Below are 71,163 nucleotides of genomic sequence, written 5' to 3'. Positions count from 1 at the left end.
GTGAATAGGTTATATATTTGTTTTAAAACATCTCCAGGATTACAGCTTAGAAATGGAAATGGAGAAAAGAGGCAGACTTCACTGGAATAAATAAAACCCTGCAGTCTAATTTGTCATTTGAATAAATTATATTAATTATACAATGTCTGGGAATTTTGTGTGTTGGGTTTTGACAAGGTTGGCCTCCAAATTATATCCTACACTGGACAAGTTATCACTAGATTGAAGACCCTGAGTCACATCAGCAAAGCAGCACTACTCGCAACACATTTTTGTTAATAACTTCTGTTGCAAAGTCAAACAAAGCAATACAATTGCAGCCTGACAGGGGAAAGAAAGGCAATGCAAACAGCCTCTGCAGTACTCACACTATCCATCAAGGACAAACTCGACCAGGGAGACAGGAGGTTTTTTACTAGTGCCAGGTAATTCTTCTCCCACTTGTCAGGAATTAACACAACAGCAACGAAATGCAGGAGGTTTTCTTTTCATTCATTCAGACAGCTTCTCACTCAACACTCTCAGCTTTCAGGAATCCCATTCCTCCCTGCTTAATTATCCTCTGGCACTGAGCACGGGCTCTTCTGTGAAGTAGGTAATCCCACTGCTGTCTGGGCATCTAACACCTCCCTTGCAATGCCTGGGTCACTAGGGGACTGCTTCTTTATAACTAGTTCCTTCTCTTGATTTCTTTTTTAAAAAATACTGATAACCTGAAAGCCAGAATCACTTTAAGAAAATAAGAAAGAACATGAGGCTGCTTTGGTTTGAAGTTGCTCTTTTGGTGCACTGGAGGGAACAGATGGTGATTCAGGCAAGGGAGAGCTTGCTTGCCCAGGTAGCCCTCAGAGAGCAAAGAGAGTGAATTTGGGAATCCTAATTGTGAAGCACCATCAAATATCCTCTTGGGTGGACCTGCTTTATGCTCCCCCATCTCTGAGAGCTTTTCTGTCTCCATACCAGAGGTTTGCAGCAGCGGGGTGATGATGCTGAGAGCTGGCATATGCTCGGAGACTGAAAGCCAGCTCTGTGAGTGGAGCTGGCAGCATCCCCCCCTGCTCCAGGGTGATGAGAGCGGAGGCCTTCTCATGGGATAATAAAATATTCATGTGTTTGGGAAGCATGTATTTCCCTTGTAATGGGGTACTGTGGGTCAGAGCTTGTTCTCAGTGACTGCGGTGCAAATCCCAAGTAGCTGCTTTGACATCGGGTTGTGTCTGTGTATGTGTGCGTGAGACTGTTTTTACACCAGTGTGAGAGGTACTAGGGAATCTGACGCCTTCTACTAAAACTATTTGGAAGCTGTTGGTTCAGGAGCAGACTGGCATTAGCATGGTCTAGGGATTGCTATTTATACATATATTTTAAACTGTAGTTGTGCTCAGAAAATCCGCTTTAAAAATAGCAAAATGCCTTTGCATTCCCCTGGTTGCCATATGAGATGCCATGTGTTCCCAAGGATATGTTTGGGTTTTTTCCTCCCTAACTGCCAGCACTAGAAATTCAATCTCAGGTCTGAGAGCAAACAACATCCTTGTCTTCTCACATATCATCACCAGTAATAAAAACCTGAAGGTCAAAGTGTGCCCTTGGTGATGCCTCTACAACCACTTTATCTGCAAGTGATCAGCCCTTGGTAGGAATCCTGCCAGCACTTCTGTCCTGGGTGCCCGAGAAAGGGCTGAACCCAAATTGCTCTTTGTGTTGTGTCTTCCCTGATGGCAAAAGAAAAACAAAAGTAAAACAAATACTTTCAAAGTGGAAGGGATGGGGATGTGATTATGTGTAGTATTACCTCACTGTTATTAGATGTAATTTTGCATCAATGTTATTCATATGTTGAGAAGGTGCTGATTTTGCCTTTGCAGACAAGATATGCACTTCAGTGCACCTGGACTGACAAATGTCAAAGTCTGCTGTTGCTGTTACTGTCCCTGACAAGTCTCTTTTGGGTAGGGGGAGTAGAGGAAGCTAGCTCTGAATCCTCTAAGCCATGGCTTTAAACCCGAGGACTTTAAATTCCAGTGACTCTCCCTGAGGCTGCAACTTGTTCTCTGCTTCTCACGCCACTTTCCTGGCCCAAAGAGGAGATACCCATGCAGAAAACAGGCTAAAACACCCCAGTTATACAGAGTGCTTAAGCAGCTGGCGAGTGTTTGACACGACATGCTCAAATTTAAGGATTTATTGAAACAGGTCCTACGGGCACACAGGGCTGTGCTTGCTACACCAGGGCTTGCAGACCTGGCTCATGGTGCCCTGCAGCTCTGATCTGTGCTCGGAGAGCCATGCAGCTTGAAGGGATGCACATGCTGTGCTGGCTGCGGGTCCCAGCCTTCATCTTGTTGGCACCAAAGCTGTGCCCAGCCTTGGATGTAAATTTAATCTTGTTGGGAGTTAATGGAGTGAGGAGTTTGACACACCTTTTCCCTCTCTGTAGATGGGAGCCATATGGCTCCCGACTCTTACAATGTTCCTCGATCTGAAAATGAATGAGTGTTAACATATGTTCTCTGGAGTAATTAAAAATGTGATCACAAACATAGCCTGACTCACTGAAGGTAGAATGTGTTATCAGGAGACCCACATCCAGCAGCAGGCCAGGATCTTTGGAGAAAATTAAGGAAATGGGAACTGGAAAACTCTTTGGGGGTTGCCAAGCCCATTCCAAGTGTGAGTTAAACTGCAGCATTTTAACTCTTTTTTTTCATATTCATGCAAGACATGTTTGATGAAATGCAGGGAAGTCTGTTTACACTTTGTCACTATGAAGAACCTGTGCAGATTGGTTTTGCTGGTGGCAGCTACTGAAAATTGAAGTCAAGCAGTACTAAAGAGGCAAGCATCCACCTGTGGTCCCAAATGCATATAAAAGTGCAGTAGTTTGCATTCAGCATAGGAAAAGAGGGCACCAGGAAGAAGCAAGACTTGTTTTGTGTAAACCGTATTAGCTTAAAACTCTCTCAAGAAAGTTTGAATTCAGACATTTTATGGTGTGGACAGAAGTGGCTGCTGCAGCTCAGCTGGAGTGAAGTAACTCAGTAAGCTAGAGGAACTCAGTTATGTATCCAAGGCCTAAGAAGTTCCGATTGCCAAGCTAGAGCTAAACTTGAGGGATGTTTGAGAATTTCCCTGGAAAGTACCTGAGGACTGGATAGCCCTGGAGACAGAGAAGCAACCTTTAAGGCTGGAGAAAGAGGTTTTATGCATCTCTTGCAAGAGCTGTATTTCACAGACTCCCTCTACCAGCAATATAGAAAAAGATGCAATGTTTCCTTAGAGAAGTTCAAGTAACCCATCCTGGAAAGCTCTGAACAGAAAGGAAGAAGATTGCTGTTTCCCATCTCTCCTGAGAGAAAGAAGTGACTGGGTGTGAAAGCACTCGGAGAGGGAGAGCTTTTCAAAGCGAGAAACCTTCAGAGACGCTCCGAAATGAAAAGCCTGGAGCCCCGCCACTTGCGTTGGGTTGTGCCTGACACATCCTCTCTGTTTCAAAGAACTGTCCCCAAATTAAAAGCAGACTGAAGGCTGGCTTTGGCATTTTGCACTGTTTTTTCTGTTTCTTTGTTTTCCTTCTGCCCTGTGAGAGGGTTTCATGACGTGCTACCGCTTTGCCCTGCCCTCGGCACAGGAAGGTGACTCTCTCTGAAACCCCATTGCCGGGAGAGCGGCTCCCCGAGGACTGGCTGGGCTGCGGTGAACCCAAGATGCAGCACAACCTGTCTGTGCTACCAAAGGAGGAAGGATTTGGCATTTTATCCTGTGGATATGAGTGATATGGTTGCTTTCAGAGTCAGGAATGGCCGTGGAGCTAGAAAGGGTAACCCAGGCCACCGAGCAGTGCCCGGGGAAGGCAGCTCACCCGCTTCCGGAGATCAATAAAAGCTAATTCCAATCATTTGTGAGAGTCCTGGCCAGCTCACCCAGGCATATTTGTTCCCTCCCTCCAGCAGTATTTATTTTAAAATTGCATTGTGTCTGACTCCTCAGTGCTATGGTGGCGTGTCCCATCTGTTCAACCTGAAAAGAAGTAAACCCAACCCCTTCCACTGAATTTTTGCGTCGTGTTTTTTGGGAGCAAGTTGCCAGCAGCCTTGAGATCTTGAAGTTCTCCAAGGTAGCCATTGAAGGTAGCCAATAAAAAGCACCATAAAAAGAAAAATATCGTGTTTTATATCAGAGAATACATTTTAGGAAACTTAACTATGAAAGGCTAATTTGAACACCACTGAAGTTGGTGGGAAAGCTAATAATAACAAGTGTAGAAGGATTTCACCTCAGAAAATAAAATATTGAGAAGTGTACAGGGAATTTTCAAGGTTTCAAGATGAAAATTTCCAGTCCACGCTCATGAATATCACCAAACAGATATTCTTTAAGTGATTAAAGACTCTTCTTGCTTGTGACTGGGAAATTCTAGAGAAGGTGTGTTGACTTCTCCAAATTAATGATACATTAATGGGGAAAAAAAAAAGAAGGGAACAAACTCTTGAAACTAGGTAAACATCAGTAAAAAAAGCCCCAAACCCAAAGTTCAAACATATCCATTTGAATTCAATGTTTGGTCTGATGGTGTCTGCTACTTTAAGTTATTTTCTGTATATTTTGGAAAGCAGAGGGCTTTTTTAAATGGCTTTTCTAGAGAATTTCCCAACATATCATGGGTCAAAAGGCAAACAGAATAAAAGGCAAATTTGATATAAATAATTTATTGCAAATACTTTGCTTAGTGAATCATGAACCAGAATAACAGAACAGATTTAGATCTTCTGCCCCTCTAGGTCATGATATATTACTGTCTGCAGGTCCTTTCCCATTCTTCACCCATTCACGTCTCCATAAAATGTCTTGAAAAGAAAGCGAGTAATAGCCCAAGTCCTGATGTCCAGGCACTGTCAAATGGATGGAGAAAAAAATGCGACAAATGTAAATGTAAACTCCACACTGCTATGTAATAGTAGGGCAAAATTTGCATAAATATTGTTTGCAAAGAGCAATTAGCACTTCATTTACATTCAGTGAAGTAGCAATTTGCACATTTTCAGGAAACAATTTCTTTACCCATATGTGCAAATTTTGTGCACTGCAATTGACACGCTAATAAAAAGATGTTAATAGACCAATTTTTTTTTACTTTATATCACAGTGTACTGAAATATTGATTCACTCTCCTGAAATATTGATTTGGTGGGCTATTTGTAAAACAGAAAAATGCAGATTTGAATTTTTAAAACTTGCTTTTTTAAAAAAAAAGAGAATTAATTTCAGATGTCTGCAGTCCTCATGCTCTTTAAGTGGTATTTTAATGGTTATTTTTGTCAGAGAAATATAATAAACATTATTAAAAAACATTAGCAAATTCAGTCTCCTAATCTGCAATAACAATGAGTATATTTGCATATCACAGTATAAAAATAATACAGTCCATTTTCTAGTGTCAATATAGCATTCAATTCTCCATTAAATGTTAATAAAAATATTTCACATTTATATAGATTTTTTTTCAGAATACAGAAACTTCCTAATTAAGAGACAAATTTTATACTTATTGGGGTTACAGAGCATTTTCTTAAACAACAAGAATTTACATGGGAATTGGTCAGGAAAAGAGTAGCCCAGTGAGTTCAGCCAGCTATTGTCAATGGGCATTTCTGGCCTTTGCAGCAGGAGAAATTGATGTTAAGTGAATATTTTAGACCTCCTTCAGCTCTGTCACTAACAGCTGTTCTCTTTGTTGTGTTTCCTTCACTGTTTTGTCATTTCTACCATGACATTTGCATTTGCGGGGAAGTAGGGATCAGAGACCCCACAGAAGTTAGGTTGCACAGTGGTTGGTAGCTACTGAAGGAGTGGAGAAAAATCTTTTGGGAAAGATTATTGATTTTTGGAGGGTTGCATTTTTCCATTCTCAATCAGAGTTTCCTAGAAGGGATTATTTTTGGAGATGGTTCAGTTGCCCATTCTGAAGAGGGGTAGGCATTAGGATGTAGGAGCAGAGGAGGATGTAGACAGACATGAATTGCCCTGCCAAGCAGGCTGGACACAGTCCGCCTCTGCTCTGCAAGCAACATAACAACGTGTCCTGGCTAGCAGGTCCTGCGTCTGTTAGCAGAAGACTCTCAAATGCATGTATTAGCTAAATTTGTCCTAGTTATGGCAAGCTCAGAGTACAGACAGAGTCGAATGGGTCTGTCTGTTACTGTCTGTGTAGAGACAGTGTCAGTGGGACATCCAAACATCACAAGGCACCTCTGAAAATGTTGCTCATACTGTGCATTTTAATAAAAGGCATTATTTATCAATTGCTGATCAATCACAAGGAAAATGAATGCCAAATATGACAAGAAACAGCAAACCCCCACTAAATCCCCTTTTTACATGCTTATTAAAGTAATTGTTACAATAATGAGCTTGTATTCCCTGTCTTTTCATCTCTGCCACAAGATAAGGTATCACTATGGTTGCACCCAGGAGTGTGACATTCAGATCTATTTTGATGTCTCATTATTGCTGTTGTTGTCTTTTTACTTTGCAAATCACAAATCTATATTTCAACTCCTATGTCAAGTAGTCAAAGCTCTGTTTGATCAATGTAAAATGCATGTGCCCCTGACACAAGGTGGGGCCTCTGTTTGAACCTCAAATGTAGTTAATTTTGAGCTCACATGTGAATCTTTGATTTGGTAATCATTATTTTACTCTGGTTTTATTTACCATTTTTTCTTCTTTTTTTCCTTTATTTTTTCTAGCATCTTACAGAAGCTTTGAGGCCCTTGGCAATAATGATGTATAATACAGCTGCATCTCAGCTACACAGTAACTTCTGGAGACCTCAGGATTTACCCAACCAGTGGGCATTATCCTTCCTGTACAGACCTTTAAATACAAAGTCTACCACATCATTTTATAACTGACCCTTGTACATTACTAACAAATAATACCCTAATGAGAAGCAGAATAAATAGTTGAACCTTTAATGTTTCTCAAGCCTCAGCAGGACTACATTTTGGAAACACCTTGTAACATTACAAGAAAGCCTAATGATAAGAAAGCAATAATGACATGAGATATTTGGGAGTCCTCTGACCTTCAGAAAGCCCATGGATTTATTGTTTTCAAAACCAAATAGATCTAGCCAATTTTCTGTTGATTACCAATAATGAAATCCAGAGACAGCAACTGATGCATACCTGACATCCGTGCACAGGATAAGCTGAGGCCAGCCAGTGTGGGTCAGCTGGCAGGTACTTTTGGCTTGGACTGAAATATGGAAAGGGAGCTCTGTAAAACCACCTGGTTTATGTGGTTTCATGTGCTGAGCTGAAAATTGCACCAAGCCAGGAATATGATGATCTGGGGCTCTTTTGTTTTTTTTTATTTATTTCCACTTCTTTCTCAGTAGCCTTGAGAGATGATGTGCCAGGTCAGACCTCCTGCTGGCTGGAATTAGGTTAGTACCAGCACCTTCAGCTGAGGAGCTGACCTGAGGAACATTTGTCTCACATATGAGCAATGTGACTAATGAGGCCACAATACACTCCAGAGCTATTTGAGGGCCATAAGCACCTCATTTCCCTCTAAGTCTTTGTGTCTTGTGTTTTATTGGGGCTGGCTCTCAGCTTTCACAGCTACCTGCCCAATGTGCATTTTGGTGGTGGGACTTTACTCCTGTTGACAGTCTTTAGGATGCTGAGTGAGGACTGTGACATGATTGTGTGGTGGAGAAGCCACAAGACCCTTGTACTTTTAATGTGTGGCTCCAGAATCAGTTTTAGTCCACTTTCTCCAATTACATCTGCATTGACCCATTGACAGGCAGTAGCAAAGTCCCGTCTCAATGTTTTGGGTTCTTCTTTGCTCACTGCCTCATCAGAGGTAAACAGTCACCGTGAAGTTCCTCCTGTCTCCAGGAACTAAGGATGTGCCTCTCTGTCCTGATTTATTCTCTTTTGAGACAGAGTTTAATTTTGCAAACCGGTTCTCTCCTCAGTCTTTGCATTTGTTTTTGGCAGGAGCAGTTGCCTGCGGCACGAGCACTGAAGACTAGCTCAGTGTTAATAGTTGTCAGGGAAAATGAAGAGGCTATTTCTCACATCAGACTTTCGCCCTGCATGACAAATGCTAGTTTGAGCAGATTAAAAATCAATGCATGGTACAATATGTCACACATAAAGCAACTACATGCTATTAATTGACGTGCTACCCATTAGCTGCTCTTAGTGTACATGTCTATGTGAGTGGAATAGAAATTGGTGAAGACAGATGGGTCAGAACCTCCTTTGGTATAAAATAATGCAGCAGCATTGGAACTAATGGAGATATGCTGATTTGTAGCAGGCAGTTACTTGGACAAGGGTTTGAGATGCTCTTTTTTCCTAAAATATGGTTCAACTTGTGTTTAATTAGAATGAACAGCAGAGATACTCTGTGATACGTCTCCCTCTGCAACCTAAAACCTTTTTAATCACAATGATAACTCATTTAAAAGCCTGATGTGGTTTACAGAGGGATTTTTTTTTTTTTTTGCTTCTTTTCATCTACCTTTGTGGTGGATCATTGATAACTGACCTTGAGGATTTCCCAGGGAAGTGACTTGATCTTAAGATACAAATTAGTTAGTGGCTGCACGTAAAAATGGTTTTACAAAGAAAATGGGAAAAAAAAAAGCAAAGGCTGAAGTTTTTTTTCAAAGCCATATTAGGGCTGGGAAACACTTGGGTGATCTTCAGGAAAAAAACCTGAGCATGATTTTCAGAAAGCTCAGAGTTGGAGCGGCAGCGTTTTGAGTGCTGGGCATCCCCTACCTCAGACTCTGGGCACCAGGCACGTTTCTGCAAGGTGTCAATCACCAGTAAAGGCAGTTTTGTCCTGGGGTTCAGAGGTCTTCCCCAAGACTGCCGCTAGATTTCTGCATGAATTACCCCTGTTAAACACACCTTCCTGCAAGGCGTAGGAACAGAGAATGGGATGTGGACAGCAGAAGGGACTTTACTGCTGCGTGGCTAGTGAGGCCACAACCTTGCCTGCAGGTTCTGCTTGGTGCCTCTCATGCTACAGAGCAGGCAGGGGCATTACAAAGAGGCACAGGATAGTCGTTTTATCAAGGGAAATAGTGTTTCTCAGTAACTGTCCAGGTAGAAAAAAGCAGTTGAAATAGAGCGGAACACTGCGACAAACTGTTATATGCACGCAAGGGGCTTTTGTATGCTGAATGTCTGTAAGTACAGAAAGCACAAGCTCTGAAGTGCAGTTTTGAGCAGATCCAGCGCTGTTCAGATGCACAAGACCTCAGTGACTGCTTGACTTCTGGATCTGACGATATTGCAGTCTTGGGCAGTCACAGGTTAAGCTGCAGATGTAAGAAGTTGATGTAATATGTAATGCCCCTATTTAATCTAAAGCGAGGCACAGTTACATTTATCCTCAGGCTGGGTTTTGATTGCTCGGACTCCATGGGTTCCTAATTTGCTGATCTCTCTTCTGTCATCTTTTTTCCTCCCTTTCATTTCTTTTATTCTTTTAAGCAGTCTCCAACTCTCTCATGCTTTTCTAACATCTTTTTGGCAGCAGAAGAAAATATACATTCGCTCCTGAAGCTTGTTTTTTCAATACACCCTTTACCTGTGCAGAACCTGGGATCGGAGCCTTGCTAGAGTTTGTCCTACCCTTGTCATTACCTCTGTCTTCCTTAAAAGAGGACAGGAGAGGCAGGTGAGCAAATAATGTGCCATTTTGGACTGTGCCCTTGCTCGCTGTTATAACTCTCCCAGGCTATAAGGTGTTGTGCGGATTCTGAATTGCACTAGGGTAAATGATGCTCTGAAAAGCTCAGGCATCCTTTTTTTTTTTTTTTTTTTAATTTATATTTTAGCCACAGCCTGGCCTCATTCAGTTCAGAATGTGAATAGGTTTGAATGTATTTGCTTTTCTTTGGGTATCAAAATACAGAGGTTATTCTATCCGGACACGTTAATGACATTCAGTTGCTTTCTGATAACTGCTCCATTAATGTCTGTCAGCATGGCACCTCCTCTGCCTATAACCTCCTTGCAGACAAGACAGCTTTCCTAGCAGAATGGAGATACTTTAAAAAAATGGTTGCACAACAACAACAACAAAAAAGCAAAATGTCAAGGTGTTCCTAGATGAGATGCCCTGAAAGATTCATGACACAGTAGTAACTGTGAAGAAATGCAGATGTGACAGGTGGCTGACAGTTAGGTACTTTGTCTATAATCCCTCTGAACCAGTGGCAGGCACCTTCTTAAAGACAGTGATTACCATGAGAAACCTCTCCCAAAAAATGGTACTTGCAGTAACTACCATAAGATGATATGCAGAATGTCTGGATGCTTTCTATAAGTTTCAGAGGACAAATACCATAGGTCAAGACTTATGGAGTAATAATAATGGATTAATATAATAATAAAACAGATCAGAGAGGCTGAATAAAATAGACTCCAGAGCCTGGAGCTGGTTTGCTGCATTAAATGGGCAAACTCCATTTGCTAAACCATTTGGTAAAATGGGCTGAGGCAGCCATGTGAGCTCAAGCAAATCAGGGACAAGTTGCCTTTGGATGACTGAAGGGCTGGCTGAAAAGCAGCCATTTGGACTGGTTTTCTCTGCCTAGAATACTGACATATTGCTCCCTGGGCATCTTTCTGCAGAGATACCGCTGTGACTCTATGTCTCCTCTCCAGAAATAAACAGCACATTACTGGTATCAAGATGGTAGCCACCTTCTAGACATGCAGCCATTATTTTTCTTGGACCACAGAAATGATATATCCAAGGTAAGATAAATATATAAATAAATAAAGTTGTTCACAAAAATGTTTTTGCCTGAATAATTAATTCCTCAGCAAATTTTCCCGTAATAAAACATGTCCTAATGAGCTATCAGGAGAAGAGGAAATTCATCACTTACCTCAAAAATATCAACTTGAGAGCACTGCTCATGTCAGATGGCATAATTAATGACTTGAGAGGGAGCGTGGAGCAGCAGAGCCAAAACCACAGTCCCCATCAGTCATTCCACATCAGTCCAACTCATACAGTGTTACTTGATCTACAGAGGATTAGCCAGGCGACTAGAAGGAGATATGAGGCTGAAGGGAATACAGGCAAATATGGTACATCTAATCTTGATTTATCCAGGTAGGTTTTCCGCTTATCACTGAGGTGGCAGTTGCAGTTGATCCTGCAGCCCGTTTTGTTTTTTTGTGACTTTTTTTCAGACAAATAGAATTTACAACTTTGGACTTCACCCTCCCTGATGCTAAGCAAGTCATCTTTGATCCCATGTCAGCACATGATCGTCTTGGGGTTTCTTCCCTACAGGAGGTGGGAGTTCAATTCCTGTGCAGAAAGCCCAGGTGGGTGCCCTGGAGCGGGCAAGCCCCCTCTGACCTGCGGGCAGGAGGTCTGGGATGTTGTGTTCAAGGTGCTGTTGGTAGTGGCGGGGCTGCCGTAGGAAAACATCTGTACTGTGCTCCTTGTGCTGGCACCACCAGAGCTGAGGAAATATGCAGCCTTTGCTTGCCATGTGTCCATCTCTTCTCTCTGTCCTGGGCAATTGCAAGCACTACCCCACTGCCTTCCTCCATAGTGCAAAAGGGACCAAATGCTGGCCACATGTCTGCTCCAGTGGTAACCCCCTCCTAAAGACATTTACAGAAGCCAAGGTACGGGGGGATGCTTTGGAGGAGCTGCCCTCCCTACTTCGATGGCAAAGCTGAGACAGCAGGCTAATAATGTCAGCTGTTGTAATGAGAACCTGAAATGGCCATAATGGGCCAGACCAAAGGACCATCTTGCCTGGGATCCCATCTCTGAGGACAGCAGCACCACCATGTAGCAGATACTTGGTTTAGGGAAGAATGGAAGATTCTGGCAAATGCAGAGTGATCATTTTATGGCTCTACTTTCTCAGCAAACTGCTGTGCAGGGGCTTCGGAGGTGCAGGTTACTTCCCCAGCTCTGTGTTTAGCAGCCCTTGATGTTTTTTTTTCCATTAGTTTCTCTAGTCTCTTTCTGAAACGGTATTTATTTTTGGCCTCTGCAGTGTTCTATGATGAGTGCCACAGAATAATTATGTGCTGTGTGCAATATGGGCATCTTTTCCTCTGTTTTAAAATTTTTGCCTAACCTGTATATTTGATGTCTTCCACTTCCTGTGATATGAGAAAGAATGAATAATCATTCACCTTGCCTTGTGCCTTTCACCCCAGTTTCACCATTTGAAGGAAACTAAGCTTATAAAAGTCTTCTTTGTAAAACACCATCAAATTTACTCCACTAAACCAGCTGTATATTTCAGAAACCAAGTTCCACCCTAGAGTAATTTTTTTTTTTTTTAGGATTTACATGAGAGAAGAGTATGAGAAATCCAGGCAGCTGCCAAACGAGTGACAGCTGACAGGTTTGATTTCTACTTCTTTGCTCACTCCAGTGTGTGGTCACTTCATCTGACCAAGCCCTGTGCTTCAGTAGCTGTTAGCCTCTTGAGTGCAGCTGTTTTACATGTCTGTTAACATTTGCAATTGGCTAACTGTATTTTCTTAAACTCTCCGATAAATGCTCGCTTGAGTTTGTTCATCAGCAAAGACAACTTTATATGTTCTACAAGTGACCCTCATATTTCACCTCTGCAATAACCCTCCCGCAACAGAGCCCTGAGGTTGCTGGTGGTAAGATCTGAGCGTTGGGCTTGCCGGAAGCAAAGCGCCCTTGGCATCTGCCGGCCCCTTCTGTGGGCTCCAGTGTAAGCAATAACTGAGCTTTTATGTCAGTGTTGACCTCCCAAGTTAACTTCAGAAAACATTATCTGGGAAATCTGATGTGTCAGGTTTCAAAGAAAAGAGTTTTCCAGCTCAATCCGGGTCTGATTTCCTTCCAGATAAAGGAAAAACCCTGTGGGAACCCAGCACTTCTTGGAAGCGAGGTTAAGAGCAATAAACTTTCCTCCTTACTACGAGACTGAAATATCAGCGAAACCTTTTCTGTTAGGAGTGCACGTCTATCCCCACAGGGTCAGGTCAGTGCTCTATAACTCATCTTGCAAAATTGAAATACAATTTTTGATGATCAGAGTTGGTAAGGATCAGAAAAATGGCCTGACACATTTCATATATGCTGACAAAAGTTTTTATTCAAGAAGCAGCATCTGCACAAAAAATATTTTCCCTGTACAGATAGAGTAAGATTTCAAGATAATATGCATTACAAATGATTTACAATAAAGCTGAATTAATGTCTTCTCTGAGAATCCCCCCAGCACCTGCCTCAGGACCGTACCTGTAACGTCTTAACAGCACTGAAAAATAATTGTTTTGCTGCCCAATGGAAACACAAGCCTGAAATCCCATGGGCAGTATATTTGGTGTCCCAGTCCCTCATCTGCTCCTCTAAACACTAGCTGGGAAATGGCATGGTGCCTGAAATGAGCAGAAACAGCCCTGGGATTACAAAGTGATCTGAGACCTGCAGTTGATCTCAGAGTGGATATGGCTAGGAAATTGGATTAGGAAATTACTTTACCTGGAAGTGGAAATGAATTACGGTGTCTTGTGTTGCAAAGAGGATTCATGTTTAGATGGAAAAATGAAACTGGGATTGAGGGGAAGCTCTAATTTAGGGTCAGTTTAATTTGGATTTTTGTGCTGGGGGGGCAACTGAGCACAAGTCACATGCCTCTCTCTGATGCCTTTTGCTTTCTTGCATCCTGGCCATGCAGTTTTGGGATGCTCTGATGTCTTTTCAAGAGTGGTGCAGGGCAGGGGACTGGTTCCTGGCAGTGCAGAGCAGGGTGGATGCTCACCCCTGGGAGTCGAGTGAGTGACAAGTGTTCCTGCCATAGACATACCTTTGCTGTGCTGGTCTATTCTCAGCTTGATGTCCAGCTGGAGCTCAGGGTTATTTTTTTTCACCCCTTCTCTGTCTGCCAGCTAAGGGACAATGCAGGTTATGCCAACACTGGGCAGCCCCTAACTGACACCAAGGCTCAACAAAAGGTTGTCCACTTCTGGTGAGCCCTTGCTGCCACCTGCAATATCTTTTTAGGGGGTGACCAGCTGGGCTAAGAACAAAACCACTCAGTCTGCAGCTCCCAGGGTGGCTGTGCACCCTGTCCCTTATTGCCACCATCTGAGGTTGGTAGCCAGATTTTTAGAAACTAGGGCCAAAACTTGCTGAGATCCATCAGCCAGGATGAAGCTGTGGGTTTGCGTTTTGGGTTTTTTTTGTTTGCTTTTTTTTTTTTGTAGTGGAGGGGTGCATGTCACCACCACCAACACAGGTGACATCAGTGTCCTATGTCATTAGGGGGATACCCTACTGAGAGCCAGTGGTACCTAGCCCTGCTGGGGAGGCACGGACTGATTTAACTCCCTGGGCGCCAGGGTGTATCAGCGACCAGATTTTCCCGAAGAAGAAGGATCCCCCACAACAGCTCTTCTTCTCCGCTCCCCCCACAAGCCCTGAAGCCATCAGTAGGGGCAGCTCGGGCCGCGGGAGAGGCAGCAGCCATGTCCAGAGGAGGCATTGCATTGCATTGCATTGCACTGCGCATCCTCCCCCCGCCGCCCCCTCCCCCAGCTGCAGTCTTCCTCCCTTCATCCCTCCATCCTCCCCCCCGCATCCCTCCCTCCTGCATCCTTCCCTCCTGCATCCTTCCCTCCTGCATCCCTCCCTCCTGCATCCCTCCCTCCTCCCTCCCTCCCTCCCTCCATCCCTCCCTCCTTCCCTCCCTCTGCCTGCGCAGAGCCGCGGACATGGCGCTCAGCAATTTCCTCTTCGCTCAGTGCATCTGCTATTTCCTGGCCTTCCTCTTCAGCTTCATCGTGGTGGTGCCGCTCTCCGAGAATGGTAACGACTTCCACGGCCGCTGCCTGCTCTTCACCGAGGGCATGTGGCTCAACGCCAACCTGACAGTGGAGAGGCAGCGCTTCACTGTGCAGGAGTGGGGGCCTGAGGCTGCCTGCCGCTTCAGCATCTTCACCGGGCTCCTCTCCCTGCTGCTGGCCACAGTGCAGGCCTGGAGGACCCTCTTCTTCCTCTGCAAAGGGCACGAGGAGTAAGTATCCCTGGGGAGGGCAGGGGGTGCCCATCCCTCCTGCAGGCTGGGGCAAGTGGGAGAAGCCTGGGGGCGAAGCATTGGGCTTTGCACCATCCAGATCATCCTGCTCCCTAGAGGGGTTTGGAGGGAAGCGGCGTATTGCCTGCGTCTGTCTGCCCACACACCACGTAAACCCCCACCTGTGTTCAGGGCCCTCTCCGGAGGATGCTCCCCTGCAGGGCTTTGGGGTGGGCAGCCAGATTCATCGCTATGCACCCGCTGTCCTTTGGCAGTCTGGGAGAATTGTCTGCCCAGCTCAGCTGCGGTGGGCATGGAGTGTGCTGGGGGCCGTGGGGCGATGCTGGAGGCTGGGGCTCGCAGGTGCCTCCTGACCATGGTCCCACTCCATGTCCCTGCAGAGGGGAGCCTTCCCAGGATGTACACTGGGCGCCTGAAAAACCCTGAAACAACACGGTTATGCGTGAGGGGGCAGAAGGGAGCAGTTGGTAGTCCCCCTCTATTTTTATCCTGCTTTTGTGGTGGACATGGCAACTATTGCAGAGAACAACTATTGTGTGGTTATGACATGAGAGCAATGCTGAGCGCTCCCTGCAGCAGCCGCAGGGCTGCACTGGCAGCCGGTTACTGTGTTCAGACAAACCAAGGGGCATCAGACCCCAGCAGGAATAGTGAGAGGCTTGGTGGACCAGGCAGCAGCTCGGGAGCGCTGTGCTCTGTGCTCTCCAGTGGCCTGTCCTGCCACCTTGGGTAGAGCCCCTGGCACAGGTAACCCAGCCTGTGGGTGCTATGGGACCAGGGCCCTCCAAGCATCCAGCTACACAGAGGTAGGAAGACAGGAGCATGCACTGGTGGCTGGCTAGACTAGGAAAGTTATTTTCCTGGGGTTTAGGGACCACACCAAGGGTTAATCACTTGTGTCCAGGTCTATTTGGACTAGAAGTTTCTTGAGTCAGTGGCTGTTGCATCTGGCCTTGTACAACACCCTGGTGTGGGTAATATTGGGGACTGGCTAGCAGTGTTGCCCCTCTTGCACTTTCTGACCACCCTCAAGCTGCCTAATATTAAAACATGCTTTAGTAAGTATAGACTAGAAACTTATTTCTATATTAAAACTTACCTTACAAGTTCTAAATATAACCATGTGCTTCTTAATAAATTTAAATTCAGCTTCCTCAGGGGATCAGATACCTATAGAGGATTAGTTGAATCTAGATGCTTTTTTCAGTTTTGCAGTTCAGAACTAGTTAATTTTTGGAAGAAACCAGCAGTAAAAACCTTGTAATAGTGAAATTTGGATCAGATGTTTGGCCTGCTTCCAAATGTGGCTATTTAGTTCAAAACTGTTGGGCAGGCCTCTGAAAATTGTCACTTTAGGAGTTGCTCTCAGGCTCCTTCGGGCTGAGCGTTAGCAGTTGTATAACACTGTTCACAACTGTTCCAGGCAAGAAAGGAGGCAAAAGGCTGTGGGGTGGTGGGGAGCAAAGATGGAGCAAGTCGGCATGATGAGATAACTGTAGAGCATGACAGAAATGTAAAACAGGATGAGAAGGAAGCTGCTTGAAAACAGCAGTTTCCTAGTAAGAAAGAAGGTCTGTCCTGTACCAGATCTGCTGCTGTCTGTCTGAAAAGCAGGTAGGACACACACTGTTCTGATTTTAGATGGTAATTTGTTAACACTTCAAATGGGCATGAAAACAGGTCTGTTTGGATGGAGAGAAATGTGAGCTCCTCATCATAAATGATAATTACCATTTCTGATTAGAGGCAGTTGAGGAAGAACCAGAATGACATCACAGCTGATTCTATTGAGCAGGACCACTGCTACTGGGCCAGCCCCAGGGTCAGACAGGGTTAGCACCCTATGCATCCTACCAAGGTGGTCAGTCTTCATGTGCAATGGCTTTTAATGGTTGCTGTCAGATAGGTAAGACTGCTAAAACCCCTTTTTAAAAGGGTCTGAGCACCCCTTGCCTCAGGGACAGACTGAGCTCGAGTTGCCTGCAGGAGTAGGAGAAGCAAATGCTGGCTGCCAGCCATGCTCTGGGCCTGGGACTATTCAGCTCAGCTGAAAGGTAGAGGTACAACTCAGATACTTCAGGTCTAGGACTGCAAAGCGACTTCTACTTTGAGTGTAAGCATTATCAATACAGGGCATCCACTCAATCTGGAATGTGTAGCTTGAAATTCTGATCTAAGCAAAAAAATAGGTGAGGTAGAGAGCCAAATTAGCGCAGTTCTCTTCCAGGATGCCCTGGCCTGAGGAACCTCCAGCACATATGGAGATGGTTACTGCTTGCTCAATGCACATCAAGTGCAACACTCAGTCCTGCTTTGTCAGTGGAAGGTCCCATTCTGGACCTTGGCACCTCTCCTGTGCAGCAGGGTAGGAAGTAGAGGGAGGACTAGAGGTCCCGGGCTGGCAATGATCCACTGAGTACTCCCTGGAACTGTTCCTTTTCTAGAGCTCTTACTAAGTCTGGTGTCAACTCTACTGAGTGGACAGCTCAAGTCTTTTCTGCCTCTCAGGCCAGCATACCATGCTAAGGTGCACCCAGTGGATATGGCTTTAGTGACACTTGGAATGAAGTCTAGGCTAGGTGTGAAATCAGGGCAGGGACAGTGAACGTACAAAACCGTGGCCTGCTTGTACCAGCTTCCTCTGCTACTATATGGGTGACCCTGGCACTCTGTGGAGGTGAGCTGGTCTAGTCCACCAAGTCCAGTGAAGCCAACGGATAAGAGTAGGATTCATCTCAAAGTCAGAAGTCCTGACATCCAGCTCCTGCTACAGTCTGTAAGGGCACTTCTGGAAGGTGGTTTATTTCACTTCTTTTCTATCAGTGTTGGGATGGAATGACTGCCACTTTGGAGAGAGCCTAGACAGCCCCTCTAAAGCCACATCAACCCAGAAACAAACATCCTAACCTCACTAATGATTGTTTCTTCATCTCATTTTAAAGTAGTCCTCCTGAGGTCACATATGTCTCACCATGTATAACCTGTACAAATTAGGATTGACCAGCCCAGAACCTTCCCAGTATTCAAACACTGACTCAAAAAGCCTCTCGCCTTTTCATTTAATGAGCCACCAGGGAAAACAAATGACTGTTTTTTTGTTCTCTGGGGTGAGTAGACTCCTTCTATCCTCAGCATAATGAGAGTGGCACTGGTGGGAAATTTGTCATTTTCATCCTTACCACCTAACCTGAATAAGATGACCTGCCACCTGGAGTTGCCAGTCTTCTCCAACCTAGAGTAGATGTCCAGTTTTTAGATAATGAGACTTTCCAAGTGCTACCTAGACCAGTTTCAAGTAGTGAAGGACTTGGATGAATGAGAAAAGGATTAGAAAGTTTTCACTGACAAGAAGTAAGGGGCAGAGTTAAGCAGTGAGGTTGGAAGATGAGTGGACGATTTCTTGGCCTTATGCAGTGTAAGCATCCCACCCCTTACCACTCCAAACACAGCGCATGCCTGGGGCTGGCCCTGGTTGGGCAGACCTAAGAGGGCTGAAGTAAATTGACATTCAGCTGGCAGAAATAACATACTGACACCAAAGCCAGAGAAGTCCCAGGAGAAGCTGGCCTGCTCTGCAAATTGCCCATAAAACAGAGATTCGTGTCCTATGATGGCAGTACCTTGTGTTACATTGCTTAAAATGATTATAGCTATCAGTACTGTGTTGTTTTATTTTTAGTTTCCCACTCCTAGGCAATTTTTGTCCCAATTATCACTTTAGTCATGAAATAATTTTAGCTCTGGTTACTATATAATTTGAGCTAATGACATTTATTTTAACAATGGTGATTTTCATCATTACAGTTAATGAAAACCATGCTTTGTATGAACAATCGCCACTTAGTATTTATGATTTAAAGCCCTATCCTCTTATGGTGAAAAAAAAAAATAAAAATCAAAAGTACTCACAAATGAAGATAATGTGACTCAAAATCATAATCCATAGTTTTCAATGTATAAGGTGTTCTTAATTAAAGCAGATGTGTTTCAAATGGAAACCGGTATCTTTGTGCCCGGTGTATGCTGCTTAGAGAGACTGCTGATGTTGTGTTTCAGCTGTTTATGAGTTACATTTTTCTTCCTTTTTATTGCAGCTCTTTCTTTTATGCCTTCCTGAATCTGCTGATCAGCGCCTTTGTGGTGTTTATCACATTTATTGCTAGCACTATAGTGAGTGTAGGATTTAACATGTGGTGTGATGCAATTACCGAAAAAGGAAGCATGCCAAATAGGTTAGTATTGAAGAATACATTTTCTTCCCTTTTTTTTCCATATATGCACAAATGAACAGTGGTGTTACAAACTGTAGTTATTACACGGAAGGTGAGCAGGGGGGAGAAGGCATCTGTAATGTGGAAATCCAGATTTTTTCATCTGGAACAAAAAAAGCAGATCAAACTTTTTTTTGCATTTAGTACCCCACAAAGAAAAGTACGTTTCCGTCGTATTTCATGGTCTCTTTAAGAGTCACGGTCATATGCAAAAGAAATCCATTAGTTTAAAAATTTTTATTTCCGAAGGAGAGCTAGATTTGGAAATGCTCCAAGAAGGGGGGGAGTGTGGTCTTGTGGGCAGGGCAGGGGACTGGGAGTTAGGGCTCCTGGCTTGCTGTCCTGGCTCTGCCACCGACCCACTGTGTGACAATGGGCAAGTCACTCATCCTGCCTGTGCCACAAGGCACCATCATCCAAAATTTGATGTAGGGATGCTGGCCTCCTAGCGGTGCTGTGGATGCCCTGAGAGACGCAGAATGGAAAGTACTTAGTGCACAAAATGTACAGCTCCTAAAATGCTCTACTGTATCCCACAATGTTTATGCTCCCTATAGGAAAAAAGTTAAGTTGAGCTAGGTTTTTTCCTATCAAACAAGCAACAAGAGAGAGGAAAAGGTGACATTTTATGTCATATGATATTGAATAAACGTACTATTTAAAGCATACATTTATGTTGCACATTGTCATATGTTGTAAAATGCCATAGTAAATGTTCTGTTTAGGGCTGCAACGATTAATCGAATTATTCGAATATTCGGTTAAAAATTCAATTACAAAAAACGTCTAATCGAATATTCGGATAAGAACCCAAGATGACCGACAGCACTGAAAAGGAGAGAGAAGAGGCTGCAGAAATCAACCAAGAGATAGAAAGACAACCTCAAAATCCTGGGATTTTTTTCACACCAGTAAAAGTCCAAGTTATTTGTAAAATCTGTAGGCAGCCTCTATCTTACCATCAGAGTATCGTCTCCTTGCTGGAGCATCCGAAACAAAAACACCCACACAATCCCTTCTTCTGAGGCTTTTCCTGGTGAAGTCAAAAGGTAACGGAGGCTCATACACTTTGTTTCATTGAGGGGTGAAGCAAACGACCTGGGGTGATGCCAGATATGCATATGTGGGAGGCTTGGGGGTAGTGGGAAAAGAGGGTTTTAAGTATACTGTTTTTATAATAACTATTACAATTCCACTTAAGGAAGATTGGTGTTATCACTTACATAATTATACATTGGGTTTTTTTAAAGAAACTAATTACATGCCTCTTTTACCTTAGTTTTAGAGAAGATTGGCAAGCAACCTGGTTACTACAATAACTTAAATATCTTTTGATAAAACATGCTGTTGTGACTGTTTGAAACACATTTAAGATGTTGCTTCATTTTATATTTGGTTTGCCTGTTTGGACTCTCTGAAATAATTTTCTTCTTTCCCCTCCAAATGCCTTCCTTGGGTAGCTGTGAAGAATTACAGGATATAGATCTTGAACTGAACTTAGAAAACTCTGCTTTCTACGACCAGTTTGCTATTGCGCAGGTAGGTCAGAGTAGGTCATGGTTCTGTTTCAGTTCATTTGCCATTTGCTCATTGATCTGGGATTGCTGGAGCTGAATTACTATTCCTCTGATATTGATGGGAATGTTTCCACTGACTTCAGTAAGTGCTGAATCAGGATGATAGTGATGGGCACATTTGCATTTTAAATGCAAAATAGTTTTGAATGCAGACATGTCAAAACCTGACTCTGCCACTGATCTTGTTACTCATGATGGAAAATTTATTGTTACTCCAAAGGATGAGCTCTGCAAAAGTTGCAACACTCTGGTGTCCTGGAGCTCTTCATTGCTGTTCAGAATAATGTCTGACCTGCACCAGATCATGGGGCTATTAGCTTTGCCTTCCATGAGTTTGTCTGATATCACCTGAGCTATATAAATATCAGATCATTGAAAATAATTAAACATTCCTGCCATTTAGATAGGGATGCTTTCTGATGAATCTTTGAGAATTAGACCTCTAAGGCTGTCAGACCTTTCTATTGAATATGCTAGCTCTAAGTCAACAATCAAAGTCAGTGAACATTGGGACTTGAGCACTCGTACATGTAAGCACGTACTAGTTCTGCAAGGAGGATAGCCCCATCCATGCAGGGCTGCACCCGTACACATGCTTCTTATGTTGTCCCACACAGGAAGAGGCATTAACTTGCCTGGGGCACTTCTTGAGGTAACCGTACCTCTTGGACACAAGCTAGTTTTGTGTCTTTGTTGCCAGCACTGGCATCTAGACACCCAGCTCAGACATATCTGCATGTAGGACAGAAATATGCCTTAGAAGTGACCTCTTTATAAGATGCTAGCCAAAGGCCGAGCTGTATTTTGCAGTAGATTTTGCCATTAGCTCCTAATCTGCCAGCTAGTGGGAGGTTAGCAGAAGTAAACCTGTTACCAGTCTATAGCTTTGAGTTCATGGGAACTAAATGTCCATGTCCACACTGTGATCTCAGGGCGGACAGTTGGTAATCTATATGCAAGAGAAGACACTTCTCTAACAGGGAGCCATGCCTAAAAAGTCAAGGTCCATGCACACAGCACTTCAGTTGGAGGACAGTTAACAAATCACAGCGTAGATAGATCAGCCCAAGCCGTCAGAGGCAGCTCCCCACACCAATCCACGTCCCTCCAGATGTCCCTGGGTAGAGCTAGCCTGCAAGGTGCAGCCACTAAGCTCTGCAAACACCCAAGTATGAAGACCCTGGGAGCATAACAGCTCCAGGGGAACACCGTTTGGCTTCAAAAGCTGAACGTGGCAGTGTCAAAGTGAATCCTGATTGTGACTGTTTGAAGAAAGGACCAAGCAGGGAACAAAATCATGCATCATTGTCTTCTGATATCCAGGGTGTGGTAAGCAGACTTGGATGAAGGTACGAGAATGGGCAAATAAGTTTCTTTGAAACAGTAGAAAGAAAAACCCAAGAAAGACTAGACTTACCAGCTAAAGCAAACATTTCCTTATAAGTGCAATAATTTCTGACAGCAGGCTTTACTTAGAAGCAGTCTCTGTTCCTGTCTCTGTCTGCTTTCTTCCATTCAGATGCTTCCAACACATCAGAATGGCTCTGGGACTTTCACTGAATTTGGCTATATCCAAGTAGATTCTTTCATATCAAATATGCTGAGAAGACCACAGCAGTAGCAGATATCTGAATGCCTTTAGGATATTTCATTAATGAAGTGGCGCTTAAGAAATGAATGCAAAGCTTCCAATTCTCTAGATATAGTCATATAAAGCCAAATTAATATCTCCTTATTTCCAAGGTTTGTAGAATAACTCAAAAATATTTTTTACTGGTGAACCGAGATAATTGTAAGTATGGGCAGTAATACTTAAGAGAATTTCCAAAGTGCGTAAGATATATAGGAACATAAACTCTCTTTAAAAAATAGTGGCCCTTTCTTATCTAAATTGGCTATTAGAATACACAGCTGTATTACTGTCTGGAAGTGTTTAAATTGTAGTATTTTTTTAATTAAAAATTCAGTATGTCAAAACTGAAATACAGGGATTCAATTAATGTTTCGTTGCTAAAGGCATCATAGAATTAAAATGGAATTTCTACCAGAAAGCCTTACTACAAATGAGCCTCCTCTGAGGCAGGGAAGCCAACATTCAAGTACCTGAACCAATCAAAGTATAATTATTTCTACAAAGTTAAGCAAGAGAGACTAAGTTAGTGGTGGGTCTTACTGCATATCTAAGGCTTTAAGCCCAGGTCTCTCATGCCAGGTATAAATAAGCCCCCAGGCACTTCGATGCATTGTAGTGGGTTTCTCTTGCTCTCTGAGTTCATGCTAATGTGAACCAGTTACCCCAGAATGTAAAGGTTCAATTTGTAAGATTTTCTCAACAATATTTTGAATAAAAATACCTTGAAATTAGCACTTCTGCAGGTGTAGTGGAAGGCCTGAATGACTTGGGAAGAAAGTTTTGGAAAATGTCTTAAAACGTATTGCAATTCCAAAGCAACAAAAGTGAAATAATCCCAAGAATTTTGGGCCAGCCAGAATGTCAGATATGGGAAGTTCAACAGATGCACCTAGATTATACAGATTTCTTTTTTTCCTCATTGTACTTAGCACATTTTTGCTTCAGTATTTCTGGTACATAAAAAGTTTTTCCTTCTAAGCTAGGAATAACTTGACAGAGTTGAGGAACAGAGGGGCCAGGACATTACTGGGTGTAACTTGGTGTGACTCCATGGGTTTTGGTCCAGCTGAGATTTTGATGTTCACCTGGACAGTTGACTTTGTTTTTACAATATGGTATTGACCTCTTTATTATTTGTTTTCTTCTCTAGTTTGGTCTCTGGGCTGCCTGGCTGACTTGGCTGGGAATTACCATTCTGGCTTTCCTGAAGGTTTATCACAACTACAGACAGGAGGACCTGCTAGATAGCCTGATCCATGAGAAGGAGCTATTGCTAGGAAGATCCTCTTCACGAACCTCTTTGCAAGATGAGAAAAGTGGCATGATCTAAAGTGTAAGCAAATTTCCAGGGCAGGATCTAGATTTTATTATTCAATAGTGTGAGCTGAAGCTGAGTCAGGGTACTGAGCGTGTGAGATCTTTTCTTTCCTGAAAAGAGATGTACTTGCGAATCACCCACTTCCTCCATGAGAAATTGTTGGCAGAAATACTTACATTAGGCTACAGAGAATGAACGACCCCATATGCCATTGGCACAGCAAACTTTCTGTCCCGCACAGGCACAATCTGTAACCTGCTCTTGCTAGTAGAGCGCCTACGTGCCATCACTGGCTTTCGGGGCAGGGGCCATTTTTGAGGACTGAGCTGGCAAGACCAGGCTACAGAGTCCAGGCTATTCCTTCAAACTATACTCCAACAACAGTTGTAACTGGGACTGTGTCCAGTCCCTCTTCTCTCCCTCTCCTCCCTTTTACCAGTAAAGCTGTCCCAGTTCTCACTTTATTCTGGGTAACTGCAGCTGTGGGCCAGGTATAGACTCTCACTGTCTCTGCTTTTGCTATGTATGGATGCTGTGCTGACAAACCTGTTTCTTCTGCTCTGATTTTGAGTTTATTTAGAACATAGAGAACTGTGTTCCAGACTTGATATTTAATATTGGACAGTGTTAATGAAACCACTATATTATTACTGTATCTGTCAAAACCTGTGTATCATTTGGAAGGATGGTGGAGAATTTTTTTGGTTTTGTTTCTTCTTATGTTTTGGCATGACCAACATTTATTATGACTCCTGAAGTGTAGTGTAGCTAGCAATTGCTGATGCTTGCATACTAAGAAATTAGGCTGAATAGATAGTATTAATGCTTGTGCATTTATAAATATAACTTGGTCCCTACCATTGTATACTATTCGGTTTTGAGTATTAGAATTTACTTGTGATATTTATTTCATATAGGGTATGCAAAATTACTGTAAACTTTTGCGTTGTAGGTATCTCTATATATCTATACACATAGCAAGGAGCTCAAACAGCTGAGTTATTTTATAGGTAGTTCAGTGTTGAATGGGTCTGTTCTCCCCACTCATGGGCAGGAGTTGCAGGGCTGATGAATTTTGCTGCGAAAAGGGAGAAGAACTGTTATTTTCACAAAGCTTACTAGTGACTTTGTTGTTGCTTTCAGTTTTGCTTGGCCAGTGCTTCAACAAATAAGGTGGATGGTTGAGACGAGAAGTAGATCTGATAATAAACAAGAGTCACTCAGATGAGTGTGGGATTTGCATGACAGTGAAGTTGTGCTAGAATTAGACAGTTATCCCCAGGTACACATTATGCAGAAGAACCCCGATTCAGCAGAAAACTTAAGCAAGCAGTTAAGTTTAGGCTGAAGAAGATGTTTTGAGAGTACACTGACACTGCCTGTGGCAGCTGTGTTTGAGTTGAGACTGAATTTATTGCACCACGAGTGCAAACCATGCACAACTATATTGCCTGGTAAATAGGAAGGAGGGGAGAGAAGAGCTCAAGCCTGGGGCTAGCACCATGCAGATTTACTGTTGTCTTCTGGGGACTATCTGATGCTTAAAGTTAAGTACTGGCTTAAGCATTTGGTTGAAACAGAATTTGAAGTCATAACAAATCCCTGAATTAGTAAGCATTTTAGGGCATAAAATCTAACATTATATTTAATAGCCAAATTGTTCTCACAAGTTTAGGGAAAAAACCTTCTATGGGCTCTAAGCAGTGAGCCAGCCCTGTGAACATCACTTATAGCCCCAGCTGGCCACAGCTATCTGTAGAGAGGTCTTGTTTTTCAGCATGATTTCTGCCCACAAGGGAATGCAATTCCTTTGAAAGATTTACAGTGGTAGCTTATTTGTGGTTGTGAATTGACATCAGAGGAGGAGTTCCTGAAAAGGGAATCAGAGATCAAGTTAGTTAATACCAGTTTAAAATTCAGACATCAGGACTGTTGGAGTGCCTTTTTTTTATTCATTTGGTCTAATAAGAGGTACACTCTTGCAGGTACCTAAGCCCTTTGCCAGGGCATGACCTTCCCCTTCATATCCTGAAGAAGAGCCTGGGTCCTGAAAGTTAGCCTGTTTCATATGTTTCCCCAGATGTTTCTCTAACTGTAAAAGACACTACTTCTCCTTCCAGTCTCACTTTGTATTTAAGATTCAGCAGTGATGTCTCTTCTCACAAATTACTTCAGTCCATGCCTTACTCCTCACGCGGAACCGTGCTGCTGCTTTGTATAATATATTTTATGTATGTGCCAAATCAGGCTTAGGCTGAAGTAACATGTGGGTTGGGACCACTGTTCCTGGTCTTGCCTGGGGGTTTGAAGAACCAGGAGGCAGAAGATAGCAAGTGTCTCCTCCTCATCCTTGCTCTGAGCTATGAGGGCTCAAGCCTTGCCTCTGGTTCTGAGACGGAAGAAGAAGATGCTGCTCATTGGTGAGGTTGTCCAGAGCTCATGCTCTCTTCTACCTCTCTTTCTCCTGTCTCGGGGTCTTTTCCTCCTTTCCACTTCCACGAGAAGCAGCAAACTCTGATCCTGGGGTTTCTACTCTTGTTGACTTTTGTGGTTAGCAATTTCGCCAGCATTTGTCACCCTGACACTATCTATCTTCATTGTTCTGCAGCTCAATAGACAAAAAGTGGGATCTTTAAAGCACCTGATGCAACCAGGATCCCACCTTGAAGTAAAAGTCAATAGCAACAAAATACTTCGCTTCAGCCTTTGGAAAGTCCAGCCCAACACATGTACATGTACAGACTCACTGTTAAGTTCGGCATCAAAGCTTAGCATCTCTAATTCATTTACCTGTGTGAATTCTTCTAACCCCAGTTGCATTACAGTGCCCATGAACACAAGCATCTTGGCTGTTGGAGTTGGCATGTAAACTGAAAGGAGGCTGAGGCTCTTCTTTAAGTCCCACATGCATCCCAGTCTGTTTTCCCCTTCTTCCCTCACTTGACTAGGTAGGCTGAGTCTGGCACCCAGCTTGCACGCATCAGTGATGCTTAAAAGCAAAGCTAGTTTTGAAGGAAGCCCCTGCGCAGGTGAGAAGGGAGAATGTGTAGTGAGAAGCTCTCTGGCTGACTCAAGGGGAGGAAGGGTACCATGCAGCACCCAGTTATTGGACCTGCTTGGGCTTTTTTGTTTGCATTCAGCTTTCTGCAAGCTCTTCTCCTAAAGCTTGGAGACTCAGGCCAACCTAGTGATGCCAGGCTGAAAATGTGTTAGAATAGCAGTATTATTTATACACACATACATACATACCTATGCTTTCTCTCACACACCTCTCTCTTGTACATTTATGACCTCTGCTTTTAGTCATCCATTGCCAACCAGCACAGAGTGTGGCTGCAGTAGGAGTTTCTCTGAGTCAAATGTTGCATTTCTGTGATATTTCAATGCCTTCTTTAATTTGACACCTCCAAAAGCAGGCCTCTGAGAACACTCTGGCAAGAAGTGTATTCAAAGAACTAGAACCCTGTGTGGGATTTATACTTGTATTTATTTACTGTCACGTGGTGGAAGGGGAAAAAGCTTTGTGGCCCTTGCCCATGCAGGCCCTCCCGCTGGTGCCCACCGTAAAGCTGTGAGCCATTCTGGTGGAGAATGGGGGATGCAGTTGTTTAGTCAATGTGTTCCCTCTGATGCTAAAACCACAGTCAAAAGGTCTTCTTTTTGGCCTGTGAAAATTGCTAGTAACACAGGGAGAGCCTTACTTGGTTGGGTGCAACTGGATGCTACTTTCTGAGGCACCGGGGTGTTGCCACACAATTATTCTGTTATATCGAATATATTCCCCACATCCTGCCTACCACCTGTGGTTAATTTTCCTGCCAATTCCCTGCCAGCAATCTACATTGGGTTAGAAAAATCCGAGCTAACAAGTGTCATCTGAGCTTTTCAATCGATGCTGTTTATTATTATTTTTATAATGGAGAAACAATTGAAGCCATTTTTTGGAATAGAATTTCTCATGAGGGCACAAATGCAAGTAACTTCTTATCCCACTAATTCAGGAGGCATCTTTCAGCTGTGAACTTTCAATAGGAATCACAAAAATAAGAGCATAATGATTACTTTAAAAACTGAAGGACACATGCATGCTATGGCAATGTTTCTATGGTCCCTTAGAAAACTGGTTGTTATAATAACCAGTGATGGATGCCTGAGTATCTGGACCTTGTCATGAAAACATTCAGTGTCAGGGAGGTGGTGTATGTGTGTGCGTACAATGTGCACAGATATATGCCAAAAATAAATCCACTGCTCTTCTGTGATACGGATATAGGCTCTTCTCTTAACAGGCATCTTAGGTCGGAGTAGTTGTTAGGTTGCCTTAACTTTCTACACTGCCTTTTTCTTACTTAGTATTAGGATCTGTGCAATGACACATAGGTTATGATACCCAGAGGTGGATGTGATGTAAGTGGAGTAGGAAAGCACTGGCCAGTGCACAGCCTCCAAAGGGCTGAGATGGGTTTCTAATATGAGTTTGCAAATGTTTTAATTCCTCCTCTATCTCTGGGTAATACCCTGATGTTAACCTGTATTAGTCCTGACAGTCACATTTCCCTTCGAGGCCTTCTCTCAGCAACATGAAACACTGTTGATTTAACCTATGTAGTACTCAGGATGGAAGCAAGGCTGCAAGGAACAGGAGCACACACTTTACAGTTATATTGCATGAGCAAGGGATACTTTTCCCCTGATTCAGGAATTCTGCACCACGGACTCCTAAATGACAAATGACCTTGGCATGAACATGGTGCTGTTATTAATTCATTTAAAATACAGACTTGCAGGTGACAAACAGAACATATTTTGATAGGAGTGTCAATCCTTTGGTTGCCAAACCATACTCTTCTGCAACACAGTACAATATTCTGGCTCAAAACAGCCAGCATGTCTTTTTGTAAACAGTCATTTATTTGCTCTTAGAAAAGATAAGGTGACAAAGGGGAAAAAAGATGTATTTATAAAACAGTTATTTAGTAGCGGGATTTTAGATGGGAGAATTCATTTGAAAACTTATTTATTGTCTTAATGGTTGAAGAAACTCAAGCAGATCTTTGGTGTAGCAAGTTAGTGGGTAGTTCTTGAGGGACAGAAGGGCTAAGCTGATTTATGGTGTCTGAGAATCTAACCAATCTAACCCTCTGTATTTAATGTAACCTGAAAACTCACCTTGAGAAAACATGTGCACTTGCCCTGTTTCTTCTAAATCCCCAATGTAAACTGCGGGTTAGAATGCCCTAGGCTGTGTTATTCGCTGAAATGGAAGGCTAGACTGGACAAACAGATTCCTGGCTGGAGGGCTTTGGGGTTTCTAAGTGCAATGGCTGTTGCATGTGAAATGCATGACTGGTTGAGAGAGGACACTCAGGATTCCCCTGGACACCTGAAGGCTCTCATCAGTGAGATACGAAGCCATGCTTCACCTTCATTTGTCATCCAGAATCTTTTAGCCTTTGTTGCATATTAGTCCAATGTCAATTGTTAGTACCTCATGCAGCTTAGCCCTTAGGGTGATGGTTGGAAACCATCTTCTGAGAAAGAGGGGCTGTGCATAGGAGTCTCTTCAGGCTGATCTGGGTGCAGAACGTGGGGTCCCCTTGCTAGGGAAGTGTGAGCCACAGGCCATTGTATAGGCTTTATGCAGGAAACAGGGTTTCTGCACAACCTCAAATCTCACATCGATCTACGTGATGGGTCTCAGAAAATGCAATATCAAATGTCCAAATTCAGAATGGATGCCAGCTGCGAAATATTCAGAGCAAGAAAGTACATAAAACCTGGTGTTTGGGTGAATGTGGCTTTTATCAGTTCCCTTGCCCAAAGACCCCCACCTCAAGCAAATTGCATGTAAAATCACTTTTACTATCTAAATGTTAACTTTAACAAAAGTCCAGACAGTCATTCATACTGGCAAGACTAACAGTATTTTGTGACAAACCGATCTGGATTTTGACAAAACTTTTGTCTTTTCTTCTAAATCAATGGTCTGGGTGTGAACATCCGTGAGCTAATGGGAATCCTGTCTGTATCCAGATCCTAAATTTGTACCTCAGACCATTTCCTTTGCTGATGGAAATAGCCCATTTTTATCTCATTGGAATGTTTGCTTTGGAGACCACAAATGTCCTTTCCTCGTGCTTAGGCAATCTGGGAAGAGAGGCGGGTTTTGCCTGGCTAGTTTCCACACCTGCATGCAGTGAGAAAATGCTCATATAGCTTCATTAAATTGTTTTCAAATTATTTCTGTTCATGGTCCTAATGCCTTGAAGTCTATGTTTCTATTTTTGTCCTCCATAAGAAAGAGGAAAACTAACCTGAGCTGTACTTTAGCATTCACAGATACAGACCTAAAAGTTTTTTAAATTTTTTTGAAATGACAAAATTCCACTCAATAATTTATGAAGCTAACAACTGCATAGAAGACAGAACTTTGATGTACTCCTGACGTAGAAGGGAAAAACACAACTACACTCTCTCAGAAAACTTAACATTTGTTTCTGAGACGTTAGACGGCAATTTACTTAGTATATAACAAGTACTGCTTATTTCAGTGCAGGCATGTACTTGACAGTGTCTTTCCATTCTGTTGTTGGGAAGAGTATTTACAGAGCAATGCTTTCTCTTCAGTTTGTCCATGCCAAAGAGTGTAATTGAACTGCTATTGCAAACATAGATTAACGTGAATGTATTCACCTGAGTGCTTAAACTTTTCTACCTCTCATAGCTACTATAACTGCTGTAACTGTTATTGCACACAATAGTCAAAAGAATTGAATCCATGTGAGAGTCTAAGTCCCGTTTTCATAGATAGGTAAAGGATTTAGGATTTAATGCTTATTAGTGTCCTGTCAGATCCTCATTCCTAAAAAAATGGGCACAGGCACCCAAGAAGGGCTGTGTGAATAGCCCTTTTGATTGGTCAAATAATGATTTTGTTTTGCTTTGTTTTAATATTTTTTTTTCTCACCAAAACAAAAAGCCAGCAACTGTGATTTGTTAGACATGGAAGGTCATATGTTACCTGAAAGTTGCATTTCATAGGGGTGGCAGAAATTGATGAGCTACTAGTTAAAATGCCTGTATGGTCCTTCCCGAGCCCTCCCCACTGGCAGGTAACTGCAAGGCACAGGTTTAGTCTCGCCCTCTGCCTTGGGGGACACAAGCCTCTGACATGGCAAATGCTGCTACCATGGTGCTATCCTGGATCCCCCTCAAATCCTCCTGTTGGAGCTCTTCTACTTGGCTTGAAATTCCTAAATAACAATGTTTTAGCTTGGTGGTTCTGGTGTTTATCAGGGAGATAAAGCACTTGGCAGCAAGGGCTGCTCGCTGAAATAGCTTGAATTATTTGTATATGGTGGAAACCCAGTTTGAGAAGTTTTTGTTCCCCCTTTCTGCTTGACTATGTTGTAAAGTGAAGGTTGAGACAACCTGCCAGGAGGTGGGAATGAAGATTCATTGTTACTGTTGACGTCTTGGATGATTTCTCACACAAGTGAGTACAGTCCTGTGACAAAACTACTCTTTATCTCCTCCTTACTTTCCCCTCGTTTCGATTTGGGCAAGTTTGACTCCAGTTTGTATACAGGTTCTGAAGAGTATTTATGAATGCGAGAAAAATTGCAGCTCCTATGACAAACTTTACCTTTTGTCAAAAAATAAGAAAAAGTGTCACAGATTTTCCCTGTTCTCACTTGGGGTCTCTGGGGTATGATGTCAAACCCTTCCCTTGACATAAGCCAGGCCTGATTCGGGTGACATGTTGCTCTAGGAGGTTCCCAAGGTTGGTGCCAGCAGTCCCTTGAGAAACCTGGCAGAGTTAGATGAATGCTACGTTAAACAATAGCTTTTAAGGCAAGGAAATGTTTGAAAATCACCTGTCAAGGTATCCCACATAACACAGTCCAGAGCTCTTCACCCCCTCACTCCTGCAGCAGAAGGAATTATTTTTCCCTGTTAACAAGGTGAAGTCCAATAATTTGTGTCTGAAATACAGCACATCTTCCTGCAGCACACTGGATCTTGAATGCATCAGTTAACCCATTCCACTTTCTAGGTCGCTGCAACAGTTTTAACTGTCATTGTTAAACAGTGTTCAACATTTGACTTCAAAAGGTACTAACGGTCTCCTTATTAAACCACAGTCTCCTGGAGTTGCAGTCAGTCCTTTTGCTAAATGATGCTGAGAAGCTCTGTGCTGAACAGCATCCTCCCAGGAGGATGACCACTGCATTGGGGTCCACAGCTAGTACAGACTGATGGTATCAGAGCAATTCTGGTCAAATACTCTCTGAATAAAACTATTGCTGTTTTTCAGCCCAAGCTACACAATTGAGAAATCAATATACTGTGATGTGAAGTACACTTCCGAGAGGTTTTTGAAGGTTTATGAACAAAACAAAACAACAACAAAAAACCCCAACAGTTCCACTGACATCTCCTTCCCCTGGATCCTTTCATCTTCAGAAACATTCCTGCAAACTTCACAGAGGGTTTTATTGCCATCAAGCTGATGATCAGGCCTTATTTCACACATCTCTTCCTAGTGGGCACAGGGACTGCTGAGGGGGACAGGAGAGTGCCATAAATCAGAACAGAAATAGGTAGTGAGGAGAACTGTTAGTGCATTACCTGTGAGAGATTTCGGCTTTCAGACTGCGATGTGAGGGATCCAGCATGGCAGTGCCTGTGCTGGCAGCACTGACACCAGTTTCAGACTTCGCTTGGCCCCCTCAGCCACTGCCTGCTCATGTGGCTTCACAAACTGCTGAGCATCTCCTTGAAGCATGTGTTGGCCTAAACTCAGCTTCTGGAGAGGGCCACCTGTGACAGCTGTGCAGATATCTAGTGTAAAGGTGCTGGCATTGCTGCCAGGTTTGGCAAGGTTGCTTTGGAAACCTTCTTCCCATGTTGGCAGATCCAGATACCCTACAGCTGGCCCTTTGCCCTGTGCAGTTCGTGGCTGTATGGGCGAGGAAAGACTGTTCCCAAACCTCTGTAGACTTGCCATTTTTGAAAGTAGCTCATTAACACCCATGGCTTTAGAAGGTTTGGGTTTTTTGTGTGGTACCACCTGCAAAGATCTGAAGCAGATCTTTCTTGCTTATAAGTCAGCGCAGAGCCTGAAAGCGTTACAGCCTCTCTGAAATGTATGTCCTATGACTTATGTATTCATGAGCCACTGCCTCTTCTTATAGCCACGTGGGAAAAGCTTTTAAGAATCTAGATTAACTATTGTGTTATGCTGCTAAAGAGGTCCCCACATAATGGGTATTTGGGGATGAAACTGAACACTTTTTCATAATTTGTTTAACTGTTGAAAGCTGTAGAGGGGCAGATCCTTCGCTGATGTATATAGCTTAGCTTTGTGAGCCGTGCTGGAGCCCACACCAGTCCACACAAGCTAAGAACGGAGCCTGGTCTGTTTTGAATATTCTCTCTCTCGATTTTTATGGTCTTTTGCAGTGTAATGACTGCTGATTTGGAGCTTTAATTGCATGCATTTGACAGAAACAGAATTGGAGTAAGGTTTATTATTGTTTTGATACAGTCTCAAAAGGAAAGCTTTTTACTAGCATTTTAATATAGCCCTTTGTAAACACCTAGCAAATAAAAATTGAGTCCAGTGCTTCTGCTAATGGAGTCAATGACAAAGTTTCCTTTGGCTTTAGTAGAAGCTGGACTGGGTTCAGTATAAGTGATACACTCTATCGTTACTGACAATGAGTTACTGTGTTTTATATATTGATGCTTTTTGCTGGACAGTGCATTGGCTTTTTATGATTTGGTGATATATACAAATAAATTATTTGAAAAGTCAGTATTTCTGTGCCTGTTTTTTGAAGGTGAATTTAAATTGTTACAGTGTAAGATAAAAAATTGTTCTCAAAGTCAGTGGTAGCATCTTAGTTCATATACTCATTCCCCAGCACCTCCATGCCACAGCTTGTATAGTCAAGGATATGGCCAGCCATCCTAAGCTGTCTGAGCCCTTTTGGTACCATCTTCCAGCAGTGAACCCTAATGCCATAGGAGACAAGGAGAAGATGCTCCCATGTCAGCATGCAGCTGAAAGGCAGCTTGTTACCAAATGTAAAGGGGGACCACAGGCTGCATGGGCATGTTCATTTTCTAAATGCCAGCTGGTTAATTTTCTTCATGTAGCATCAGCCTTCCTCTTCAGAGGTGGGCCTAAAGGTTCCCAACAGCTACCCTGGAGCGAGGAATTAATAAGAAACAAGTCCACACTATTATCTTAGCGGTTCCGGAGTTACTCCTTGAGGGTAGCTGGTAATACCCTTTTTCTAGTCACATGCTGCCAGCCCTTCTGCTTGCTTCAAAGTGGCAAAAGGCAGAAATGACAATTAAAATTGCTGCTATGGGCTTCTCCTGCTCCATTAACCTGTTTCCAGACTAGCAGAGCTGGAGAGATGAAGGGAGGGAGTGGGACTAGAAGCAGTTTTTGGGGCTGCCTTTTACCAGCACAAATGCTGAGTGCATTAAAAGGTTAATGTAAAAAAATCTTGCGTCATCTCACTGTGTCCTTTTCTATCTCCTCTAACTGTATGGGTACGGATAATCCTGCTAGTGCAATCAGGTGTCACTGATGTGGTGAGCCTGCCTGAAGAGGGTGTTGGCAGCTGCCCTCCGTTCATGCTGCAGGAATGTACTGAATACTGTCAAAACAACACTTACCCCATACTCTTGTGGTCTGTTGATTTCTGCTGTGCATTAATTTCATACTCATTGCATAAGGGATATTAGGCAGCACTTCTACCCTTAGACCCTGTCACTAGCCCATTTTCATGCACAGACCTCTTCTACTCTCTTCTGGCCCTTTGACTCCTGCCACCCTAGACACTGCTCCTGGGAAGTCCACCTACTCGCTGTCTGCTTCAAAAATTGCTGCAAGAGTACTGTCCTTCACCACTCCCTCTTTCAGCCCTTTAAAGCTAAAACATGACCATTGCCAAGCTAGATTAAATAATTGCTCAGAGCTGGTTGGCTGCAGGATTCTTGACTTCTAAAGCGATTCACCACGCTGGCACCAGCGTGAATTCAGGTGAGCATCTCGACCATTTACAACAGATTAGGTACTCCTCCTTTTTTACCTCTTTATGGGCAATTCTCAGGAGTTGTGCTGAAGGGAAATATTACTCAGCATGGCCAGCAAGGGAATTATTACCCAACATGACTGATTTTGTGTAACTTTAGAGCTCCTATTAGCTCTTCCAAACTGACAAAGGTGTCACACCTAGAAAAACAGCATTGAACAAGAGTAAGGAGAAATCCCATCCAGCTCACAGTGCTGAGGATAGATCTGTGATGGATAAAGAACAGAAAGAAGGGGCAGAGTGGGAAAAGGGTGTGGGTGTGTGTAAGCAGGATGGATGAATGGGAAAAGAGCTTCAGTGTGAGAAGGAAATAAAGCAGGTAAGTCCACAGTGAAGCTGCGCAGCTGTAAATAAATGCTGGCCCAGGAGTTGGGATTTTTTCTCCTGTTCCCAGCCTTGTTATTGACCTGCTTCATTCACTTGCACAGATGCATTGGCTTTCTTAGCTTCAGTTTCTTCACCTGCAAAATGCCACCACTCTCCCAGGAATGGGGTTTAACTTTTATTTATTTCAAACATTCTGGCTTTGTAGCGAATTTATTTTGGCTTTCTGCAGCCTGCCATGTATTTGTCTCACCACAGCAAACAATCCTGACCTGGGAGGCCTTGCAAGGCCATGGCAAGACAGACAACTCAAGTGCTGCCTTTGTCCATGTCCAAAACTGTCCCAACCAGAGCCTAGGCAGAAGCCAAGAATAGCCATTACTCTGCTTAATTTCCCTGACAGCCCAGATGTGATAGCCGTTCTCACTCACACTGATAAAGTTGGACCCCAGCAGGGAGAATGTGGCCATTTTCCATTTAAAGCAGACCCGGTGGAAAGGTGGTCCCATGCCCATCTCCTGGGGAGCTGTGCTGGGAGGTGAGCACACATATGGACTTCACAGTGCCTCTGCATTTTCCTTCACAGTCCTAAGAGGAGTTCCTATTTTACCTTAACCCTTTGGCTTGTTTTAAATTTACTGAAACTGGGTTGCTAACATACTAGAAGGGTTCACTCTACTGCTCTTGCTCTTAAGATTGCTCGGTTCTTGTCAGTTCAGGCTTTGCTTTCTTGTTGCAATGTGCCATGGCTTGCAGTGAGGGAACTGTCCCTTCAGAAAAGGCTCCTGTTTTGAAGGGGCTAGTTGCTATGTGCTGGGAGGACATGTCAGTCCAGACCTAAAAAAGGAACGCCACTGATTTGCCAGAGTTTCAACATGAACATTAAAAAGACCATAAACTTTAACAAATGCAAACAGAAGTTGCAATGAGCCCCTTGCCCCATGCAGGTACCAGTTCAAACCTTTTTATCAGAGATTCACCAGCACACAAGTTTAAAACCTTTCTTCTTTATTACCTAAACAGCAGGGCTGAGATGGGGGAGAGGGAAGGGAAGCAGCAGTGAAACTTACCCTCAGAGCTGGGGTACCCAAGCGTTTTGCACAAATAGCCCCTGAGCTAAACACTCCTCCTGCAGCAAGCTCTGCTTCCCAGACCAGCAGCGTGTCGAATGCAATTGCTGTGGCCTTTGACATCTTAGAAGGAGCATGAGAATAACCACTGAAATCACTTCTTTCTGTCTTGAACTGCATTTATTTTTGACTTGTTCTCAATCAACTTGCTGCCCACTCTCCTTTTGTGAGAAGGCTGCATATGCTTCTGCTTATCCTCTGCCTGGTTAAAGTCTTTGGGCTGCTTGGAAGAAGGTTGGAGGGGCAGAGAGGTATGCCCCTCTTTAAAAAAAAAAAAAAAAATTTAAAAATAAAGCACCATTTTTTCTTTTTGGTGAGTTGCAATGGCAGGGGAATTTGAGCCAAGGTCTTGCAGGCATCTCTTCCACCTTCTTTGCAGAGTTTTCTTTCTCTTTTTTTTCTTTTTCCTTTTCTTCAGCTCTTACAGGTGATGTCAACCTTATCATACCAAATAAACCCAAGCACACAGCAGGTGCTACTTGACAAGAATCTAAGGCCTAAAAAGCTGGTTGTGTTGGTTTTGTCTAGGGAAAAAACATAGCTGAAGCTCATAAGCTTGCACTCACTTGCTCTCCTCTCAGACACCCAGAGAACCATTCCACATTTACTGCATGATCTCCATTAAAAGGATTCCCTTCAGAGACGTGTATACTGTGGTGGGACAATGCAGGGATAAAGGGCCTTTGCCTCCCACACCTTCATAAACAGTCCATATTACCTTTATATAAGGCCTTGAACACCCAGGCTTAAAAGCATAACCTCTGACTGAATACAAGCACTATCATAAATCTTGTAAGCTCAGCTAGTGGGGTTTATGGACTGGATCAAACCCAGAGGATTAAACTACTGATTTGATAATTAGATTGGGATTCAATGCTGCTATTTATTATGTTAGGCAAATAAACTATTTACTGTTTAAATGAGTTTTCATGTTCTTTTTCACACCTGGGAGTCAAGTGAAACATTAAGAAACAGCTTTTGCCCATGGAGGAAAGAAATGCATGAAGGGAAACAAGAAAGCCGTTTGCTGGGTTTTTACTAATAATCATTTCAGGTGTATAAATATAGCAGCTTCCCAAGCCTTTGGCCACCAGAGCAGTGTTTGTGCAATAGCTCAGCTTTAATTTAACTTTTGCAGAATAGCTCTTAGGAGACTTGAGGAGAAAGATGGTTGGGTATTTAAAGCCTTGACCTGAGACTCAGGAGACTTTTATTCAGAGCTTGCTGCCGCTTGCACAGATCAATGTATTTCTCTCTCTGCTTCTGCTCCTCATATCAGCAGTTGGTAAGCTCTTTGGGAGACAAAATTCAGATACTTCTTTGGTGTTCAGGATGATGGAGCATGAATTTGGTGGGACCTCTAGGTGCTAGTATGACCACCCACTAATATGAAAAGAACAAAGAAGAAAAAAGAGAACAAGTGGCTGCTGGACAGTGCACAACAGGGGTGGTTTTCTTGCTGTTTGGGGTGGATGCTCACGTGCTCCCCGCACGCGGCTGGAGTAGACTGGGAGCTTTGTGCTGCTGCGTGCTGGTTAGCAGTGCTCTGAGATGTCTGTCAGGCCAGAGGACATTGCTACTGTCTCATAAACCAAGTCCAGCATTTCTGAGCAATGTGTCTTATCTGAAGAAAGAAGATAACAAGTTGGGATTGAAATTCCTCCAGGACTTTGACATCTTTCTTCATGCTGGTGTAGTACAGACTCACAGCAAGGATCAGCACTGCGCAAAATGAGAGCCACAGGAGCACAGGCAACCCAGATGATGACCTGTCATCTACTGAACGGTGATGAGGAGAAAAAAGAAAGCAACATTAATTTAGTGTCATCTTAAACACTTCCCAAATTTGACCCCCTGCTGATGCCTTTGTCCCACTTTTCTGGGAACAGCAGGGTACACAGGGCTCTGGTTGTGAGTACTTCGGTAGGCATCAGTTAAATGATCGTGAGTCACACCTCCTGATGGAGGCTGGTGAGTACAAAAGATCTCATCTAATGGAACATTTAAAGAGTTTAATTATATACAATAAGAACAGGATTACCATAGCTAATGCATGATCTCAAGTTTTCCTCCAGCAATTATTTTTTATACCTTTATGCTAAATGTTAAGTTAAATACTAGGAGAATATTAAGCTACCTTGTCTAATTATTTAATGCTCATAAATGTTCCGTAAAAGAGGGAAGATCTAGATTTCTGTCCTTTTCCCTGGTAACTCAGCTTGTTTGGGGCTCCTAGTAATTACAGTAAGAGCCAAAACGTGGCTTCATTAACCGAGAGGCATATTTAGAAAGCTCTGGCAGGTTTAACCTCTCTGTAAGCGCTAGGTGTGCTAATAACAGTGGAACATCCTCTGCACTTGCTATTAAGCAAGGGCACTGTAAACATTTTTCTTGCCTTTAAAATATAGTTCAAGTATGTTTAAAGTGCCATAGGTCAGGCACAGTACATATGTGGAAATCAATGGGCTACATTTAGCTTGCCAACATCTGTGCCTCAGCCCTTGCATGTGTGTATCCACTCATGGGCCTTGGGGATTCAGTTTGATTCAAGTCTGGCTGTTCTGTTTGACTGCATGACCATTGCACAATCAGTATTATTTTATAAAGCACTTTGAGTATTAAACATGCAGTATAAAGCCAAATTCATGCCTGAATAAAAACCCATAGTGTGCAGCTATTTGCCTGCCATATGCACACAATCAATAAGAAGATAAAAATGTGGTGTGTATTATTATGGGTAAAGGGCCAACATTAGCTGTAACATATTTAAATTAGCTTCTAGTACGAGCCCTGGAATACACACCAGTCAATTAAACTGTCATACAGATGTACAGAGAGGAAGGTAAAAGTCATAAAACCAAGCGAGAAACACATAATAATGTATCAAAAAGTGTATGGGGAAAAGGTAAAATGTTAATAGGCAGTCATTTTATAGCTAACCAGAAACCAAATCAATGTCCCATAATAGACCTGAGTGAATTATTTGCAGCAAATAATTTATTCATTTGAATTTAGCCTTTTTTTTCTGTTTGTAAATTATCCATGAGCAGACTTCAATTTTTATAAATTTGTTTATTTGGCATTATTCTATGAATGGTTTATATGAAGGTATTTAGCCAGGGAATTATTCACCACTTTCTGCTTTTGCAGAGATTTGTGATTTGGAAGTTGGTATTTCCCTTGTGTGATCTCCCACACCACACAACACAGTTCTCGGTTGGGTGACCACCTGCCTTTCAAAGCATGGGGCCTGGCTGACAAGCATACCTGGTAGCAGTGAAACTTTTCTGTGAAAGCTAAACAGCTTTTCACATCAGCCCTTTTCTATGATGAAGTACTTATAACCTTTTTCATTCTTGCGAAAGTTACTTTCCATGTGAAATTTCTGGGTGATCTCAAGTGCAAACTTGGCGTTTCCTTACATCCTCTCAATTAGGGAGCATGTTCAGTGCAGGAACAGAAAAAAAATAATGTGGAAGAATAATCCCACCCACAAAATAGTGATGAGCTGTGCTCACAACAGCTTCAGCACATTAGTACAATTATGCGCTTAAATGCAAGCTTGCTTTTTTTCTAGATTACAAATAGAAAATTAATGCTTAAATTTGTTGGTTAAATTGCTTGTTGGAACAATACACTCAGCCCTAGACATGTGCCCAGTCTAAGAAAAAAGCAACTCATCCGAGAAAAGTACTGGACTGGGATACAGGAGATTTTGGTTCAGTTCCTGCCTTGGACATACATTTCCACTGTACCTGAGGGATATTTGGTCTTTTCTTTTTCACCTGGATCTTTCCTGCCTATAGTACCTTGTTCCTAGCCCTATAACTGCTTTAGCTGATGCTGCCATTGGCATAAGCATACAACCCCTCTTTCCTGGGCAATAGCGACAGCTAGGGGATATGGGGACATTTGCTTGGGAGGCCTTTTGGCATCCCAACACTACAGCTCTGTGTATGTGTGTATAAATGCATATATATAAGTACCCCTCTCCCTTTACTGCATTGCGTACAGCAGGGGCTGGATGTCGGCCAGAGCCTCTAGAAATGATCACCATCATAAGAACATCCAGATACACACATTTGCTTGAGCGGCTGTGAGGCTGGCTGGCCTCAAACATCCTTGCAAACAAAAAAGAAAAAACAGATTATTTTTATTATTTCTACCCTGCTGCCAGCATATAAATGAATTGTCTCTTCCCCACATATGAAAGTCAGCAGGGAGAACTATTGTTTTGCTTGGGGTGCTTTCCCTGCATATCTTAGTGAAAAACCTGTACCTATTCTATTGCCATAAAATATATTAATTATATTTAAATTAAAAATAGCTTCAGGGATTTCATTTTTTTCCACTATTTGTCTTACTAGATGTCTTGTTTAAAATACTGCACCAGACCTTATCAACACCTTGTGCTTCATATGCTGAGAAGAAAAAGCAACAACCACTGACAGTACAAAATGCTTTGTATACAGAGGACATATTTGCACAGTGCATCCCAGCAGCCACAGAGCAAACTCAATTTAGTGCCATGGATGGCTCACAGTTATAATGTGAAACTTCAACTTACCCACTACGTAGTCATAGCAGGAAATGGCTAGAAAACAGAATGAAAATGTTCTTACATGCCTGGAAAGCCTCTTTGCAGCAGATGAATAAAAAAGCAAGCGCCAAGCAGTGTCTCTGAAATTGCCTGTTGCCTTATAGATGCTGGGCCACCTCTTACACCACTTTTGGCTGCACAGAGTTATGTCAGATGAGGATCTACCCACTCCATGCAAACATGCAGATGTAGGTGCACTTCAGGAAAGTGAGAAAAAATTATTGTATGGGGAAATTAACTCTATCTAACCGGGACAGGGGGTTCAGAGACAGAGATTGCTGCTGTTGCAGGGAGGTCAGGAGTCAGCTCTTGCAAAAAAGACCTCCCTATTCCACATCATTTCTAGAAAGGAAAGGAGATAGACCAGCAGGCTGAGAGAAGAACGAAAGTTAAAAAAACAAAGCCCACTGTCAGATACAATTTTCATCCAACAATATCCTGGAACTGCCTCTGTTTGGCAGCCGGGGCCCAGACACAATCCTCATGAAAAGTCCAGAGAATGGAAAAATTTCAGTCGTGCCAGCAGCCTTCATCTTACCAGCCTCTATGTTAATAACATTGTGTGGACAAACACCAAATCATCTAAATCACAGGCTGTTTGCAAGACAGAGTACTAACTATGGGTTGTGACATTTCTCATGCCTTCATGTAAAAGAGTCAGTCTTCTCCATCCTTGCAGCTCCCTGGAACTCAAGCATGGCTGTGCTGAATTCAGAGCCGGTGGGAGATGAACCCGGTCCCCTCGGGCTGGATTTGACTGCAGGATTACCAGTGCTGATGTGAGGGCATGGACTCTGGCAGGGAGCTGAAAGAGGTATTAGCTCTCATCAAAATCCTGCTCTTGAGCAGTCAGATGAGCTTTAAATAATTTAGCGCTGACTCACTGAGTCTTCCCAGGAGTTCAGTTTTGATGGGAAAGCCCAGGCCATGTCAACAACCTTATCAAGAAACAGCTTTTCCCTCCTGCATTAGGAGGCACCACAAACAACGTATTGCAAAACCAATGAGAAGTCTGTTTAGACACATCAGCAGATGCCAAGTCTTGTTTTCAGAAGCTGAGTAGCAGTCCAAACAGGTGGCTGACACAGAAATTTTACCATTCTGTCACCTGTGTTCTTACTGACTGACGTATCAAAACCACACAATTTTAGTTCCCTAACAATAAATACAATTTTTCTTAGTTGGGTCCATTTGTGGAACTCAGAATGAAACAACAGTTCTTATTTGGTTATAAATTGTATATAGCACGTGCAGAAGTGCAAACTGGATCCTTGTGCTAGCCCTCTGCTTAAGGTCACTCCCAGTTCACTACACTGATCAAACTGTTACTTTGGCTCATGAATGAAAGACCAGAGGTTATGCTAGCTGTATCATTGCTTGGATGCCCTCCTTGGCAAAAATGGTTACATCCTGGCTACTTTTAATCCCAGTGGATCAGCTAGGCTCAGACCTTTGCTGTTGTATCCCATGGCATGCATGCTACTCAGAAACATGAAAGGGCTGGCTCCTTCCCCGCCATTACATTCTGGTTACCTAGAATGACATAAGCATGTTTAAATTTGGTCTGAGATCCTTTTCTGTGAGTGGAAGCATTGTTCTGGGGTAGACCTGGGGCTCAGCCAAAGCCATGGTCTATGCTGATGCCTGCGGGGGCTGACTCAGGAGTTCACCGAGAGAACAGCCCTGAGGCTGCTCCAATGCGATGCAGGAGCCTGTCTTCTCCCAGGGCAGGCACGTAAATGGACCAGATGCAATTCTGCAGAGCACAGAGCAAAAATTGTCTGTCGTCTGTTCCATGCTGAGCTCAAAATCACAAATAACATTATCAGAGGGAGAAGCTGATGTGGACAGACAGGGTGGATGTTAGAAGCTAGAAAGTTCATGCCAAAAGGCTTAATAGCTTGAGCATACCATATTCAATGACTTCTGGCTCACGGAATCGAACCTTTCTCTCTGCTTTCCGCTTTTGCCCCACAGCTTGGTCCACAGGTGGCCTTTTCCTCAATATTGAAGGAGGATAGCTACTGTCATCTGTCTAAAGAGTTGATGAAAACACAAAACACGTCACCATTCAAACTGGAGTAATGCATCTGGGTGAAGCTTTGAGCTTTTGTGGCTATGTTACCATGTCCCTCGAAGGACATGATATGAAACACATCTGTTTTGACATTTATAGTCAGACCACTGTAATATTTATAACAAGACAATATGGATATTCCTTCATTGTTATAGGTCTTCAGTACTCCACAACTGTTTTCTCAGGAAAAAGGTTGGTTAAAGTAACAGGCAGTAAAGTGTTCAGAAAGGATTTCTCTGAACTGGAGTGAACACTTACTGAAGGTGGGTGCTTAACAGCCCTGGGGTAGATGGACATAAATGTGATATGAAATATATGAACCATATCATTGGGAGCACCTTTTAAATGTTCTTCTGAGCTAAGCAGCTCCATTCTGAATGTAGTGTTGCCATTTCAACAACTGAGACTATGCAGCAGTTTTGGGTTAGGACACTATCCTGATGGGTATGAGAAGGTAATTTGTTTGCACTTTGATATCACAATTACATTGTTGCTCTGGTTTTTGCTTGGAAGCCACACTCAGTCTTTGATAACGGAATCAGATTGCTGTGGATTCTGCCAAATGACAAGACACAGAGCTGCAATAATAGTAGTAAGTCCCTTTTCTGCCTAGGAATGCTCCCACAGTCAATTCCCCAAAGTGAATCCCAAGCATCTCAGTTCAGAGACACCCACTGTCCTCTGGAAGTGGAAAGCAGATGGCAAACTTTCTACTTTTCAAAGACCTAAGTGGGTGACAGAGATTATCCACATTTTATTTTTACTTTAAAATCAAAGTCATCTTCCCTACCCCTTTCTCCTCCTTCCCTCTGTTCCTCTGCTAGGTAAAGAGTATTATTTCTTAGATGGTTTGTTTGCTCCTTCTGGTCACTGTCCCTGCTCCTTATTTTTCCCTTGTGTGTCATTTCCCCACTCAGTGATTGCACGCTCCTTCCTCTATGTTTTTCTTCCTGCTTTAATCTTTCTACTCCTTAATCCCTGCTACTTTTGCCCATTTTTAGACTCAAATACCCTTGCCATACACCTTTTATCTTTGGATGCTTTCCCCACATTCACCATTTCACACACCTGCTCCTTGGGCTGCAGAAGCAGGATTAAGTCCCATTAACTACAGTCTGGGGGTGTCAGACCCCAGACTACAGAGGAGAAGTAGGTTTTCTTACACATCACACTCTGGATAATCTCAGAAAGGCACATAACATAGCCAGCAGGAACTGCCATGGAGTGAGGAATGTCTTCAGCTTTGATACCTTCTCCTGAGGGATTTATAAACCAGATTTCAGCTTAATTTATTACTGATAAGGATGCTTTCTCTGACCTTGGCGTCATACAAGCATCCATACCACCTCTGTCTCATGACCGGGGACATTGTATGTTGGAGCTCTGTGGTTTTTATTCAGCAGCTCAGAAGCTGGAAGACCCATTCAGGGTATGGGAAACCTGGATTCAACTTCTTTCTAAGTCCAAAGGAATAGGAACCCACATCTCTTATATGCACGCCCTCATCATCAGAGCTATGGTGCACACATGGGAGCAGGGAATCTCAGTCTCTGTCACTGAAGCTCTCTTACTTGGCCTTGAATAATTAAATATTCATTGAGCTAAAGAAAGAAAGAATGAAAGAATGACTTTACAGCCTGGTGTCTGGGTGCTCCCTTGGGGGTGGGAGAAGCCTGCTTCTATCCTTGCTCCAATGTACACTTAATATGAAATACTTAAATATTCATTGGAGCAGTCACTGGGAACAGGGTCTCTCATCTACCAGGTGAGTACCCTAATCACTCTGCTATAGCCACACACACACACTTTCTGGCACAATGAATATTTAATTAGTCTGTGTAAACTGAAACAGGTTCAGGGAGACACAGCCCAGCTCAGAGTAGCGGTGGTTGTAGCTTTAGCTAAGAGGGCTCCTCCCGTGGCACAGCCAAGGAAACTGAACCTTATATTTGAAGAGATTTATAACTCCAAGTGTGGCTTTCATCAGTAGGAGCTTTTCCAAACACAATAGCAACATCACACCAGAAGAGAAAAACATTAAACAACTAGCTGGTTGGGTAGCACCTAGCCAAGGAAGAACTTAAAAAGGAAGTGGTATTTACAATATTTACTAGACTTTAATAACTTATGGAAATCAAAGCTACACAGTGTAAGAAGAAATGATGCATTCTCCCCTCAGACAGAAACTTAGTGTTGCCATACTGTGACAAGAGCTGGAAACCTACCAAAGTGCTAGCCGGGAAATTATTTGCCCTTAAAAACAACCCATTTGTGAAAAGCTCCGGGTGTTGGACACAAGGACTCTATTGCCCATCGAGAGATTACTTACCGGCAGCTCCTCTGCACTAGAAGGTGGGGCTGGACATATCTGGGACATGTACTCTGGATGGCAACATGAAGCCTCCCACACGAAGCTTCGGTTGGAAAGCCACTTGCTCAAGAAAATGAGAAGGAGCAGGGGAAAGCGTCTGGAGATCCCTCTGCAGCGAGGACTGCGCAGACAGTGACACCAAGCAGATGGGAGCAGCAGCAAATGACAGAGGAGTGGAAAGAAGAGTTTCCGCCCTTCATACCAGTGTTGGCTTGGGAAGGATGACGTTGCTTGAAATGTACTCAGTCACCAAAAATAGCACATAGTGATAATACTGATTGTGCAGCTGGAAAGCAGGGCTTTCCTGGCAACTGGAAAGGGCCTGAATGGAGCAAATCACAAATAAACACCTACGTATTTACGTGCGTAAACATGAAGTTGAGGCTGTTCTTTTTATAACGATTGCTGCATTTCCATGATCATGTTGATCTCCTTTCCAGAAGCCATTCCCAATCTCAAAAATCTTGCAAGTGGGATTGCTTTTAATCCTTCTCCCATTCAAAATATATGGGTAAGGCCATCAGGAAATGATATAGTTGTAGTGGGATCACATATATCTCCCTCCAGTACAGTTATGGCCTCACTTTATATGTTTTACAAATTAGATCCATTACTATAGTAATAAAGTGGGATTTTAATATTAGACATTTCTGCAGATATTATAATAAGATTATTGATAGGAAGACAGGTGATTTACTGTGCAAGAGGCTTTAACAGCCCCTTGTCAAATGCTGAAGGCTGGTCATCATCAAATATACAATTTCCGGTCAGAAATACTTGCCGTGACTGCTGAAATATGGTGGTTTACTGTCTCTACAAGCACAAGCTTGAGCTTTTTTGCTGCTCTTTTCCTGGAGCTATTTATTTGCTGTGACATGTCTAAAGTACTCCAGTTTTGTGTTATTTTCCAGGTGGTTGGATGGATTCTTCCATGGCATGCTCAGACTGGCCCTCGTTTTGCACCTACCCAGTGGAGCGAGGGTTGCAAGATGCTTGCATTGGCACCAGGAACCAGAGGGCACAGCAGCTCTGTGGGCTTCACGGTCTTAATCTTCCTTTCAGGGATTTGGGGAGCGGGTGAGTAGATGGGAAGGATTGGGATCCTCCCCCAGAGAAAAGTGGGCCAGCACAGCAGGGGAGGCATCTGTGGCTGATGTGGGGTCAGCAGCCCCCTCGAGCCTTGCTGCCCTCCCGCAGCTCAGCCTCTGCACGGGTCTGCAGTGCTTGCAGGGGCTGCTGTCCTCAAGCCCTTCCCTTTCCAGTGGTGAAAGCAGTGTCAACACAGAGAAGAACTGATTTTGCTGGCCTGGGGCTCTTCACTGAACGCACCATATCTAAAAGCCACCTGGAAAGAGTTACCTTACCTTCTCTTTCCTGTACATTGGGGTGATGGAGGGCTTTTCCTCATGCTGCAACCGGCTCACAGCTGCAGGACTTGTGAAACGCTCTCAAAATCCCCTCTCTGGTGTATCCTGCAAGTGTTTCACAGCAGTTATTTTGGGATACCTAAGCTGAGCTTTTGGTCGGGAAAAGTCATTCTTCAAAATTTTGTTCATAGTAGATCCTAGAGAGAAAGGTGACAAAGCTTTCCAAACCATGGTCCCTAGCTTCTCCTCTGGTTCCTCCTTCCTCCTATTGTGATAATCACTTGCTATTAATTAATATAAGAAGGAATTCACCTGCCTACTTTGACCAGCAAAACTGGTGGAGGTGGGAAGAGGGAAGTCATCATCCAGCTTTGACTTTCTCCATGTGAATTTTCTCATTTATTTTTACTAGCGTCATCCAGCAAGGCATATAAGAAGGGCTTGTGCAGCCTCTTACTCCTGCAGAGAGTGGCAGTGGGCTTGTGAGCTTTTAGACCTGAATGAAAAACCTCGTTCCTGTCTTTTTCACTGAATCTGGTTTTGTTGAAGGAAAGGTCTCACATTTTTCTAACACTTTGTTGGAAACTTTTTGGTATTTTCTTTAAAAAAACCCTGCAGAAAAGTCCAGGGGGGTGGTTGTTTTCAAGAAATGGACATATGGAGACAACATTTGTCATTTTCAATGCCAGAAACCATTTCTTTTCAGTTCTAGATTCCCCTTAGATGTAAATAATTTTTCTGTTAATTTTATTGAAAAAGAATTGGGCAGCTTAGAAATGTTTTCATGAAAGATTGCTATCCAAATGTTAGGAATGATCATTTCATAGTGTCATTCTCACTTTTATCCCACAATGTGTTAATTATATTGACAGAAATGTTGTAAATGCTTGAGTAGTTAGTAGTTACCTGGGCACTCCAGTTCCAGTGGATAAAAATGTCAGGAGTCCAAATCTCATAGCAGGGACAGATCCATTCCTACTAAGTGCTTTTGATTGCAGTTTAACAACCTAATATTGGATATACATGAGGAATAAAACACAGTTTAATGCATGAAGTGAAAGATTCCAGGAAAATAATTTCACTAGCCTCTGAAATCACTGGTAATAAATAATAGTTAAAATAGTGGGATAATTTCTGCTTTGGAAGATGGAAGAATTTCCTTTAACATTGCCCTTCTTTTAAAGTAATTTTTCTTCTAAGCTTTGATGTCATTTCATGCAACATATGTCAGAAGCAAAGCTGGACAAAGAATTAGTAAATTAATTATTTAGCTGATGAGCGTCACCTCTATTTCTTTCAGCTAATTGTTCACAAATAGATAGTGACTTTTGTGAATGTATTCATTATTCAGATTTATTCAGTGGATAATTGCTGGGAGTAATTCTTTGTCTGTAGATTGCTTGGAAGCATTTTGCTGTGAACATTTAATAGTAAAAATCTATCCAGGCTTTCAGTACAAGACAAACTAAAAATATCTGTAACTGCTGATGGAGTCCTTAGACACGAACAATATACTGCAGTCTTAATGAGCAATGCCAGTGTTTTCAGGAAGAACTCCACTACTTCCCATGGTACATAGGAGGGAAAGCAAAGACATCTCAACTGTCTGTGTAGTGCCGACTTTGAATGGTGCACATTGTATATGCAAATAAGTTTTTACAAGAAAAGGGCTGCTTAAGTGTTTGCTCAGCAGAAAAACAAAACAAGCCTGAACAGAACATGATTGACTTCCCAGTGAATAAATATGAACAGTCCACACAAAGAAACTAACTGCACAGCCAGTATTTCCCTGCAATACCCCAATGGAAGATGTCTAGGAAATAAACATAACATGATAAAACAATTTTACACTCAGAGGATAGCTGTGTAACCATATGAACTCTTTTTCCATTTCCTTCTGCAGGAATAAATATTCTAGACAAGCAAAGTACTTTGTAAATGATGCCTTTGTGGGGATTCGTCTGGCCTGGTTCAATTATTTTGAAACCTAGCAATTTTCTCATATCATTGAATCTGGTTTTATTGCAAATAGGGTCATAGAAATAGTCACTCATTGCAATAATGGACTTAGTTTATCTTAACTATTAACACTTCCAGTAGGTTTACACACACGTATATATTCAATATTTATGGATATGCACAGTGCATATATATTAATAATGAAGCAACTTTATCTCCAACAATCTGAAAACAAAATCACGTAATACCATACAGTGCAGGGTGCAGTGGTAACTGGAAGCAGCATATCAGGATAACAGAACAGAAAAGGAATAAATAAATTAGAAGGGAGTCTTCCATATCTTCTTCAACTTCCAGAGTGTCAGTTGAGCCTTTGATCAATATTCCACCTTTTGTGGTTCTGTGTGCTCTTGATTAATAATTTACAGATGCACCTTTTGGCAGTAAGGTAAGTTTTGTGTTTGCCAAGAGTGATTTTCCACCAGTCAGGGAATACATCAGGAAATAAAAAGGCAAATTGCCCCACAGAGTATAATTAGCTGTGTGCCTTCTTCCTTTTTCTGCCTCTGGAGAAACAGATTTACTGCTGAAAGGTGTGGGACACCCATGAGGTGTCATACGGCACTGTTTCTGCTCCTCAGACCTCCCAGGGAGGAAAGCACTGTATAAATCCCAACCTCAAGACAAAAATCAGCCCTTTGGACTGCGTGTTTCCATGTGTATTCCACAACCAGAAGGGTCATGGTTAATGTCTCATCTGATGGTCACTCCAAAATGGGGCATTTTTGTGGAGTTGGGGAAAAAAAGATCAACAACAAAGCATGATGGAGACAGAGCAATGAAGGGGAATATGGCCTGATAACACTTGGTGTGTGTAGCCAGCTAGGCTGAAAGCAATCAATTTTCCTTTCCGTGTATTCATTGATTCCTATGAAGCCCAGAGATCTGTGTACCCAGGTGTATTTGTCCCTAAGGAAGGGCAGTGTGGTCAGTAGAAAGCACAACATTGACAGTCCCTATGGTGCTCCATGAAGGACCCACAAGGGTCCTATCCTCCCAGTGAGACCTTCTCTTCGCCCTTTAGGTATTACTACCCTGTGCTGGAAATTTTCATGATCACACAGATCTGCAAGCTCCCTTTTGATGCAGGTAGGCAGACCTGAGGCCATTCATCTGGGAACTGCAGGTCTGGATTGTTACTCTTTGCAAAAATTAGATTAGGCATGGTAATACCACATGCAGCCATCTGATCCAGCACTACAGAATTCATTTCTGAAGGCAGAGCCCTGGCTTCATTTGTGGATTTAGCAGGTCCTTCTGAGTGATGATTGCCTTCCTGGAGCTGTGGCACCAGTTTCAAATCCACAGCATGCAGGAGTTTGTACTGGTTTTGAACTGAGCTCTTTTCTAAGGGAAAGACACAAGCATTGATCAGAACGTGTAGTAGGGTTTTGCATTATGGTGAGAATGTCCCTGCTGCTGGGCACAGTGATTTGTGCTCTACTGGGACTGGCTAGAAATGATTTAACTCTGTTGAGGAACCTGGTCTCAATTCATCTCTGGCATGAATCCATTGACATATAAAAGGCATGGATCTGTCTCCATTTCTTAAAATTGCCTCTCTTAGTCATGCGTCTTTCCGGGTAGATGTTACAAATAACCACAGAGTACTTGTGATGATATATAGTAAACATAGAGAGAATTTCTGGCTGCTGAAATGAATTTTCTAAATAATTACAGAATGATTCCACATCCTTTTCATAATTAGACTCCTGAGATTACAGCCAAGATATTATTTGTGATTCAACATGCATTTTTATTTTGGAAATGTCCCATAAGCCATTAGGTTTATTCCACCTGAGGTTTTCTAATTCATTCTGTTCATCCTGCCACTGGGATCTTAAATGTAAAGCATGTATTGATTGAATAAGAGTTACCAAGTAACCATATGCTAATAACTGTTGTTGGCTCACTGATTCCACATCAGCCAGTCCTGTTGATGTGGGATGTAGGAGGTGGACAGGGCTGGAGTGAGTAAAGTCATTCTGAGTCAGCTTTTGTCACACGTTTATCGTATTTTAGGAACAAAAAGGAGCAGAACTGGAACCTCTGCTTAAAGCACCTGGGCTGCCATTGATGGCAGGGCCGCCACCAGCCATGAGATGAATGAGAAAGATGAACCCACTGCAGCAGGAGGATGGCTGAGCTGGCATAAAACACAAAGGGAGGCAAAAAAAGACATGAAAAGAAAACCCCTTAGAAACAGCAAAAGGAGAATTATCTTCAGGAGTTCCGTTTTAGCAGTAATCATTTTGTGCTCTCTGTTGTGTCGATTGGGGCTTTCTGTAACAATTCCCCATTTTCCCAGGGGAGTTTTGGCCCGAGGAGAATTCAGGCTAGGATGACTGCAGGGTATAGCCTAAAAAGGGGATTAGTGGTCTTGTCTAAATCCCAGATATCAAAAGGCTTCTGTTGACTTCTGCAAGCCACTGTCTGTCCTTAATGGATTTTAGAAACCTGGTAGCCATTAATGCCAAACTGGTGCTGAGAAGGGTGTCAAGTGGGACTGACAGCAATGGGAAGGGAAGAAGCCAAGGGAATCGTAAAGCACCTAGGTGCAGGCATCGCTACATACGATGCTTTGAAGGTACTGATGTAAATGCTCTTGAGCTCCATTTACAATGTCACCTTAGAAGGGGATTAGATTAGATTAATGACATGAAAGAACAGAAAAATGGAGAAAAGAGCAGATCGAAGCATAAGAAAAGCCCAAATGAGTACAATATGCATGAATTGGAAAGAGTTTGGATGGTGATATTGGATGACGAAGAATATAAAAAGCAAGTGGCAAATCCCTCTGTCATTGGCAGTCATTTTACATCAATGATAAGTCTATTAATGCCGATATTTGTTCTGGATTTAATTTCTTGTAATTAATATGTAAGTCTTTCTCCTCCACCTCTCCAAGCCCTGGAGGCTGGTGTTTTCAGAGTAAAACAAGTAGGTTTAACAAAGAGTAATTGGTACAATTTCCAAAACTGGCCAAGTGCTTCTGGAGCCTATATTCAATTGCATCTCAATTTAAGCTGAGGCAAGGAAGCTAAGCAAGGGAAAATTCAGGCAGCACATCAAAGAATGCTTCTGGACATCAGGGCATACAGATAAGTCAGGTTGAAAGCCAGTTATGTTTTGCCCAGGCAAGCTAAAGATTTAAGTTGTGGTTTTATTCCAAAGCAGAGCATCCTTTGGCATGCCTGCAGGAGTGTTGGAAGGTCCTGCTCATGCCAAGACAATTTGTGTCTTACAATGGGGTAGCGGAGAGCAGGATGGACTTTTACTGGAGAGTGTGGAACCAGGGTCCAACTCTGATCCCTGGCAGGTTTGGATCAGATCCTTAAAATGCTGCCTAGGAGGCAGCTTGTTACTAGCTGCCTTGTAACAGTTACAGACGTCTTTCTTTTCCCCCCCTTCTCTCTCCTTCATTCTTATCAGAAATTTGGTCCCAGACCAGGAAACCTCTCAGCTTAAATTAATATGTTGGTCAGAATCATCTCTGCTTAAACAAATGCACTTTTTCTGATGTGGAGCATTTTCATCATCTCAAATGTATGAGCCTTTCAATCAGTTTCCTCAATGAAACAACGGAAATTACTTTGCCTTTTCTTTTAAAGCTAGACAAATGCAAAGGCAAGAAATAAGTTTCACAGGACAGCTATGGAGATGTTGAATTAATAGTGTCTGAAGGGAGGAAAACTGAAACTGAGCTTTCGGTCTATCATACGATTCTGGTTATGTGGCTGTTCCCTGACAGAGGCAAAACTTCTCGGTACAGAGAGCTGGTTCAGTGTCTTGCATTCTCTCTTTCATGCATTATATCTTCTCTAGCAAGCATTTCTGGGAGAAGTATCAAGACTGGAGTGCTCTTATGCTCTCTACCTAGTGTTAGCATTTCTCCCTGTGGATTGGAGAGCTGGAAAAAATTAGATCCCTTTTGGAGCATCCTGGGCCAAAAGGCTCTTTCCAACTCTATAGTGAAGATGATGGAAAAGCAAGGCCACCACTCGCCCTTCAGACAAGAAGACCTCTCCTGCTTCTGTGACTCCCTTGAGGCTGTAGAACTGAAACACCAATTCCTGACACTCCTGGTTTTGGCAAGCTTTGTCACTTGCTGCATGGATAGTGCCAGAGCTGGGAAATAGTGTCAACTTCTTTGATGGACATATTTGACAGTCCAAATCAAAACGTTATTAGCAAGGGATGCTATAAGACTTCTTTACAGAAAAGTTGCCTTCTGTTTGACTGACATTTTCTTTACAAGTCTTTTTTTGTGCAACATTTCTAAAAGAAAGTAAAAGGACACCTGTTTTTTCCCCACTCCACAATCAGGGATGCCACTGACTCCAATGAAGAGTTCCACATGTGGAACCCCTGCAGGATTTCACCTCTGTTACTCACATCTATAGAACTGATAGATCTCCACTAAAAGAGCAAAACTTATCTCTGTTAGGGCACTTTGGGTCAAGCTGCCTTTCTACTTACACCCCTGAAAGAATATTGCAGTGAATGGAAATTTGTTAGGGCATGTGTAATGGCATTTGCTCTTTGGTTAAGTGAAGTAATATGAAATACAAAGACTGGGGCAAAGTACTGTTGATCCCAAAACACAAATGTCAAGTTTCTTGTCTGACCAGAGCAATAATTTCTATTTTTCTCTGGTTAAAGTAATGTTACTATGAGGGGCACAGTCTGTCTGTGAGGTTGGCGCTCTGCTCTCTTGCGCTATGGCTCTACTGGCTTCTGCCAAAAGGCCAAGTAATTTCATCTGTCACATTCCCACTGCCTGGTCTGCTATCACTAGCTTGTTATAACTGGTGAATTTCCAACATTTTGGCACTTCCAATGCACTGGCACACAGCGTAAACTTCTGAATAATATACTCTGCTTGCAGTACATGAGTGAAGAAAGTATCTGTCTGCTTCACACTTCCTTCTCTTTAAATGAATTTTTCTCACAAGCATTCATCTCTGCACAACGACACCTGCTTCCCATTTCTAAGACTGGTAGCCAGCCTACTCCTCACCTGCTCCTCCAGCCTGGGTTCGTCTGGGCTGTGCTGGGTGACTTTACCTGGCATTCGTCATGGTGGCAGCAAACGCTGCAGCCTGCTACCAGAGAGTGATGGGTGATCCAGGTGTTGGGTGCCTCTCCTGTTTCAGATAGGTGGGCGTATTGAGAAACACACGCTTTCCTGAAGCCTGCAATTTTTCCTTGGATGCAAAATATGTCCCTCCACTAAAGCATGTACAAAAAGCATATCTGAGACTAGAAGAGGAGAGAATTTCCTCAAACTAACCCACAGGAAGGTGCATACTGGAGCCACCACTCTGTCATGTCTTTCAGGAGGATCTGGTGTGAACCCGCATCCTGTGTTGGAGAAGGAGACCAAGTAAGTGCCAGGCTAATCAAGGCTGGTGGGTTTGCGTGGCCATGATACACTCTCTGTTCCGTGTTCCCCATTACTATTTCAGAAAGGACACCTTCAGCTCCTTTGCCTTTACCAAACAGAAATCAAACACCTACAAGGCAGCAAAATGGCACTGCTTCCTTTTTTTCTGGGGATGTGCAACATAAATAAACAATACAGAGAAGGAAAAAGAAAGGGAATGTGGAGAATTTGGAGCAGGTGGCACTGGTGGTTGTCACCTTTACTTGTTGGTTCAGAGTTGGATTTTGGGGCAGCGTGTAGTGGAAATGGGCTGGCCCTGGACAGGAGAAGCTAGCACTCCAGTGTACCAAGCAGCTCTCAGTCCATTAAGCCATCTGTTTACACAGGAATCTCTTTTACAAAACCAAGGCTGGAGGTATTTTGGGGATGAATTCCTCAAACCTTGGCTCTGTCCAACAGTCCATGCAATAGTAGCTCTGGCCCTAGGCATGTGCAACTAAACCCCTCCTATCTGAAATCTTTGCTTTATTTGCTCCCCAAAAAGTAAAGTAGCTGCTCCAGGATGCATATCTAGAACTTTGTAAATTCAGATACTTGCCAAAACCTTTTATTGCAAAACAGTCCTGTCTGAATAATGACCCGTTCACTCTAGGTGCTTTATATGAGCAAAATGGACGTTAATTCCTGGGTTTGGGAATGGCACTAGGAAGGGAACATAGAGCTTTCGTGATCCACACAACGTTAGGCAGGTCAGACCTCCTTTCTGGAGGTAGATTGGGTTGTTTGGGATCTGAAATGTTTCCTACCTTGTTTTCAACATTAATGGCAAAACAGGCTCTAGAGGAACAGATCGCCATATTGCTTTTATACTGATTCAATTCTAAAAAGTCTGCTAAGAGATTTTATTGCAGCTCCTAATAATGGTTATTATTGATCATAAATAATAGGCTCATTTTCATAAGTCTCTTTAAGACCAGGGCTGTATAAGAGCCATAGATACTGGTAAAGAGACTGCTCCTGCCCTGAAGCCTGTATAAACTGAAGGAGCAATGCCAGTTTACACCAGACTAAAGATTTGGCCCACAGTTTCCAGAGAGGCTGAATATACAACATAAGGGAAAAGAAGCCAAGAAGCTGCAGTGTTTTGACAGAAGCAGGTTAAGCAGTTTTATGATAGAGGCTCTCTCCACACTGGCCTATACAGGCAAAACCACAAAACATTTTTAGACGTACCTGTTGGTCACGATGAAAAACGTAGGCAGCATCTCAGACTGACATATCTAGCTTGGGAGGCCTGCTCAGAAAAATCCTTCATCAGAGCAGCAGCTGTCTCCTTCCCCCGAGCAAATTCCTTTAAAGCTGTCAAAGATGCTGTAATCAGACTAGGTCATCAAAACCAGTCCTCCTGAGGACTGGAAATAAGATCCAGAGATGAGCATTCAGCTACATGGGCAAGGTCTAAAACACTAAAGTTTCCATTGAAATTAAATGAAGGGACTGTAATTGCTGTGAAAGAAAAGCTAAGCAATCATTGGGAGAGCCCGAAAGCTTTCAAACTACCTCCTGAATTGATGCTGGCTGTAAAGCAGGGATCTATGTACTGCATAACAGAATCTGATAACAGAGCAAAGCTTTTACCGGGAAACCAACTTAGATAACTACTGGAGCATTTGCCTGTGTGGCTCCTGGAGCTAAGGCAAATTTTAATCGAGTTTTCACCACACAGTTGAGTAGTTTTATTACCAGGTTAAATAAAAAAGGTTAATAAAGTAATAAAAATGGATTCTTTGTCTTCTTGATTTCAAAACATGAAGCTGTGGTCAATATGTTTAATAATTTGTAAATAGAGTGGAACAAAGCACAATAGCCATGGTGACTACTGAGGGGATTGCTGTGCATTTGCACCCTCTCTTGTACTTGTGCTTGCATCAGCAGTTTTGCAGTTTCCATAAATCATTTGTCAGAAAGGAAGAGAAAATGGACCAAGCTCCTCTCTGGTGCAATGTCTACTGCTGTTACTGGAGTTACATCTGGGATAAATTTGGCCGGGATTTGACTAAATCCATTCTTGGATAAAATTAAAAGGTATCAGTGTATTTGATTTTAGCTGTATTTACAGTATATTGTTTACAGTGTCTCTGATTTTAGGTGATTGATCCCTGCTTGAGGAATAGTATTGGAGTAAATAAATCAAAATTTGTCCTTAATGCTTCTCCAGTGCTCTGGCATTACACCAGATACTGGTTCCCAGATCTTTCCTATTGCTCAATTTTTTTGAGAAAAGAAATCATCGCAGTGCATGGTGCAAATGTTTGCATAACTACGGAAAAAATGAGGAATAAACACCCTCTCTCCTAGGTGAGAATAGCTGGGGAAAATCACTGACTGATCAGACACTTGATGCGCTAATGGTCTAGCCAGCCCTTTGGTACCACTGGGCTTACAGCTGCCCAGGATGCTGCTGCAATGGGCACAGGCAAGGGGAGGACAAAGCGTGCTGGGCTGCCTGAACTGCAAACAGCAGCCAGTATTTAAGGGGAGGAATCTCTGGGCGGGGAGAAAGAAAGAAAATGAAGGTAATAGGCTCCACTGAGCTTCTGAAAAAAGATAGTTGGAGGAGAGGTTGCTGAAGCACAGGAGAGGTGGAGGTGTGTTGTGGGGGCATGGGGATCTCTAAAGCAGTAAGGGAGACCCCAGAGCAGTAAGGCATGGGGAAAGCTGGTGCAGGCAAGGAGCGGGCAGCAGTCCCAGGAGGTGGATCATTAGTGATATCGAGGAATCCATTTCCCATTTCTGATTGCTGTGTTCATCAAAGTCTCTGAGGGTGTTTCACCCAACTGGCTCTGTGCTGCTTTTCCCATCTGTCGGAAGGGGAAACTGAGGTACCGGGTTGCAAAGTGATTCGCCCAAGGCCACTCAGCAAGCCAGCAGCAGAGCTGAGTGCTGGGGTCAACTGATTGCTCAACCCACCTTCTACAAAATCCCCTGCTACCAGGGGCAGGTGACTGCTCTGAGATGCTTCAACCAAAGGCTTCTGCAGGCTGTGAAGCTCACAACTATCCAGGGAGAGTACATCAAGAATAATCAGAACATAAAAACTGTGGGAAATGTTGCTATAAATCCTGTAACACTGAAGATCAACCCTGTGAAAGTTTTGCAGTGAGGCAGAGTATGGAGCAGGTAGCAGAGAGGAATATCACACTATATATAAAGCCATATACTTGCCTGAACCCTCTTGAAGAGCAACACCCACCAAAGGGACTGTGCTTGAGTGAGCTGCAGGGCTTCCTCAGCTGTTTATCCTGGTGAAGGATATTTAACAGCCCAGTCAACTGGCTGAAGCTCAGCTGAAAAACCACAGTGCCAAAAGCACAGGAGACGGAGCCAGTGCAATAAACACAAGGCTGCTTTGACTTTTTTCTGTGTCTAATTATATATATGTTCAGAATTCCTGGGAATTATAACCTTAAAGTTGCTTTTCCTTCCTCAAAGGCTTTGACCCTGAGTTAAGCAACCAAGAACAAAAAACCAAGTGCCTTTACTCTGCAGCTCCTGTGCCACATTATTCCTGTATCGAATCTGGCAGCTTCCAGTCTTCCCAATACTATAATTAGAGCATCTCGCAGCCATCGAAATAGCACTGACCCTCGCCACAGTGCTGACCTGCCTGCTTTGCAGCTTTCATCTGTCACGCACAACAGCTCCTCGCCCACACAGAGCAAGTGCACGGAGGGGACGGGGGTTTTGCATTTCGGCTGTCCCTGGCCTGCAGCCTGGGTCCACACATCACCCTGGCTCCTGCACACCCTGCCCTGTGTTATGGGAGGCTGGCTGTGCTGCAGCTTTTCTGCTGGAATGGGGGAGCTGGGTGAAATGGGGAGCTGGAGGAAGGAGACACTTTAATTTGACATCCCTTCACCCAGGTTGCTTCTTGAATTAGTGCATGAAACTTGGCTCTTCTGTCAACATTTCATTCGTGTTTGATATATATGAATGTGCAGGCAGGCTCTGGCTGACTGTACAGACTGCTGATTTAGAGAGAGCTGAGACCCCAGGGTAAATTAACACAGCCTGGTTTCCTTCAGTCTGTGCTGTTTGTCTGGGCTTCCAGCTCCAGAAACCCCTCACTGAGAGCTGGGGAGCCCCTGCCACCTCCCGAACTCCCTGCAGGGGCTGGGATGAGAGGAAGGAACAGAGGCTTTCCCTGCCAAGCAAGGATTGCTGTGTTGCGGGTCGATGGGCTAAATTTGCCCTCAATCTGCTTTGAACAGCCACATGGATTCAAAGTGGTCTCAGTATTTTGCCAAGTTGCATTTAGAGGAATTTATCCTCCTTAGTCAATGGGGTTAACAAGCAGCCAAGAGAGGTGTAGGCAGTGACAGAGAGCACTTATGCCTTTAGCAGCTCTAAAACAGGTGAGCTAATAGCTGCCCCTGGCAGGCTTTCTCCAGGGAGCCACGGTGGCTACCTTAGATCGGATATCTGAGTTTTATGTGGCTGAGAAGACACATGGACTGGGTGCCTCTCTGAGTGGGACCGGGTTAACGCAAGGACCCATCGTCCGTGGTTTCATTGCGGGGTGCACATCAGATTCGGCTGCCTTGGGAACCGCAGGCTACAGGGGTTCAAGTGCTCTGCCACACAGGGAACTGGGCATGGACCAGGACTTCTGTTTTATTCCCTGCCATCCTATCACACATGGGCTATTGTGCTGTAAATGCAGCGTCCGCTCCCGCTCCCTCCCTCTCCTGCTCCTTCCCATGCTCACCAGCCTAAACTGGAAAAGCTGCAAAAGGTCCAGCTTCATTTCAACTCCTCTTCGTGTCAGCCAACTGGCAAAAGCCGACAACAAATTCACACTCATCTGGATGGAGTAAAAGCATGAGAGCTTTCACCCTGTGTGGGATTTCCCCCACCCCAGAAAAGAGTTTCTCTCACTAACTGCAAAGTCAGGATGCAGCTGCTCTGACATTTGCTGCCCTGCAAATACCCCCAACTCAGTACTTCACCCCAGGCATCCACTCAGTCAAGGGACACAAACAAGTGTTTTTAGGGGCAATTCATCCACCCTAATTTAAACATCTACATCAGCAGCAGATGAGTCCTGTCCTGCAGGTGCCTGTTCCTCTCCCCATAGCATGATGGACTAGCTCTGATGTGGATGCCTCCACCCAGCCAGCTGGATCACACCTACCCTATACTCAGGCAGAGAAATTTTTTTTCCTGAAGGCCAGGATGACATTTTAATATGTATTGCCAGGAAGCATGGGAGGGCGAGATCTCTTCAGGGTGACCTTGCACTGAATGCAAGTTCTCTATGGTGAGTTTGTTGGGCTGCAAGGGGAAAGGCAAGGAGGATTTACCAAAGTGCAAACTAACCCCCGTATCAAAGTCTCGGTGCAGAACTACCCAGGTGAGCTGCATGTACCCTGCATCGGCACCTCTTTACATCTCTCTCTCTCTCTGTAACTGTGTTTCAGAGTTCATTTTAAATGTAAACCAAGGCTCTTTTCCCTCTTCTGAAGTCTCTCTTTGTTTATCAGAACATAATTTACATTTTCTTTTGCTTTTATGGGAGGTTTGCATTTCCATGTATGTCAGCAGTGTACAGAACAGACATCTGAGTGGGTGAAGTGGAATTTTGATTTATTGGAAGAGAGTGCATTATCAGTAAATTCAAGAGACTAAATCTGCCATCGAGAGGACTTCTTTTGTTTCCATCATCAAGTCAGACATTATATCCTGTCAAATATCCCAAGGGGCACTTTTGCTCCAGGCACCAGAGGTAATAACTCTGCTCAGAAATTCACTGTACGCTGAAGTCTTCATCTTACAAAGCCTTCAACTCTTCTTCAAACATGGGACACAAGTGAAAGAGAATAAAAATAGGAATTAATCCTTAGTCTTACCAGCCCTATGATATCCCTGCTTTTTCAGCACAGGCTGTGAGGTTCGTTATCTGAACTTTTTCTCCTGGTATGATCCAATGGCTGAGGGTGGTGTTGCATGATGAAATTTTCAGATTTGGATGCGGGGTCACAGCATTGCAAACATCAGCTGGCTGCGTCCTGTCACTGATAGTATTGCTTCATCACCTTCCAGTCCTCAGAATAACTATAACGCTTGTTATTAAAAAAGGCACGGATCCTCCTTCTTGCCTTTATCCCCTTGCCTGGTGGATTATGCATTAGAGAGGTGGCTTCTTGCTCTCAAGTGCCCTGGTATTGCTCCTAGTCCATGGGCTCAACACGCTGCCCATTGCCCTTGCACAGAGGGAGACCGTGGTCAGATGCCCTGCCCCACTGTCTCTGCTTCTTTGACACCGCTGCTACCTGCAACGCTGACACCTTGCAGTTTGCTCGTTGCTGACTTAAATATCCTCAGCTCTGGTGGCATTTGTGGAGAGTCACCAGGTCACCTCTGCAGCACATTCATTCCTTCACTGGGGGGGTTAATTTGCTGAAAGTCTCCTTTTTTTATGAAGTCAGTGAGACCTGTGGTGCAGGAAATTACCTCAGATAACAGGATTTTACAGCAGGCAGGCAGTTTTGGACTGTGCTGGTGCCACCACTGTGACACTAGCCTATGACAAACGAAGACATGTCCCCAAGGGTAGTTTTTAACCAGAGCCCTCGACCTGGAGTGGAGCCTGTCTCAAGCTCAGTGTTATCCTTCCTGCTTCTTCAAACACCCCTGTAGCCCTTCTGCTTTTGACAGAGGTCTGGTGACTGATTTTTGACCCTCCTTCAGACATTATATCCTGTCAAACATCCCAAGGGGCACTTTTGCTCAGGCTTCCCAGGTCAATAGTCACCCACTGTTGGTAAGTCTGAATGAAGCTCACAGAAGCTTGTACAGGGCACATTTGGTGCGAGTTGACCAAAGAAATATACTGTTTAGTGAGTTCCACGAGGCAGAAGGAGACTGAACAGCCAGCTATTTATGAATAAATATATCTATTCAGAGGGGGAATCTCATAAAATAATGGGCTGGCAGTGGCTGGTAATTTAAAATGCAGCAGGCAGACTGTTGCTCACATTAGTAACCTACGAGACACATCACTTAAATAGCACAGTCAGCCCCAACCAGCTCCTTGGGAATTACTGAACCATTTGTGGCCTGCTTTATTCTCGGAGAAACTTGCTCTAATGTACTCTAATGTATCTGTTTTCTTTATTTACATAAACTTGATAACTTTAAGTGACTATGGTCTCCTTTAAACCATATGCTTTTCATTTACAGAAAGCCACATATAGTCAACTCTTAATATTACTTACTTTGGGCTCCTGGTAGGGTAATAATATTTAACAGTCCAGTACTATGCAATTTGTTTCCTTATTTTTGTCATTCCTTTTCATGTCTGATGTGCAACAGATTCTTCTCACCACTAAATTTGGAGCTAAACTGTATGCATTTCCTATGTATGAATTGTGCCTTATCCTAATCATTTGGTGCTTATATTGTCCCCTTAATTTTGCAAATACCATCTGTTGTACCACAGACACTGTAATGATGGGCTGTGTTTATATGGTGGCCTTTTTTTCTAACAGAGAGCTATACGGAAAATGGAGGTTAGATCGTATGTTTGAAGTAAGAGGTGGACTTTTGAGAAGCAATTCAGTAGATCCTCATCTGGCCTCAACTACAAATGGAAGTAGCTCTGTTAAATGCAATGAAAGGTGCTAATTTAGACCAACTTGTTCAAACATGAACTTGCATAGGATCATAAAGCAGCATAATCACACAACTGAGAAAAGTGTAATGGAAAAGCTAGTTTTCCTTCTTTTTAGTTAAAGAAGGCATTATCTGTTAGAGGATACTACTAACCTATTCTTAAAGTGGCTCATGCAAAGTTTCTGTTTCTAGTCCAGACTGGAATAAATATGATCTCAGAAAGACTAGGAGGAAAACTGGCTTTTAAATACATAGCTAAAATGTGGACTTGAATAGCATGAATAGCTGACCTCTGATGGCCAGTGGGGAGGATGACAGTCTGCTGGAGCAGCCAGCTAAGGCACGCTTTCTCTGTTTAGCATAGGCATAAGGAACAAACAAACCAGCTGTTACGCAAGAAGAAAATTATCAAGCAGTTTGAGGTTTTGTGGGGTGTGGTTTGGGTCGTTTTTATATATTTTTTAAGTGGTTCAGGAATTTTCTGATATATTCAGCAACCAACAGGATGGAAGGCACAGGAGAGCAGTTTTTCACCTTAACTGGATCTGCCACCTTCACCTTCAGGACCTGCCTCCTTCATCCAGTCCTCCCTTGAACCCCAAACTACTTCCATCATATGTCTACCCTCACTCCTGGGATCACTGTCAGTGATGTTACTCCTACTGAGCCTTTCTTTCCATTAGCTCTTCACTCACGCCATTTCCATCAACTGTGTCATGCTTGTGCAGGTGACCTAGCTGAGCTGAATAACTGCAACAATAACAACAACAATGCAGGGGTCCACCCAAGGGAAATGAAAATGAAATAAAAGGTTGTTTGGCTCTTGTTTTCAAACTTTTTAGTGACTTTTTTTCCCTAGCACCTTTCGACCAGACAGGATATTAACAGCATTCATGGAGATTGTATTGTCTTGAAATGACAGTCCTTAAAGTCAACGATGAAGAAATTAATTTGGAGATCTGCTGAATGGTGACCGAGAAGCAAAAGGATGAGCTAGGCATTAAATCCAGTCCCCTGTTACAGGCAATCACATCACACAATTTCATTTCTAAATGCAGCAGCCTTCACACAAATGACAGCACAAACAACTCTCAGCCCTCAGCATCCATCAGAAATCTTTTCCAGACTTTCTCTTCTTCTAATCATCATGTTTAAAGTTATTGATGGCTAGTTTATAGTCATTTATCCTCATGGCAACATCCTTTAGCTTCCACAGCTCCTCCACAGAAAAAACCGCGGTGCCATTTTACTTTGATTTTTAATTATTTACATCAGAATTAATCCTGTTAAATGCTAAAGATCAGAATGAGACCTAATGTGTAGCTATGATGGGGAAAATCATTCCCAGATATCCTGCTGAGCCCATATGGTAATTTCTATGTTTGAGTATGCTTGTAAATGTCTGATTCAGCATCAGAGTAGTGAGGGAATGAGAAAAAAGACATCACGAAATAAATTATCCCTCCATCCCCTTTGCCTCTCCTCCTCTAAGTGGTGAGCCTCTTGCACGCAATCCTTCAGAAGCAACTGGAGTAATTACTGGAATGAAGATTCTTGTTCCACTGAGGCATCATTTCAGAAAGTCCCTCTGCTGCTTTCTGAGCAGTCCCTGTGATGATGCCAGCAGACACGATGCTGTGGCATCTCCTGCTCATGATCACAGCTCTGTTCCAGTCCATACCAGAAGCTGAGACAGAAGCTGATTTTACTGCTTCTTCCACATCTGATTTCATTTCACCCTTGCTCATGAAAGAGTGACAAGGTTTAAGATATGTTCATTATGCCAAACTGCATGTGAGCTCCAACGAGGTTTTTGGAGAGGGCTTGACCAATCCAATGTCTTTGTGGTCCAGGAATTTTCACATTGGCTCTTATTCCACACAAGGCTGCTGTAAATGATGATTCCTCAATTTCACTTTCCTCAGCAAATGGATGTTTAGAAGTTTAATTAGGAAGCAAACCATATAATCAACCTTCTGCAGATATAGCTGCACAGCGTAATCAGTCTCGTTCAGCTTCTTTGCATGCTGCTGGAGTACCAGCAACTGCTGAATTTATCAACAATGTTGTGGCTCGGATGGCAATTTGCCCAAGGATTTCTCAATTAATAAATATGAAGCAGCAGGCAGTCCGAGCACTGTGCAGGCTATGCTGCACATCTAACATAGTGGTTTTGCTCTATTTTTGTCAGGAAACCAACTCCAAAGAAATCAGGCAGAAACACAAATGACAATAATAACAAACTGCATTTACCTTTTTGTGTTCAATTTTTTTTTGCATTATTTCCTTTTCAGATTCCCACAAAGTGCTTGTCTGAGCAGTGTTAGTTATCCTGGCTGGCATTCAAGGCTATTGCATTCTTGGTGAATGGTCCAGAGCCCACCTGGCAAGCAGGTGGAGGTACGGAAAGCAGGACAAGGATGTACAGCACACATCAGATGTGCAGCAGAAACACAGAGGTGCCCCTGTCAAACACAGCTCACAGTTCCACAGCTCTTAGATTAAGTGGTAAAAAGAGGTAAGTGTGGGTCAAAGCGGATGCTGGTTGTGAGCAGGATCCTTGGGAGGGCGGTGAACTGGTGAAAGCAGGAATGGAGAAGCGTTTCTGCATGCTCAAGGTGGAAATTTTTTCTCCTGGTGCTCCCCATGCAAGCATGGGAGGAAAGGGTTGAATTCGGAGGGTGTATTGAACTGTCTTCTGGATAAATATCTCCTTCTCCGTCATCAGCAAAAAGAGACAAGGAATATTGGCCTCTAGCAGGTCCCTGCAGTGGGTCTCTATGAGCTCCTGGCAAGAGTGTCCAAATTTGCAATCTGAGTGTCCAGATATTTTCCAGTGACAGTGCAGACCCTCTGACAGTAGGATAGCCTGGATTCTCATGCTGAAGGCCACAGGGTCATTGATATCCACCCCACCTGGGTCCTGCTAAGGCCTAAAGCTGCAAAATATGTGTTATTTGCATGTTCAGGCCCATCCCTTTTGCTTGCAATGGCGCAGCAACAGACTGCCAGAAACGCCTCTGATCTGACCAAGGCGGCTGTTTTTGAATAAAATTTCTACTCAGTTCATCCCAAATCTACTCCCAGTCCCAGGCCAGGGAGGTTGTTGCAGAGGAGCCTGCTTTCCCCTGTTACTTACAGTTAACAACGAGCTGCACATCTGTCAAAACGATGCATCAGGAGTGCCTTCAGAGACACTTTCTTGTTATTTTGGTTTTGGCAGCCCTCAGTCCCTTCATGCCACAATCATTTTAACCACTGACACACTAATCCTTTTTGACACTTCCACTTCTTTACCGCATTCAAGCTGCAATGAAACATGAAGTGCCTCCGAGGCTTCCACCGCAGCCTGTCCAGAAGTGTTTGCCCTCTGTCCTGCAGGAGGCAGAGCTGCTGTATCCCTGCGTGGGAACGTCTCTGGATCTGGGCTTCACGCATCTCTGAGAAATGAGAGCAAGCAGTGGGGGGACAAACTGGGACAGCCTCCTGTGACTCCTAGTCACCTAAGAGATTTTTGGTACAGGAGTTCTAAAGGCAATAGATGAAGCAAAGGGCTCAGACAAGCCATGCAACTCTGGCAGTTGAGCAAGTGACTGCACATTGGCAGGTCCGGAGTAACTGCCCACGTGTGCTCTCCCTGATCATGGCAATGGGGAGATAATTCAACTTCTCTGATCCTGCTCTGAGAGATCTACACTATGTCACACTATTGTCCATTTTTTGCACATTAGGAACACTTATGCAGACTGTTGCCAGAACTCCCCTGATGTGTAGTAGGGTTTTCAGATGTCACTAAAGTGCACATATGTCTGTGTAGTTCTGGAATACAAAAAGACTAAATAAGGTTACACGTTCTATGGAAGAAAATGTTGGAGACTGACTTTAAAAGCAGGCGAACTACACGCTGAAGAGTGTGCATTGAATTAGATGTCCAGGGCAACGTTTGAGCATTCACAATGAGATTGGTGTTCCAGCCAGATGACGTTCAAGCTATGTAATAAGCCAATAAAAATTTTTTCAGCTTGAACTCAGAAATGGAGATTTAGAGATTGATAGATTTTTTTTTAAGCCCAGAAAGATCCATATTATTTGATTACCCCCATAACACTGACCCACACTGAGCAAAATACATAGTGTTTGACCGAAACATGTTTTCCCAAATGGTGTCTGAACATCATTTGCAACAGAAAATAATTGAAAAGTCCCATGGCCCAATTCCCCACTGCTATGTAATTACTGATGCCTATGTAATACACTATTGATTTGCCTGTGTTTTCCTACACTCATTTTGCACAGGTGCTAATGATTTACAAAACATGAAACACTGGTGAAAAGCCCCGAAGTCTTAACTAGAGTAAATCACAGTTCAAAGGTCCTTAATTCCCTTATCTCCGTATTTATTTGTGGTGTACATTCCCTACCAGCCACGTGGAAGTGAATGTGACCTGACTGTGGAAATGTTCCATATTTAAAGCCTTTTACCTGCAAATGTAACCCCACATCCTTCCTTGCTGCCTTATGCACTACTTGCTGTCAGCAGTTTTCCTGCTGGTTTTGTGGACCATAGCAGAAGCAACAAACAACTGGCTGCTGCTCCGGAGATCAGGAATACAGTGATTCTTTTTGACCGCACAGCCCTTTTAAGGATCCCAGTGGTCCTGTCAATCAATGTTTACTTTTAATGAGCCCAATTAGGTATATCTCTCCAGTGCAGGATTATGAGGATTTGAAAAGGGGTCAATTTGTAATTGTTCTTGTGGTGGTTGCTGCTACCTGCAACATTAATGAAGATTTATTAAATTAACAACACATGTTTTTTCAGTAATCCAAAATTCACACAGTTAATTAGGGTTGGATTCTATACATGCACCAGCTTGGTGAGCTGTTTATATCTTATGTGTGCAGAATTGATTAGCTATAGTCCTGGAATATTCATCCAGAACTTTGCTGTCCCTATTTATAATCTGTTTTGTTCCTCATAAGATCTTTTAAAAACTCGGTGGAATGCTGCCTGGATTTGAACCAGACACTCCCACAAAATGTTTTTTTCTTGGCATATTGTAGAGTCCTCAGAGAGTAGGTAAGGTTGCTGCAGAAAGCTTTTGGGGCCTGAATGGGAAATCGATTTCATTTTTTAACATTTCTTTTCCCCCCTCAAGCCTCAGATTAATGCATAAGACAATAGTCAACTACTTGAAGAAAATCACTCAGGCATTAAGAGAAGAAATGTCACCATAATACTTCAGGGAGGAATATTCATGTAACCAACCAGCCCATTAATTACATCTTTTGCTCACATTTTATCACCTTAAACAATATAGCTCAATCAAGGAGACCTAAGTATTTTTATGATATTCAAGGTTAGCTTCAAGGGAAATGTTCAGGCCAGATGTGTGATCCGGACTAGATATCTAGTAAATATTTACTAAGAATCTACCTTCATTCAGCAAGGAGAATTCAGAACACCTGATGCAGCACTTTTGGACTTTTTATCTCCAACTGCAAATGGGTGGGCGGTTGTCTGTTTCTAATGAGATGCAGTAGGTATCCAGGTATTTTGGAAGTTTTGGGAACAATTCTCCAATTTGTTGGAAATTTTACTTCGGTCCTGGGCAAGCTACTGTCTCCATTCAGCCAGAGGTGGATTAGGGTTGTCTAAATACATTTAATCTGTTTTGGGTGGCTGTAGCAGTACAGGCTCTACTAATAGCATGCCTGCTGGAAAGGAGACTCTTCCAACGTCTATCCAACTAAGGTATTTCCATGCTTCTCGCATTACTGTCGTTACATCCAAGCATAAATCTTAATGTGTTTTCCACCTGGAGCACTGGGTAGGTTTTCAGTAAGTAAAACCCCCACACCTGAAATTATAGTTATAAGTGTCTGATTTAGAAAATACAAACTTGCCTGTGTATTGAATCTATTGCTGGGGACATATTCTCAATCTCCTTTATCCTCAGTACTCCTTCCTATAAAAAGGGGCATAATAAAACCTCTTTACTTGGCTGCTATATGGACAAATACATGAAAGATCATGAGGCTTCTCAGTTACTATTACCATGGATGCCATACAAATAATTGAGACAGACGCTAGGCTACTCTGCCATGCCACTTTATGCAAACCATGACAACAGTGCTTAGCTGGGGGGTTAAGGTAGCTCTAGTGTCCCATTAGATGGATACCCTGCTGCCTTTCATTTATACGAATGAGGAGCTGTACTCCTGTTTCAGGTCTGACTTGCTGAACCCCCTCCCTGCCCCCTGTGCCTCCCTCCCCTGATGCTTAGTCTGGATAATTGCTTCACATCTGAAACCAAATGGTCTCAGAAGAGTGAGGCAGCAAGGTGGCAACATTGCAAGAACAGCAGGGCAATATGTGACTCTGGGAAGAGCAGGAGGAGACTTTTCAAAATAATGGTGACAATTGCTGATAATACTGAAATTTCCTCTGTTCCCCAAAGATTTCACACAAGTGGGAATGCTAGCTGGGCAAAAGAAGATCATCAGTCTTTAACTAAAATCACTGGCAATATTGATGCTGCTCCAGCCCTGGGTGTCACCAGACACATAGCAAGTCCCACATCCCCCCTCCTCCCCTTCACACGGGAGCATTTTGCTAACCCTGCTCTCCAACAACGGTTTGGTGGACAGACATTGACCTGGAACGTGGCATTGGGCTGAGTGCTGGCTCCCACAGAGACCTCATGCCAAAACCTGGAGAAGTTGTGTCCATCTACAACCACAGGTGTATTCAGACACATAACTTCTGCTTGAGAAAGTAAGTCCCACTGATGTCACTTTGCTGATGGTGTTTTATTTGTTATCCCTGGGAATCAACTATCGGGGGTAAGGCTTTAAACAGTTTCAGTGAATATAAAATTTCGTTGCTTGGTGCTTAGTCTTCTAATGGGAATAATAATATTGTCACACCTCGCTGGACTGTTGTAAGACATGTACATTAAACATTATGAGACGCTCACATGCTATTGTTATGAGGGCCATGAAAGCACTGAGAAAGAGAGATGAAGTGATACCAGTGTGAGCAAGAGAACAAAGATATAGCCTTGACTGATTGCTTTTTTTGTCTTGCAATAGTGTACACAAGCAGTGCTGATCAAGTAACAAAGATTGTGGAAGCTGCCATGGAATTAGATGTTTTTACAGTGCAATTCTGATATGAGGGATTGATCCAAAGCTGCATCCTTTGATTAGCACATAAAGGTTGAGGCTCTGTGTTCAAGACCTTATGCTGCTTCCAGCCTCCTGCGTGGCTGTCCTCAAGTCATTCAGGCCTCTCTGTGCCTGCAAGATCTTGTAAGAGATCAGTGAGGGCAAAAATACTGAAGGCCTTAGTCAACTATTGCAGAATAAACTCTATGGACGGGTCACAATGCTATCTATAGCTGGTTTGTTAATGCTTGTTTTGCGGTATCGGAGTTGGATGACACAGAGCAGTGTGAATTCTGACTAGGCTGAACCCATAACAGGTTTTGGCCTATGTGGTAAAGAGAAGATGCGTCACTAGCGGGTGACGTCTTCTTACACCTGGTTTGCTCCTCGGTGTGCAGCGACAGGACAGAGGCTGACCCACAACCCAGTCACGACTTTGGTGTTGCTTGACCCAGAGAAGCCCACAACATGTTACAAAGGTTTCACTGAGTATTTTTTTTGCCTTGCTGTGTTTGTCTCCTGCACCTGCTCAGGCGTATGCGGGACTGAGCTTTGCACTGGTGAGGGAAGGGACTGTGGACCTGCCGTACCTCTTCTGCACTCCTGGCCAGGCTGCAGAGGTACAGGGCCAGGGGCTGGGGCAGTGTCTGCTCTGTCCCTGTGGGTGTCCAACGGGGCTGCTCCCCATGTAGGAACAGTGTCTTGGTGGCACACCCCTGCACTGTTGTTTGTGGCTGTACACATGCTCCAAGACCCTGAATCATTTGGAGAGGAGAATTGCAGATACAGCACCCACCGTCCCGCTGTGGGCACTGGGAGCGTTTCCAGCATGCAGGAGGAACAACAGCTCTCCTCTGCAGATGCATGGGGTGGTGGGGATGTATGGGGAGACATTGTCCTAGCGTCACCCTCCAAACATGAGACCTGACAAGCTTTCACTCAGAGAGAGAACCAGGATCCCAGAAATACGGGAGACAAAACTTACTCTCATTGCTTATTAACTACAGTTAAATGCTGTCAAATGCCCGTGCAAGAGGGAGTCTTTGTGCAAACCATAGGTTTTGTTTCTGTAGAAGAAAGTGAGCAAACAAAACCTGACCTTGTCAGTGGTTGGAAAGCGGTACGAAAGTGCTTTGGAGTAGCCTCATCTCCCCTTGCTGGTGTTCGGTGGTTATTGCAGCCCCATCTTTGTTTCAGTGGTCAGACTTTGCACTGCATTCCAGCTGCAGGTTTGCAGGATTTTCCAAGTATTGCCAGATAAATAATTACATTTTCTGTGTGCGTGCTTATGAAGCTAGAACTGAGCTTGCTTCTTTTGATGAGGTTTAGCTAAATAAATGGATTTTTTTCTTTTCTGAAAGGCCTTCATTCATACTTAGCGCCAGTATTCAGTCTTACTGCAAAGTGGTTCCAGCCTAGCTGTAGTTGCTGGGAGCAAAAGGGAAATATTTCATTAAAAAAAAGAACATTTAAAAAAACCCACTTCAACCAAAGTAGACTTGCAAAAATGTTAATTTAGTTATATACAAAGGCCTTAGCCTTTGCGGTCAAGGATTGCATGAGTTATGATCCTTACCTGGGAGGCAGGAAGGGCTGTGAGGAGTCAAGTCTAAAGCCACACACACTGATCTTGGTGAGGCAATTTTGTGTTGCTGTGCTCAAGAGCCCCCAGGTACGAGGCTGTGTGCCAGGATGTACAGGCCAACCTGGATCTCACTCTAAACTGCTGTAAGGCCAGAAGTCTCCTGGGCCTGGAGGCAGTAAGGGATGTCAGAAGTAAGGACAGGGAGCAGGGACATGGCAGCTCTCTGTAGCATAATGGAGTTAAGCACCAGAGAGCAGGATGAGCTACTTAAACTAGCAGCAGTACTGGCACAAGAGCAAAAGGGCTAAGGATACGCTCAACTTGGAAATAGCAAGAAGATTTCTTGCCATCAGAAGAAGTGGAACAGCTTGGTAATAGATCTGTACAAAGCCAAACTGGGTTTGTACCAGTCGACAAAGGATCTTATATGATGTGGGAACCAGATGTGAT

At 43.3% G+C, this 71,163-nt stretch overlaps 2 protein-coding genes across 6 annotated transcripts; one reads left to right on the top strand and one right to left on the bottom strand.

Annotated features, from left to right (window-relative positions):
- Positions 1-14,656: 14,656 nt before the first annotated feature.
- On the top strand, positions 14,657-33,716 carry TMEM179 (transmembrane protein 179). The gene is made up of 4 exons (XM_052783344.1): positions 14,657-15,076; positions 19,192-19,329; positions 20,829-20,907; positions 23,729-33,716. The coding sequence occupies exons 1-4, from the start codon at positions 14,775-14,777 to the stop codon at positions 23,906-23,908; spliced, it is 699 nt and encodes a 232-aa protein (XP_052639304.1). The 5' UTR covers positions 14,657-14,774; the 3' UTR covers positions 23,909-33,716.
- Positions 33,717-35,499: 1,783 nt separating this feature from the next.
- Positions 35,500-55,654, bottom strand: C3H14orf180 (chromosome 3 C14orf180 homolog). 5 transcript variants are annotated; one of them, XM_052783341.1, is made up of 6 exons: positions 55,518-55,654; positions 47,786-47,886; positions 46,877-46,984; positions 42,976-43,099; positions 41,032-41,058; positions 36,322-38,243 (listed from the first exon to the last, which is right to left on the bottom strand). In XM_052783341.1, the coding sequence occupies exons 3-6, from the start codon at positions 46,892-46,894 to the stop codon at positions 38,041-38,043; spliced, it is 372 nt and encodes a 123-aa protein (XP_052639301.1). In that variant the 5' UTR covers positions 46,895-46,984; positions 47,786-47,886; positions 55,518-55,654; the 3' UTR covers positions 36,322-38,040. The 5 variants fall into 5 exon arrangements, 4 of the variants coding, with proteins under 4 accessions (XP_052639301.1, XP_052639303.1, XP_052639299.1 ...); XR_008234587.1 differs by lacking the exons at positions 46,877-46,984; positions 47,786-47,886; positions 55,518-55,654 and adding exons at positions 35,500-36,171; positions 45,471-45,677 and having other exon boundaries at positions 36,405-38,243; XM_052783343.1 differs by lacking the exons at positions 46,877-46,984; positions 47,786-47,886; positions 55,518-55,654 and adding an exon at positions 45,471-45,677 and having other exon boundaries at positions 36,322-38,088; positions 38,173-38,243.
- Between the last annotated feature and the right edge of the window lie 15,509 nt (positions 55,655-71,163).

The sequence above is a fragment of the Harpia harpyja genome, chromosome 3 (genome assembly GCF_026419915.1).
Source record: "Harpia harpyja isolate bHarHar1 chromosome 3, bHarHar1 primary haplotype, whole genome shotgun sequence".
NCBI classification, from domain to species: domain Eukaryota; kingdom Metazoa; phylum Chordata; class Aves; order Accipitriformes; family Accipitridae; genus Harpia; species Harpia harpyja.
The sequence above is the reverse complement of the archived record's forward strand: the minus strand, read 5'-3'. Positions and strand labels throughout refer to the sequence as shown.

What these genes read in the sequence shown, in the direction of transcription:
- C3H14orf180 (XM_052783339.1), bottom strand. Translation starts at nt 45,518, where the DNA reads ATGTCCCAGATATGTCCAGCCCCACCTTCTAGTGCAGAGGAGCTGCCG. An exon ending in CTAGTGCAGAGGAGCTGCCG is followed by an intron (nt 43,100 to 45,470) that starts GTAAGTAATCTC and finishes TCAACTCTTTAG; the next exon opens with ACAGATGACAGTAGCTATCC. An exon ending in CTGCTATGACTACGTAGTGG is followed by an intron (nt 38,244 to 41,031) that starts GTAAGTTGAAGT and finishes ATCACCGTTCAG; the next exon opens with TAGATGACAGGTCATCATCT.
- TMEM179 (XM_052783344.1), top strand. Translation starts at nt 14,775, where the DNA reads ATGGCGCTCAGCAATTTCCTCTTCGCTCAGTGCATCTGCTATTTCCTG. An exon ending in CTCTGCAAAGGGCACGAGGA is followed by an intron (nt 15,077 to 19,191) that starts GTAAGTATCCCT and finishes TTTTTATTGCAG; the next exon opens with CTCTTTCTTTTATGCCTTCC. An exon ending in AAAGGAAGCATGCCAAATAG is followed by an intron (nt 19,330 to 20,828) that starts GTTAGTATTGAA and finishes TTCCTTGGGTAG; the next exon opens with CTGTGAAGAATTACAGGATA.